The sequence below is a fragment of the Miscanthus floridulus genome, chromosome 17 (genome assembly GCF_019320115.1).
Source record: "Miscanthus floridulus cultivar M001 chromosome 17, ASM1932011v1, whole genome shotgun sequence".
NCBI classification, from domain to species: domain Eukaryota; kingdom Viridiplantae; phylum Streptophyta; class Magnoliopsida; order Poales; family Poaceae; genus Miscanthus; species Miscanthus floridulus.
Genome location: NC_089596.1, coordinates 106,794,192 through 106,865,263, shown reverse-complemented (window position 1 = coordinate 106,865,263; position 71,072 = coordinate 106,794,192). Strand labels below are relative to the sequence as shown.

Sequence of the window (71,072 nt, the reverse complement as noted above, 5' to 3'; positions counted from 1 at the left end):
TGAACGATGGAGATAAATAGAGTTACATAACAGTAACATCAAGATTCCCATACATATACACGCAAGGATGCCTACCCATTAGCCAGATATGCTCTTAGATAGCTCCACTCATGTTTGTCAATTGTTTATTAGTTTCAGACTTTTAGGTTTTTGGTTTTGAACACATTTTTCGGACGGTTAGTTCCCATATTGTTTTAAGTTATGCTGGAAACCTTGCAAATTCACATCATGCACGCAGCAAATAACAACATTCAAGAATTGTCATGCACAAGCTGCGTCATGTATAACTCATCCAAGGACTATATGATGCATAATTTGATTGAGGATGCATGATGTTATGATTCAAGGAACTTAGCACACCATCAGAAAAAATATATTCTCACTGCACTATAAGATCTCAGAACAGATCACATCGATCAACCATAATATCATGGTATGAATTCAAGTTAATTTTCAATATTTAGATTGACAGCTTTAAAAAATGGTACGTACAGATTTGTCTGGTAAAAAACTTCCATCGAAAGGAATAATGAGGTTTGATAAATCTATCATAGTATAAAGCTTCCTGTACTGTGTTAATTTATATAAAAAAAAAAGTCTGTGTAGAGGAAGTACTTAACAGCTGGAATACCTGCACCTCAACCGCGTCATCAAGGAGACCAGACAAGGTACTGATGTCGCTTCCCCCAGATTTCTCTTCATGAGTGTTATACTCTGCAGAATTCTCATTCGATGCATGCACAACCTCTATAGGCATGTTGTTTCTGAATCTGTAGTAGCTTCTGTTGTGAGGCAGCTCCGGGAAGTCATACCAAGACACGATGCTGGGTTTCTTGTATTGCGCATGTGTTCCTAGTCCCAGCTTGAGAATGCACTCACGGTCCTCTGGAGACAGGAAGAAGGAAGAAAGTGTAAACAAGAAGGATAATCAACTCGAAAGGAAAAGGGAGATGAGAGTAGAGTGGGGGATACGAACAAGGAGAGAACAAGCTGTTAGCCTATGATAGATTGATTCGACTCCAAACAACTGAGCAGAAACTAAGTTTTACCAGGGCACAGGAAGGCTTCATCTATTTCCTTGAAGGCTGCGCTTCCATCATCTACTTCCATCCACTGGGGCTGTTCACATGCATCATCTTCCCCCGTGTTCTCATCAAAGCCATGGTGCTGTTCAGATCCTTCATCTTCTTCTGTGTCTTCATCGGAATAATCTGGTTCACACATAGCATCTTCCATCTGATCACAGATATCATCTTCCATCTCATCCAAACTAGGGAATCCTTCCAAGTAGATAATGTCTGAATCAGCATCTCCTATGTCTTCCGAACCAAATAGATCCGAGCCACCATCTTCTCTCATTTTCTCATCTGAACATTGGGAGCCCACATCTGTCATCTTCTCATCACGGGAATCTGAACATTTAAATCCACTGTCTTCAGCCGTTTGTTCGTCAGAACGGCGCTCACCCGGCGCCTCCTCATTGCAGGATCCGGCGCTACCGACCCCGATAGGCAGCTTGTTGAGGATGTGGGTGATGTCGTCGATTGCAGAGCCATCATTGGCGGCTCGTAGAACCTCCATTCTCCTCCTCGTCGTCGATTGCCGAGCTATCATTGTTGTGGGGTGTTCGGTACAGCCAGCAGCCGCTAAGGCTGCTGTTTCCTTTTTTCTCGGTACTGTAGCAACAATAGGAGTAGCTGCAGCCGCGCTAAGCTGCAGCGAACACCCCGAGGAGTATTTACTCTTACCCAGGTGCTCCTTCCAGTTCACCGTGTTCCCCTTCGCCGCCATGGCGCTCCTCTTCCACGGGGTTTGGCTTGGATGGGGAATTTCCTGCAACTCCCTCTAGTCTAGGGTTTGGGATCGAAGAATGAAAAGGGGACGCTGCGGCCGCCAATGGAGATTTATCAGGGAAACAGAGGAAGGAGAAGGGAGAGAACGAGCCCTGGGGAAGTTGACCGGCGGATTGACCTTCTTGGACCTCGGCTGCGGGAGAGCGAGGGAGGAGAGTGGAGCGGGAGCGGCGGCGGCGGACGGAGTGCGAGGAGGGAGCGGTAACCCTAACGAGAGTGTCGGATTTTTTTTTTTTTGTTTTTTTTGTTGAGCGGCCAAGAGCGGCCAGCCGGGCCCACAGAAAAAGCCGTCAGCGCGCTAGGTTTTGTTGGAAACGGACGGCGGGCGGGCGCCAATCTTCCGATTGGACCGGAGCAACGCGCCGACAACCTGACGCATGCGATGCCAGCCCACAGGCGCGTGATGGCCCAGGCTGAGGCCCACGTAGAGCCCGCGACGCAGCGATGCGAACCGTTACGTCCGCGTTCCGTGTAGTACGCTCGAGCTCCGTGCATGGCTACGGGTTAATTATAAAATTTGATGCCTGGAATCATGGTGGGGGATTTTTTTCTGTTGACAATGCAAGCAAAACAAGAGATCTACTACTGAAAGCCGTTGCCAGATGCGGCATCCATTTAATTCCCTGCTCTCTAGTACTACTCAGAATCGCCGATTCTTATAGGGGCACCCATATGCATAACGATGTGTTGATTCTTAATAAATAACCAATAAGATGAAAAGACAAAACAACTCCAAAATGCATCAAATTTGGTACAGTTTCCAAATAGATGGGGAGGTTCAGAAGTCCAATCCTTTAAATAAGCTAGATAATAAAAAATACTCTACAACAGAAGTTCACTTGTCCTCATATAAGCACCAAATTATGGACCAACAACACAATAACTACGGGGACAACACAAGTGATGGCTGCACTGCTGCAGCGATAGCAAAACCTATTGCCTCCAGCTCAACTCAATGAAGGACTAATTTCATAAGACTGATTGTATGAGTAAAACCTCAATAATTAAACATCCATATTAGTGGCATCCTTGAAACTGGATGGTAGACGTGTTCCTTGAGACCTCATCACCGTGTCATGGAAACTGATTATGTGGTGGCACCAGATGGAGACCCTTGGCTTGTTCGTGTCATCCACATCGCAGGACCACCATCAACCCAGGGTACCAATGCTCCTCCTCCTTGCAGTCAAGGTAACTGAAATTTTGAAAATAAATAATGGCAAGATTATTAAATATTAATAGATTAAAGTGGGCATGATTACAGAAAATAATGTTATCCAATTTCTAGAAATTCATGTTAGGCTAAGGCATTGGTACTCAATTTAATAATCTATCCCCCCATTGAACTAATAACCCCCATAGAAATGATGCACAATTATCAATCTGAGAATCAGTACTAATAACCCCCATAGAAATGATGCACAATTATCAATCTGAGAATCAGTAGCAGTACATTGAAGATCCTGAGATTAATTTATCTAGCATTACACTAAACAATTAACAATCTGACAATATCTAATTGAGACTTAGCAGGCAGTTGTAATGAACACATATGGTCACATACGAAACCACCAGATCTAGAAGCTAATAAAGTAGACCAGGGGTGACTGAGGAATAAAGAGGGCTGACTCATATCCTAGTGGAAATTGTTGTGAGCATATTGCAATCTACCCGTGCCATGGAGGCGAGGAGGAGCCTGAGGTGGCCAGCGCCTACCCAGCCAACGCTGCGGCGGCAGCACTCCAGCCAGAATGAGTGCAAGCACAGGTCGCTTGAGCACGTGAGGGAGTCGAGCACAAACCTCCTGATTGTGTCAAGGGTAAGGAGCACGCCAAGCCTCACCGTCTCCTGTGCGTCGGGATCGGGACAGTGGATGTGGGTGCATTGGGCGCAAAGGGGTCTTGAGGATATGGGGCTGAAGAATATCATCAAAATAACTGAAAAAGATGAACTAAATAAATAATTTATATGTTTGAATCGCAATCCATATCACCGAAAAAAGCGACAGGTTATCATCCTGCATAACTGAAAAAGAGTACTAATAATTTGTAGGAACAATAGAAAGCTAATCTTCTGAAAAAATATGCACTCAGTTTAGACATTGATTATCCCTGACACAAATTAGATTTAATTCCATAGGCAGGAAAAACATTAGTTGATACACGGAATAGCATATGAACTATGATTGAAACACAACTGTATTGAAACAACTTTATTGAGTCTCTCTTAAAAGCACTCATATAGCAGCTTTTGATAAGTGAAAGTTATGCTTAATTCTAGAATAAATGTTCTTCACATATATCACAGAGCATCTAAAGATGTACCGGACGCCCTAATAACATGGTTTATGCATGAGAGATATGACAGTTAAAAGGACCTGAATGAGCTGTTAAACCAAAACCAATATCACACTTCATAAAAGCAGTTTCAAGACTATCAGCATCTCTAATGAAACTGGAATATGAAATGAAGGCACTATGAAAAATGCAATTCTCAGATGACATGCTTAACTGTACTTTGCGGACCAATATCACACTTCTCAAGGTCATGAGAATGAACTGATAACCCAACACTCACAACAATTTACAAGGACATTCCTATTCAGTTCTGCGGGAGAAAGGGGAACCTCCTCCGCCCACCCCTTGCACCTGTGGCTCGTGGATTTCTTCGCCTCGCGAAATTCTCCTGGCCTCTACCTTGTCCTGTTCACCTGCTCCGCTGCTGGGGAAGTGAGCTTCCGGTGACACTGCATGAAGGGCCGGACCCTTGGTCCCAAGGCGCGCGCAGGGGCTGTGTTGGGTCTGAAAATTCCTTGTACCCGAGTGGAAGAGTAAGTTCAGCACCTCAAAGATATGTTTCTAGAAACCTGAATCAAAAAACACAACCAAAAGGTTCAACCCTGAGCATTATTCAGCTAATAGTTGCAGTACATGTTATCTATATTCAGATCTAAACAGGGAGCACATGAATCAATAAGTACATCTTGTTTACATGTCCACCTCACCACGTCACTTGTTGGCGAAAATATTTGTAAAGAGCATCTAATTCAAACTTCCTTGTAAAGTCTTGATAATGTTCTTACTACAATCACAACCTCCAAAAAATGCAATCAACAATGCGGCTACTGTAAAAGCTGAATCAACACGCCAATGTTCTAAAACCAAGACTACTGGGTGATATAAAACACTCCGAATTTATTGTGATGTGAAGAAACAGAATCTGCAAACTTTTATCAACAAGATTATTTGCTCACCAGTCTTGATGCCCTTTCTTTTTACACCAATATAGGAAGGATAAATGCTTCAATATTTGCAGCTAGGTTTAAAATTCCTCGACACTGCTCTTCTCAGTATCCTACCATCAATTGTACCAATGTTCAAGTAACCCCCAGTGCTACTCTTGTCAGTACGTGAGTATCGATTTCCTGCCTTCAATTCCAATCTGTCGACACCAAGCTTCAAAACTGGCGAACTGGTTCTGGATGCAGAGACTTCGCTGTCAACAAAGATTAATTTTTGTTTTTATATCAAGAAAGATGATTCATAGGCTAATTTATAATAGGAAAAAAAGGGAGAAACCTGAATTGAACAATAGGAAAAAAAAAAGAGAAACCTGAATCGAACAGGATATGGAGAACCAATTCGATTCTTATCCTGCAAAAAAGGGAAAAGAGAGAAATCTGAATCGAATAGAACACGGAGAACCAAGTCGATTCCATCTGGGTCTGGACACCTGGAGGCCGAGACGGATGTGTCGTGCGACGCCACCGCTGCAGAGGAGGGAGTGAGGCCATGTACGGCGACCTCCAGCAGACGACCGCCGGGAGGCCGATTCCAATGGACGCGGCGGGGGAGAGCGCGAGGACATGGACGGCGTATGCCAGCAGCCAGCCAACGGGATTCAGACGCAGATGGGCTGCCCGTCGGTAGGCAGAGATGGATTGGCGCGGTGGGGGAGGGCGCGGGGTTGTGGACGGCCGACCGCCGGCCAACGGCCGCCTGGGACGCAGGGACATCGACGGCGTGCGTAGCCATCGGCCACCGCGGGCACGGGGACATGGACACCGTGCGCCACCGCATCGGGGAGGGGGCACGGAAGGGAGAGGAGCGTCGGGCACGCACGCGAGCGACGGAGCGAGTGCGTCGTCAGGAACGCCAGCGAGTGGGCTTTTCACACGCGAGCGATTGGGCTGCCGAAGGCCGAACGTGAGCGAGTGAGACAGTTGGGCTATTGAATGGGCCAGACGAAAAACGACCCCGACGAAAAAAGAGACTGAAATTTTGCCTTTTTATTATTACTGGCAAAATATGCCCGTGCGTTGCAACGGGAACAAATAATTTTTTTTTTTAGAAAATGAGAGCTTTGTTATATATATTTGTGTTTTATCCTTTGTATTAAATTTAGGCCCTTTAGTTGGGAGGCAAAAAGTTTTTGGGTGTCACATTGGATGTTTCATGGGATGTCGAAAGGGGTTTTTGATACTAATTAAAAAACTAATTACATGACTCGCCTGAGAACTGCGAAACGAATTTATTAAGCCTAATTAATCCGTCCTTAGCGCATTTGTTACTGTAGCACTTTAGTGTCAAATCAAGGCCTAATTAAGCTCAAAACATTCGTCTCGCAATTTACACATAAACTGTGCAATTAATTTTTTTCCGTCTATATTTAATACTTCATGCATGTGCCGCAAGATCCGTTACTGTAGTTTTGCGTGAAAATTTTTTGGAACTAAACAGGGCCTTAAAAGCTATAATTTAATTTATGTACGTACACAAACGTCCACGTAGACGCTCCCACGCCGGCGTACACAAAGAAGCATCCAGGCACGGTGATCGCGTCGGCGAGCGAGATGAACATCATGCTCAATAACGCCCACGTCAGCCAAGGTGCACCGGCAAGCCAGCAAAGACGTGTAGTTGGGCACGTAGCTATAATACGAATTAAATATAACACGAACTCAGTTGGATCTGTGTCGAGTATTCCCAATGAATGGTTGTCCTATTAAGACACCTTTCCTAGTATGATAGTGTTCTTTAATTTTTTTATAATATTTAAATATCTTTGTTTAGTAGAACACGTAATCGAGTTGTATCTAATTTATTCTAGGGAGTTAAAATTTTAAAAATGGCCACACCAAAAAATATGTTGAAATTTTGTCTCTTTATTATCAAGGTATAGATATATATATAGAAAAATAGAGGTATAGATACGTAGGATTGTTCTAATATACATAGTGCCACATTTTTCACATTTTTATTTTCTATATGCGGGGGATTATCTGTTCAGCTTTAAGGTGTTATCCACTCATTAAATAGAAAGGAAGTTTTCCTTTCTGTCACATGTGTCGTGTGGTGTGGTGGTAAGCTGCCTATCTGTTGCTGGAGTTGCGGGTTCGATTCCTCGTGCAGCTTTGTTTTTTGGCGTTTTTTCACACATATTGGGCCGGACGCGACCTGATGAATTTGGACGTGAGTGAGTGGGCCGCGCGAGTGCCAGTGGGCCGGGCGCGAGCTGAATTTGGCCGTGAGCGAGTGGGGAGTGAGGGGCCCGGACGCGAGCTGAATTTCGACGTGAGCGAGTGGGCCGCGCGAGTGAGTGCACCGAACAGGCCAAATTGGAATGGGCTGGACGAAAAAAAAAACCAAAAATTTTGCCTCTTTATTATTAGGTATAGAGGTATATATATAGAGTATAGACTAGCAAACATGTCGTGCGTTGCAGTGGGAGAAAAAAATTAACGAACATTAATAAAAATAAGGACAAGAGTTTTGCATATTTATTTATATTTTACTTTTTATGTAAATTTAACTTGAAAAGCTATATTTTTTATAACCACTAATTTTAATCACATTATCCAATTAAGTCTGTATCGAATAAAATTGATAGATTTCTTCCGTCCATTGTAAAGCACAAAATAGAATTAATCCCTACCCTGTTCATAACAAACAACAAATCTGGTCCAGCTCTATCATATCATAATTTCTCATGATTCATGTAGCATCAACAATACTGTGTGATCACAAAAAAACATTACATATTCCGAGCAAAAAAACATTACATATTCACAAAATTAAAAATAGTCTATTGTTTTTTAGCCACGTTATGTTACGATGAATATAAATTTTGAACGATAATTTATTGTACATTAGAGACAAAATATATGATTATATTTTTTATGATATATCATTGTCAATATCTAGTGACATGTAAAATAAAATATTGGTTGGTCCAAAATTATGCTTATCAACTTTTCAAAAAAAAAGAAAGGGTCATCAAAAGCTAACCTTAATTGCTTGTGGACGAATGTCATAGAGGGAAAAAAATCCTATACATCTTTGCTAGTGATAGAAACTGAAAAATGTCTACAATACTCTTTTTCCTGTTGTATATTTTTCTTTCTTTATTTTCTTCTTTTTTTAAACCAACTCGTCTTATTTTTGTGATTGATTTAGTCTTCAGTACGTATCTCGTCAGCCTTCAGACTTAAGTGAGCCCTCGACTGTCGTGACTGCTTGTGTGCTCCTGCATTCCCGCGCAGACATGCGTGCGTGGGTGGCATCAGCAGCCTATTGCAGCAGGGACGTCCCCTCGCAGCTCGTTGCATTGACGTGATGTAGCCAAGCCGCACCGCCACACCACACAAACGTCTCATTACTCGTTGGTCGTGGGGTGGTACTTTCTATTAGGTGGGTGGAACTCTATTGAATGTCTCATTGCTCTACATGTCTATTTACTTTTGTTCAACTTTGTATTAGGTGGGTTAAACTTTGTTGAGCACGGTGTAGATCAAGTCTCAAGTCGATCTAATGTTTAAAGGAGGAGCCACATAGTTATTCAAATTTTACTGCACACGCAAGAAAGTCCGAGCATATGTTGGTATTTATTAACTTACACTTGTTTTAGCTAGTCACCTATTAACTACCTACACCTCTAACCTATTTGTACTAGGTTGCTAGAAATGTTTGATGGTACTACCTAGTATTACTAAGTAGATATCTAATTATTTCATGTGACTATAAGATTATAAAGATAAGAAAGAAAAGTTATCCGCAAGCGCACAGATAATTATATCATTATACCATTTTATCAGGAGTATTCCAAGTATCGTTATTTATATTTTTACCACCAGGAAGGCATGGCTAAAGGAAGTATGATGATCATTTGTACATGCAATGGAGAGTTAACAATGTCTAATCAATCTACTCATAACAGGGATAAGTCTCAAGTCACAAGATAAATATATAATAAATGATAAGTCATAAATAATAAATGCACCCAGAGCACTCCATTCTATAGCATTAGCATGGTATTATGTAGAATAGAAGAATATTCCTAAGTCATTCTTAATCACAAGTCATAGTATACTAAGATTAGTGCAATTACACCTAACAATCATGGCAAGAATACTTTATATCTACACATAAGAGATATTACTAAGGAAGATCAAGAACAGAGCAAGTTTTCCTGTGTAACCAGGTCCTACTTGTCCTATATTCGGGGAGTGGACTACAAAGGGCTCAACGAGAATGTCACACCCGCGATCTACCACATGGCCCGAAATATATGGTGTATCCGCAGGTAAACAACGTATAAGCACCACGCTTACACAATGTCGACCACTCACCCATGAATTCAAAGAGTGAGCGCTATACGATCTTATGCTTGAACATAAATGCAATCTAGCTATACTAAGCATATAATCAAAGTAGACAATGAATAATATAATTGAGAACATAGATAATATATAGAGTAATGTCATATCTATTGTAACTAGCAAATATATAAACAGAAATATACAAAAGAGAGGTTACAGAGGCTTTACCAAACCGCGCTCTTGACACGATCTAGGATCCAAGCGAAGCTTGCCTCCCTCTACTTCTAGCCTATGTAGCTATGCTCTAGAATATGATGGAGCTCTAAGGAGACTGGGGTTTTTGGCCCTGATAAATTGATCAAATGACTTGGTGCCTCCAGGGGGCTGGGGCTTGCTAATATAGGCCGTTGGGATGAACCAGGGCCCTCGGATCAAACCAACCTTGATCAACGACAAAGATGCAAACCCTAAGACGGTGGAGAACCGACATGAGGAGGCGGGGGCCGACAGGTGGGGACCCAGGTCAGCCGACCTACAGGTGGGGTCGGCCGACCTGGCCCTATGCCAGGTGTGCCCCACCTTCGGTGGCATGCCTTCTCATGTCTTCCAGATTCTTCTCAACATGGTTGTGTGATGGAATATCCTTTTTAGCACGACATCCTTGATATCTTGCCTCCTTTTCCTAATAAATCCCTGTAGAAACACAGATTCACCAAAACCTTTGAAATTCTGTCAGTTTAACTCCTAATTCTATGTTGGAGGTTGATATATGTTCTTTTTCATGTTTCGTTGACGGTTTGTATTTGTAGTTAATGACCGTCAACAACATAATAAATCTGACTGAATCGGACACATCTCATGTTATATAGGGAAACATGTTTCGTGCTAGTAGTTTCGTTTAATTCCTAAAGAAAACAAACAAAATTAAAACAAAGAGTGAATTACTAGTTTCTTCCAAGTTCACATGCGAACAATTCAAATTCGCGGCGAAGCCTACAGTCCTCGCTGCAAAACACAGCCCTTCCTTCCTATCCGTCCACATCGCCCCAAGTGCCGCGTGCGCACGGAAAGTTGCCATGCACCTGTGCCGGCGACGGCATCGACAACTTGCCCCAGGCCCAATTGTTTCATAGATCACCTCGGCGGCCGCCTCGTGGTGGCACATCACACACCCCTTGTTGCCTAGCCACATACTCGTTCGTTCATCCACCGCCGCCCATGATTCTTCCTCGCCCTCGACCCGTCTCATGTACCGCCTTGTAGTGTCATTGTCGCGGGCATTGCCATTGTGCCTATAGAGCAATATGGCGACCAGATAGGTCGCCTGATTGTGCCCACCATCGGCGGCGCGAGCGTGATTGTCGAGGCATGGTCGGGGCCTGTGTTTTCCTCAAATACAATTGGTATCCCAGTGAGGAAGCAAGCTCTAGGTTGCCGAGTTGGGTCAGGCTAGCAAGGAGGGTGTAGTAGTTGCCGAGATCGTCCTACCCCAGCCCGCGTCTACGCTGGTGCAGTGCCACGTGCCATCCGACGGCGGGGTTGCCGTAGATAAAGCGCATGGATGAGTAGGTCGCTCGTAGGCTGCGGAGGTTGTCCATGGCCCGCTCCGAGGTCACAGCGAGGTGGCTGGTGATCTCAATGGCCAGGTGTCGGCCACTCATTTCTGAGAGTCCTCTAAGCATATGTACTTGCGCTAAGATCATGCACAAGTACGCTTAAATTAACAGTAATGGCATAGAAACTAAAGAAAAAGGAATCCGAGCTTTATTCATATCTAAAAAGGGGTAAGTTCTACAGAGTAAAGGCTAGCGAAAAACTACCGCCATGGAGCGGCGACTTATTATGGTGGTCTTCTAACGATGGTGTAACGTGGCAAACGACTAGACTGACTAAACCAAGCTTAACCACAGGCACGCTCGAGCGTAGACGATAACCCTAGCTTCGATGTCAGCAACCTAAAACGATTCCAAATGTGATTCCTAGTCATCCTGGTTCATCTCCTCGTTGAGGTCTTGGTCGTCTCCTATGCCGAAGTCTATGAGTCAACAACGGGTGAGTACATACATACTCAGCAAGTCCTAACGAAGGTAGAAAGAAAGAGGTGGTTTTATAATTATAGGTTGGGTCCTAGCGGAGTATTCTCCGTTCCGACTAGTCCTTGGATTAGTGGTTAGGTTATATCAGGTTCATTAAATAGTAAGATAAACAAAAGGTTCGTATGCACATGGGAGTCTTCTCCTAGCGTTGTCCATTCCAAGGGCGTGACTATTCGAATAGATTCTAGAAAACTCTACAGAGGGGTACACAATTCCCCACATGATAGAAGTCACCCTTTCCGTGATCGGCAGATCAGATGGTTCTAACGTGACCTCGTACCCGATAGGGCGCTACCTTAGGTGTCCACATAGTTCCTACTATGGCGTATCAGGGGTTGGAAAACCGGAATGAAACCTATCATTCCAAAAACCAGGGATGCATCCCTAAACTGAGGTGAACTTAACCTCAAAATAATCATGGGCTTGAATGCGGCCAAAATAACCAATTGCTTAACGTGGAAGGTGCGCATCCACGCCAACCTGAGAAGGCATGGCTAAAGGAAGTATGATGATCATTTGTACATGCAATGGAGAGTTAACAATGTCTAATCAATCTACTCATAATAGGGATAAGTCTCTAGTCACAAGATAAATATATAATAAATGATAAGTCATAAATAATAAATGCACCTAGAGCACTCCATTCTATAGCATTAGCATGGTATTATGTAGAATAGAAGAATATTCCTAAGTCATTCTTAATCACAAGTCAAAGTATACTAAGATTAGTGCAATTACACCTGAATAATCATGGCAAGAATACTTTATATCTACACATAAGGGACATTACTAAGGAAGATCAAGAACAGAGCAAGTTTTCCTGCGTAACTAGGTCCTACTTGTCCTATATTCGGGGAGTGGACTACAAAGGACTCAACGAGAGTGTCACACCCGCGATCTACCACATGGCCCAGAATATATGGTGCATCCGTAGGTAAACAACGTATAAGCACCATGCTTACACAATGTCGACCACTCACCCATGAATTCAAAGAGTGAGCGCTATACGATCCTATGCTTGAACATAAATGCAATCTAGCTATACTAAGCATATAATCAAAGTAGACAATGAACAATATAATTGAGAACATAGATAATATATAGAGCAATGTCATATCTATTGTAACTAGCAAATATATAAACAGAAATATACAAAAGAGAGGTTACAGAGGCTTTACCACACCGCGCTCTTGACACAATCCGGGATCCAAGCGAAGCTTGCCTCCCTCTACTTCTAGCCTATGTAGCTATGCTCTAGAATATGGTTGAGCTCTAAGGAGACTAGGGTTTTTGGCCCTAATGACTTGGTCAAATGACTTGGTGCCTCCAGGGGGCTGGTGCTTGCTAATATAGGCCGGTGGGATAAACCAGGGCCCTTGGATCAAACCGACCTTAATCAACGACGAAGATGCAAACCCTAAGACGGTGGAGAATCGACATGAGGAGGCGGGGGCCGATAGGTGGGGACCTAGGTCAGCCGACCTACAGGTGGGGTCAGCTGACCTAGCCCTATGCCAGGTGTGCCCCACCTTCGGTGGCATGCCTTCTCGTGTCTTCCAGATTCTTCTCAACTTGGTTGCGCGATGGAATATGCTTTTTAGCACGACATCCTTGATATCTTGCCTCCTTTTCCTAATAAACCCCTATAGAAGCATAGATTCACCAAAACCTTTGAAATTCTGTCAGTTTAACTCCTAATTCTATGTTGGAGGTTGATATATGTCCTTTTTCATGCTTCATTGACGGTTTGTATTTGTAGTTAATGACTGTCAATGGCATAATAAATCTGACCGAACCAGACACATCTCACGTTATATAGGGAAACATGTTTCATGCTAGTAGTTTCGTTTAATTCCTAAAGAAAACAAATAAAATTAAAACAAAGAGTGAATTACTAGTTTCTTATTCCAAGTTCACATGCGAACAATTCAAATTCGCGGCGAAGCCTACAGTCCTTGCCACAAAACGTAGCCCTTCCTTCCCATCCGTCCACATCGCCCCAAGCGCCGCCTGCGCACGGAAAGTTGCCGTTGAAAGGTCGAGATGGCAGACTAGAGGGGGATGAATAGTCTTTTCTTAAAACTTAATCGTGTCGGCTAACCGATTCAAGTGCGGAATTAAAACTATCGGTCTAGCCAAGACTACACCCCTCTATCTAAGTACTCTAGCACCTTGCAATGATAGTAACTAAGCAACTAAGGTGCCAAGCTTGACAAGAGCTCGCCTAAACAATTCTAGAGGCAAGGTTACATAAACCTATGCAACTAGTACTTTGCTAACCAGAGGAGCTTCTACACAATTTTAGTAAGCAAAAGCACAAAGCCTAGGCTCACTAGCAATGCTCAATAACAAGGCAACCATGCCAAATTAGAGAGCACAAATTACTTAGCTACACAAACTAAGAAATGTGACTAACAAGGTTACACAAACCAAATTAGCCACGCAAGGGAGCTACTTCTATGCTACATAAGCAAGAAGGTAATTAGCGAGCTACACAAGCATAGCTAGCTACTAGCAAACTACACAATCAAACTAGTAGCGCAAGAGCAACAACAACAAGCACAAGTATATAGCAATAAGTAAAGCGCTTGTGTATGTAAAGAGCAAACCACCGAGAAGATGATGACAATGTTGACACGGTGATTTTTCTCCCGAGGTTCACTTGTTTGCCAACAAGCTAGTCCCCGTTGAGACAAGCTCCAAGGTTGCCGCCGGTCCTCTTGCTAGTGGTGACCCGCAAGTCACACTCTCCCACTTGGAGTGCTTACCACAAGCTCTAGCACTTGACCCGGCTAGACCACTTGTCGCCCTTCGCGTCTCGCTTTACTAGAGTTGCTCTTCGCAGCTCCCGCAGGGCGAGCATAATGCCCCTCACAAAGCTCTTCTCCGGAGCACCGCACAAACTTCTTACGGGCTTCGACAGAGACCACCACCAAGCCGTCTAGGAGGTGGCAACCTCCAAGAGTAACAAGCACCACCGGCTTGCAACACAAACACCTAGTGCCACTCGATGCTATCTCTCAAAGCAACGCACTAGAGATCACTCACTTCGCTATTGATTTGCACACTAGCTAGCACAAGTGAGTTAGAGGCCTCCCAAGCACACCTACACAAGCCACCAAGGCTTAAGGGTGCTCAACCACCTAGCCAAGGCCAGCCACCACTTCTATATATAGGCCTCAAACCAATAGAGTCGTTATACCCCTTCACTGGGCATTCTACGCACTCACCGGACGCACTCTATGTTGCACCGGACACGTCCAGTGGTTAGCCAATGGCTAGTTCAGATTCAAACAGCGTAGCACTGGACGCACTGGTGCCTACCCACCGGACGCGTCCGGTGGCTTCCAGACCTCTCTGGAACCTCTCTGTAAGTCCACCAGACGCACCGGTCGTATGCACCGGATGCGTCCAGTGCGACGTGGAGCTTACTGGAAATCGACCGGACGCTGCCCAGAAAATGGAGTGCGTCCGGTGCATGAGTCTGGTGCTAACTCACGCGCAGGCTAAGTACACCGGATGCACCGGTGCCTCAGAGGGGGTGCGTCCGGTGGCTAACCCTAGCCACTGGACACGCACCGAACGTGTCCGGTGCTAGTTGCACCAGCGTCCGGTGCACACAAAACCCCTCCAACAACTTCGAAAATTCGCTGAATCCTGCCGAGCAAGCTCGGTAGGAGGGAGAGGGACTATCCACTAGTTTCTCCACTTTCTTCACCACCGAACTTCCACCCTTTGTAAATATGCCAACACCACCAAGTGTACACCACCGTGTGCATGTGTGTTAGCGTTTCACAATCATACTTCAAAGGATTTTCACTCACACTTTCCACGCCACTCGATCTTATCACGTCACAAAGTTAGATCGCTCAAGTGGCACTAGATGACCGATATGCAAACAAGTTTGCCCCTCTTGATAGTATGACCATCTATCCTAAACTCGGTCACAAACTTCTCTACACACCTATAACCGGTGAAATGAAATGCCCTAGGTTATACCTTTGCCTTGCGCATTCCATTCCACTTCATCTCTTCCAATGTTGATGCAACACATGCACCAACCATATCACAAATGATATGATCCACTTCATATCATCACGTGACCATATTGGTTCATCGATCTTGACCTCACTTGCTCTTCACCATTGCATCGGTCCATCGGCGCCAAGTCTTGCTCAAGCTTCACCGTCACACGCGGTCCCTCGCTTCAAAGCCTCCGAATTGCCCTTCACACTTGCAACCGGTCCATCAAGCCAAGTCTTGTCTTGATCTTCTCCACCTTAGTCACATGACTCCATGTCATGTCTCATATGCAATGAGTTCATTCATCACATATTCACATGTGGACTAATTTCCTGTGTATTCTCATATCAAACACATATTAGTCCACCTAGGTTGTCATTCAATTACCAAAACCAAACAAGGACCTTTCAGTCGTGCACCTGTGCCAGTGGTGGTACCGACAACTTGCCCTAGGCCCACCTTGTTTTGTAGATCACCTCGGTGGCCGCCTCGCGGTGGCACATCACACACCCCTTTTTGCCTAGCCACATACTCGTTCGTTCGTCCACCGCCGCCCACGATTCTTCCTCGCCCTCGACCCGTCTCATGTACCGCCTCATAGTGTCATCATTGTGGGCATCACCATTGTGCCTACAGAGCAATACGACGACCAAATAGGCTGCCTGATTGTGCCCGCCATCGGCGGCGCGAGCGTGATTGTCGAGGCATGGCCGGGGCCTGTGGTTTCCTCGAATACGATTGGTATCCCGGTGAGGAAGCAAGCTTCGGGATGCTGAGTTGGGTCAGGCTAGCAAGGAGGGTGTAGTAGTTGCCGAGATCATCCCACCCTAGCCCGCGTCTGCACTGGTGCAGTGCCACGCGCCAATCGATGGCAGGGTTGCCGTAGATAAGGCGCATGGATGAGTAGGTCGCCTGTAGGCTGCGGAGGTTGTCCATGGCCCGCTCTGAGGTCACAGCGAGGTGGCTAGCGATCTCAATGGCAGGTGTCGGCCATTCATTTCTAAGAGTTCTCTAAGCATATGTACTTGCGCTAGGATATGTACTCCTGACGATCGACGAGCTCCAAGCGATCAAGCCGTTTCTTGAGAGGATATGTACTCTGAAGCAGCAAGGTTTGACCGACTTTGGGATCATTGCTAGCTTTCTACGCTGTCGAGTTCAACCTCTGAAGGAGTGAGAGCATTATGGCTTTGAGTACTCTGGGGCGGAGGACCCTTCCCGTATGGTCTCTGCCCTTGAGTTGACTGATGAGGAGGTGCTCGAGTGCCTTCAGAAGATGTTGAAAGGAGTGAGTGTCGTCCCACACATTGTTCCTGAGTACTGTGCTAACAACCCGCCTCCTGCTGTGAGTTGTTTTTTCTTAAGCGAGTACTTTTCTTTGTATTTCCTTCATTATTGGTATTTTTCTGTCTCCACTTTTTTGCTTAATCTTTCTCGTTTGTTCATTTTTGCTCATTTGTAGGAATTGGGGCATAATTTCGTTGACCCGATCCTCATTGATGACAACTCTGCCAGGGTGGAAATTGGGGAGGATCTTGCTGGATTGTCTTTAACCAGTAAGTTTCGAACCACCATGATCTTTCCTGGTGTTTCTTCCATAGTGCTTGACCCATACATTGAGTATGTTCCCCGTCCAGTTCCTAGAGCTCCTCGTAGTGTCGGCAAGAGGGCATGAGCGGATTATTCTTCTGCTGGTGTATCCGCTACCAAGAAGTCTCGCTAGTCGAGTACTCGTCCAGGTACTCAACGTATAGGTAGCGTGCTCCTAGGTGAGCATATCAATATGTTTTGTCTTTTTTGTTGTTTGTTTGTGCCTTTGATCGAGTACTTTCTCCTTTTTCATATGGCACTGTGGTTGACTTGCTTGAAAGTGAGGAAGATGAGGATGATGATGCGGCCCTCATCACACGTCGGTGAGTTGTCTTTGTATTTTTGTTTTCTTGCTGTTTATTGTTGAACACTTCTTTTGTTTTGACCTTGTCCTTGTCCTCTTGCAATAAGCGGTCGTCGAGCCTGAGTTCTTTTGGGGCTCCGGTGTCAATCACGCCATCCTTGGCGTAGGGTGGTGATGATATTTTTGCTGTCATCGTTCCCCCGCTGAGGTCTTCAGTTTGTCTTGGGAGTTTTGGTATGAAGAGGAAGACAGTCAAGTAAGTGAATTCTGGTTAGTTTTGTTTGCTTATGTTTTCCTTTTTTCTAGTTCAGCTTCTTATTGTCGAGTTTCCTTATCATCTTGCAGACCCTTGCCTTCCCCCAATCCTCAGTCGGCTTCTTGTTAGTCCTGCTGGTTTGTCCCTGCGTGCTGAGTCTCAGGACTCGGAACGTACGGTTGGCGAGGAGACGGGGTTCTCTGGTGATCATGCTGCTGCAGAGTTGCCGGTTCCAGAGGCGACAGTGACCGTGGCGGTAGGTCCATCTAAGGGGGTAGCCGGGGCTTCCTCTGCCCAGGATATGGCCTTGGTCTTGTCTTCTTCGCATCAGCTAGCTTCTTCCTCTGCTCCTCTTGCTACTAGCAGTCAGCATTTAGATGACGATGTGGTGCGGGAGTTCGATGCTACCCATCGGCTAGTCAGAGCTGACTGCGGCCTAGGGAAACTTGGCGGCTGGTGTGACTTCTTTTGGGGAAAAACTCCAGGTAAGTTTTTCTGAAGCTTTTTCTTTGGAATGTTCGACTTCTTCTGTTCTTACATCTTGTTTCTCTTTTTTTTGTCTTTGTCTGTTTAGTCTTTCTCTCGGGACCATGCTGGCTTATTTTTCTCATCTAAGGCCAAGAAAATGTTATCCTCTAAAATCAGCGTCCTGAAGATGGAGCTTGACCTCTGTCGGGCCGAGATGGAGACCGAGCGTCAAACGCACCAGAGGGAGGAAAGGGCTCTCTGTGTCCGAGTAATTGAGGCGGAGGAGCGGAGGGATGCTGCCATGGAGGCCATGAATAAGGAGTGCATGATGAGGACATCACTCCTTTAGATCCGCACAATGATCCTCTGCTGGACATTCAAGGTCCAATCACAAGAGCTCGCGCGCGACAATTAAATTTAGAGGTGAGCTCGTTCCTAAGTAACTCTATATATGAATTTGAGAATAGATTGCTACCTAATGATTATGTTGTGCTTAGAAACCAAGGAGAGGACCAGGAGACACATAGAGGAGGGCTAGGAGGCGTGGAGGACCAGCAATGGCGCCCGAGTAAAGATGGAGGTCCAAATTAAGTTGACTTCGAGTTCGTTTTGGAGTTCAGGAGCAGTCTGCATTAAACTGGTCACCTAGATCGCATACGGACTCCGTTTTCGATGATCTACATATGGATGGAAAGATAATTTCATAAGGAAACGAATGAAAGTGGTCCCACTTCAAAATTCCATCAGAATCAATAGGAATCGTCGAAACAAGTTGACATCCAGAATCTGTCATGACGCTGCGTCATCGTCTTTTGGGCCGTTGGGCCTTGTAACGTGTTGGGACACCTTTAGGACATGAAGAGGGGTCCTTGGACGTCCCTTAGGCTATATAATCAGTAGCCTCCACCTATATTAGGTTTTGGGTTTTGCTTAGATTATTCTATTTACAACAGTTTCGCCGTCATCGGTTTGTGAGACTCCAACTTCGTGAGATTAATCATTCATCTGCAATTTGGTTGTAATCTTTCTTGTTCTTGCTTGCGTTCTTCGATTCGTAGGAAAGGATTAGCCTTCTTGGCGAGGTCTACCGTTGAAAGGTCCTAATTGGCTAGAGGGGGGGGGGTGAATAGCCTAATTAAGAAAAAAACTACAAACCACTAGACAAACTTGTTAGACAACTAAAAGGCTATAAAACTTTTTGCACTAGCTCTAACAAGTGTTGCAAGCCTCCTATCCCAACAATTCTAATTGATATAATCTCTATGACAATCAAATGCTAGGTCACTAAGAGCTCTCAAAGATAGCTACACTAAAGAGCTCAATTAGGTGAGAAACTAAACTAGCCAGGGTAATACAAGCTCTCAAAACTAATTACACTAAAGAGCTTGTTACAACTAGTTTGCACAAAGTAAAGATGAGATAGAGAGGTTTATACCGCCATGTAGAGGTGATGAACCAATCAACTTGTCAACACAATAAGAATACCGAGAGAAATCTAATGGCAAGAGACAATCAATTTTTCTCCCAAGGTTCACGTGCTTATCGGCACGCTAGTCCCCGTTGTGTCGACCAACACTTGGTGGTTCGGTGGCTAAGAGGTGTCACATGAACCTCATCCACACGTTGGACACCGCAAGAACCAACCCACAAGTGAGGTAACTCAATGACACGAGCAATTTACTAGAGTTGCCTTTGGCGCTCCGCCGGGGAAGGCACAAGAACCCCTCACAAATCACCGGGAGGTGGCCAAGAACAATCACCAACTCTTGCCACAACTCCTCCACTGCTCCAAGCCATCTAGGTAGCGACAACCACCAAGAGTAACAAGAAAACCACAGCAAAACGATCGCCAAGTGCCACAAGATGCAACAACACAAGCAAATGCACTTGGAATCACTCAATCTCACTTTGATTTGCAATATCAAGCAAGGAGATGAGTGGGAGAGATTCGGCTTAGCTCACACGGATGAAATGTCAGTGACAATGTGCAAGAGGGTGAGCTAGAGCTGGCCAACATCTATTTATAGAGCCCCCAAAACAATAGAGCCGTTATACCCCTTCACTGTACATTCTGCACACTCACCGGACACACTCTATGTTGCACTGGATGCGTCCGGTGCTTAGCCAATGGCTAGTTCACATTCAAACAGCATAGCACCGGACGCACCGGTGCCTACCCACCGGAAGCGTCCGGTGGCTTCCAGACCTCTCTGGAACTTCTCTATAAATCCACCGGACGTGCTAGTGCGTCCGGTGCGGCGTGGAGCTTACTGGACATCGACCGGACGCTGCACACCGGACGCTGCCCAAAACACTGGAGTGCATCCGGTGCTGACTCGCGCACAGTCTGAGTACACCGGACGCACCGGTGCCTCAGAGGGGGTGCGTCTGGTGGCTAACCCTAGCCACTAGACACGCACCGGACGCATCCGGTGCTAGTTGCACCAGCGTCCGGTGCACTCTGTGAGATCTCATCTTTTCTGTACAGAGCGCCGGTGGCACCGTCAGACTATCCGCACTACAATCCGCCGGTGGAGCTTCATCTCCAAGCACTTCACCCTTGCTCCCAAGTACTAACACGCTATGTATCATTTTCATGCATGTGTTAGCATATTCTTTAAAGCATTCTTAGAGGGTGTTATGTTTACACACTAGGTCCTAATGCAAATGCATGTATGATTTCACCTAGTGGAACTTGATAACCATGTTAACCGAGATTCTCCCCTCTTCATAGTACGTCTATCTATCCTAAACACACTCACACCCTCTATGGTGTCTTGAGTGCCAAAACAAAAGAGCCCTATCAAGTTATACCTTTGCCTTGATCTCTTTTGTTTTTCTCTTTCTTCTTTTCTGAAGTGTGAGCACTTGATTCATCTACTTGTGGCCTTCACCATCCACCATCATGATCATCACTTTGCACCACAACTTGGCTTGGACTACCTTTACTAATCAACACACTTAGCCAAGAGTTAGTCCAATAGGTTTCATCAATTAACTAAAATCAAACTGGAGCTTTCAACCGTGCAGTGCCGGTCGATAACTAGAGGAGGCGTGGTGCTGCGATTGCGGGGTTCAGGACATGTTGTTCGGAAGCCGGATCGACTTGTGACACGACTCCACCAAATTGATAGTTACCAGAATCTTTCGAAAGATCAGGAACCCTAGTTCACATCAAGTGGTAATCAGAGCTTAAGGTATACCGTTAGGTTCGCATCATATTCCCTAGTTTCGAGTGTTTCGCCTTCGTCCCATAGTATAGTGCCATACTTATTTATCCTGCTCTAGAACCTTCCACGCCATAGCCTTTGCATATTTCAGTTTCAGAGTTCGTTGTGTTGAGTTTGTGTCCTGGTAGAGGTCTTGTTGCTGGTTAGGTCGTGTTAGAGTCTAGTTTGTGTGTTTTCCCCCATCATTTCTATCAGATCCTTGATGTTGTGACTAGTTTTTGCGTGTATTGTTTCTGTTCTGCCCTCTAATTCAGAGTCAGCTCCTTAAACTGGTCATAGTTTTCGCATACGAACTCGGATTTCGACGTTCTGGATATCAAAATCGATCAGAAAAAATTTCGGATCTGTTCGTCCCTAGCTTTGTTGGGGTCGGAAAATTTTATTTTGGTTAAAAACTGGTCACAAGATTCTCTTTTGGTGGTCACAAGCTTTTTGTCAATTTTGAGCACGATTTCTGAATTTTTCCCAGGCCACGCCTTTCACTTGTTTAAGCTCATATTTTCTGTGGTTACCTCTATTGTGCTCCTAAGTGAAAAAAATATATCAAAAAATTGAAAGAAAAAGTCAAAGAATCCCAAAAAAACAACAATATTCCAAAAATAGAGAAAAAAGAGAGGGGCAAAAGTGGAATAATATCTAAAGGAGCACATAGAGAAGGCCAAAGTGAGTTGTGTTAGCGTGTGCTGTTTGATTCCTTGTTTGTGTTGCTCTTGCTATCCACCATCCTTGTTTGTCGCACACCTGGTACCTTGCTATCCACTATCCTTATTGGTCACACACCTGACACTTGGAACATTTTAGACCAGCAACGAGATCAAATACTTTGGATTATAATTCAGCATTACTTTCTGTTACTGACTTATGTGCCAAATATACATATTATTTTTTTGTGTGCCTTCCAAGCTCCACATATTACTTAGGGACAGCATAAGTTTTGACCCTATAATCACGGACTATGCCTTCCAGGTATCCTTTGTCTTGCTGGTAAGAACCTTGTAAGAGCTTGATAAGGTGTTTCCTTTTGCTGTGATCTTGAGAGGCAGCACCACTCCACCTACGTAGTAGGATTATTAGAGATAACCTTCACTATTTGTTGCTGTGTTTTGTATCTATGATGGCAGGTGATGATGAAGATAAGACGCCCAAAGACTTCAAGGAGTGCGTCAGCCAAGAGCAACTACAATTTGTTATAGAACATGCTCATAAGGATATGAGCGAGGCAGTCACCAAGGCTGTAACCAACGCGCTCAATGACCTCAAGCTCGGTAGCACTCTTGAGAGATTGGACAAAAGAGAGTCCATGCTAACTAATAGGATAGTTGCATTGGAAAACCGTCCAACACCCGATGAAGATGTGAACGACGATGACGAGATGTATGATACCGATGGTAATGTTGATTGAGCAGCAACAAGGAGAAACAGATTGCATCGTCATCTTCACACAAACACCTCAAGTATGGGTGGCGCTCAACACTTCAACCGCCATTAAGGTAATCGTAATCGTGCTCCCGAGGATCCTTATGCTAAGGTTAAATTTACCATACCTTCTTTTTCGGGACAATATGATGCTGAGGGATACCTTGATTGGGAGATGACAATAGAGCAAAAATTTAGTGCCCACCTTGTGCCTGAGCAGCATAGAGTTAGACAAGCCACTAGTGAATTTAAAGATTTTGCTATCATTTGGTGGACTGGTTTAATTGCAGACGATGATGCACCAAGTACTTTCATGCGCTTAATGAATGAGGTTTTAAGAGTTTTTATTGGTTGATTTATGGTAGTTTACTTTGATGATATCTTGATTTATTGCAAGTCTTTGGATGAACATATGGATCATTTACGTGCTATCTTTAATGCTTTACGCGATGAACGTTTATTCGGTAACCTTGAGAAGTGCATCTTTTGCACGAATCGAGTCTCTTTTCTAGGTTATGTTGTTACTTCATAGGAAATTGAGGTGGATGAAACAAAAATTGAAGCCATAAAGAGCTGGCCAGTTCCTCAATCCATCACACAGGTGAGGAGTTTTCTTGGTCTTGCAGGATTTTACCACCGCTTCATCAAGGATTTCAGCACCATTGCTGCTCCTTTACATGAGTTGATGAAGAAAGGTGTGGTGTTTCATTAGGGTAAGGCACAAGAGGAGTCCTTTGACACTTTGAAGGACAAGCTTACACACGCGCCATTGCTACAACTTCCAAACTTTGGTAAGACCTTTGAGCTAGAATGCAATGCTAGTGGAGTTGGCATTAGAGGTGTTTTGATGCAAGATGGTAAGCCCGTTGCATACTTTAGCGAAAAATTGCATGGCCCTGTTTTGAATTATTCTACGTATGATAAGGAATTGTATGCACTTGTATGTTCTTTAGAGTCGTGGTGTCATTATTTGTGGCCTAAAGAATTTGTTATTCATTCGGATCATGAATCGCTTAAGTATCTTCGTTCACAAAATAATTTGAATCGTAGACATGCTAAGTGGATTGAATTTATTGAATCTTTTCCTTATGTTATTAAACACAAGAAAGGGAAGGATAATGTGATTGCTGATGCTTTATCTAGGTGATATATTTTGCTGTCCCAACTTGATTGTTGAATTTTTTGGACTTGAATCAATAAAAGAACAATATGCGCTTGATCCTGATTTTAAAGATGTGTTGCTGAATTGTAAAGAGGGACGTACATGGAACAAGTTTGTGGTCAATGATGGATTTGTATTTCGAGCTAACCGTCTATGCATTCCAGTTGGTTCTGTTTGTCTTTTATTGATGCAGGAAGCGCATGGAGGAGGATTGATGGGACATTTTGGTGCTAAGAAGACAGAGGATGTTTTGGCCACACATTTCTATTGGCCAAAGATGCAAAGAGATGTTGAGCGGTTCATGGCACGCTACACCACTTGTCAAAAAGCTAAGTCTCATTTGAATTCACATGGTTTGTATATGCCTCTTCCTATTGCTTCTATTCCTTGGGCAGATATTTCGATGGATTTTGTGTTGGGATTGCCTAAGACTAAGAGGGGGAGGGATAGCATTTTTGTTGTGGTGGATCGATTTTCTAAGATGGCACACTTTATACCATGTCATAAAAGTGATGATGCTGTTCATATTGCTGACCTCTTTTTCAAAGAGATTGTTCATTTGCATGGTATGCCTTCTACTATTGTTTCAGATCGTGACGCTAAGTTTTTGAGTCACTTTTGGCGAACTCTATGGAATAAGTTGGGTACAAAACTGTTGTTTTCTACAACTTGTCACCCACAAACCGATGGACAAACGGAGGTAGTGAACCGCACTTTGGGTGCCATGTTGAGAGCTATTTTGAATAAAAATTTGAAGATGTGGGAAGAATGTTTATCTCATGTGGAGTTTGCTTACAATTGGGCAACACATTCTACCACTAAGGTAAGTCCTTTTCAGGTAGTGTATGGTTTTAACCCCCACGCTCCTATTGATCATTTGCCTTTACCTACAACTGAGAGAACACATAGTGATGCTAGCGAGTGTGCTGATTTCATTCGTAAGTTGCACGAAACAACAAAAGCAAATATTGAAAGAATGAATGAAAAGTATAGAATTGATGGTAGTAAGGGTAGAAAAGAAATTAAACTTGAACCGGGTGATTTGGTTTGGTTACATTTGAGAAAAGATAGATTTCCTGAGCTACATAAGTCTAAATTAATGCCAAGAGCAGCTGGTCCTTATAAGATAATTGAGAAAATAAATGATAATGCCTACAAACTTGAGTTGCCACCCGAGTTCGGGGTTAGTCCCACCTTTAACATTGCAGATTTGAAGCCATACTTGGAAGAAGAAGGTGAGCTGGAGTCAAGGACGACTCTAATTCAAGAGGGGGATGATGATGAGGACATCACTCCTTCAGATCCGCACAATGATCCTCTGCTGGACATTCAAGGTCCAATCACAAGAGCTCGCGCGCGATAATTAAATTTAGAGGTGAGCTCGTTCCTAAGTAACTCTATATATGAATTTGAGAATAGATTGCTACTTAATGATTATGTTGTGCTTAGGAACTAAGGAGAGGACCAGGAGACACATAGAGGAGGGCTGGGAGGCGTGGAGGACCAGCAATGGCGCCCGAGTAAAGATGGAGGTCCAAACCAAGTCGACTTCGAGTCCGTTTCGAAGTCCAGGAGCAGTCTACATTAAACTGGTCACCCAGGTCGCATACGTACTCCGTTTTCAATGATCTACATATGGATGGAAAGATAATTTCATAAGGAAACCAATGGAAGTGGTCCCACTTCAAAATTCCATTAGAATCAACAAGAATCGTCGAAACAAGTTGACATTCAGAATCTGTCATGACGCTGCGTCGTCGTCTTTTGGGCCGTTGGGCCTTGTAACGTATTGGGACACCTTTAGGACATGAAGAGGGGTCCTTGGACGTCCCTTAGGCTATATAATCAGTAGCCGCCGCCTACATTAGGTTTTAGGGTTTTGCTTAAATTATTCTGTTTACAACAGTTTCGCCGTCATCAGGTTTGTGAGACCCCAACTTCGTAAGATTAATCATTCATCTAGCAATTTGGTTGTAATCTTTCTTGTTCTTGCTTGTGTTCTTTGATTCGCAGGCAATGATTAGCCTTCTTAGTGAGGTCGACCAGTGCAGCGCCAGTCGATAACCAGGGGAGGCGTGGTGCTGCGATTACGAGGTTCAGGACGTGTTGTTCGGAAGCCGGATCGACTTGTGACATGACTCCACCAAATCGATAGTTACCAGAACCTTTCGGAAGATCGGGAACCCTAGTTCACATCAGTGCGATGGTATTGCGGGTTCTTTTTGTTTTCCTTTATATTCAACTTTCTCCTTCATTTGACTTGTTTTTTGATGCCTTGTCTAGCTCTTCGAGTTGAGAAGCAAAAGCTCTCGGAGGGTATTGAAGAAATAAAGATACTTGCCCGCAATAGCCATAACAGGGCCGAGGAGGTAATTACTCGTGCTGAAGAAGAACTTGCACTTGCCAAGTTGATTAGGCGTGGAGCTGATAGGGATCTTATGCAGGTCTAGAAATATGTTGAGGTCTTGACTGGAAAGTTGGCAACGGCTACTGAGAACTGGAACGCTTTGTGGAAATCTTTTCGGTCAGTAGCCGATCTTCTCCGGACTCCAGCAGATGATGGTCAATCTTGGGCTTAGTTTATCCCCAAGGTGCCGACCCGTTTCTAGGAGTTCGTGAAGAGATGCGCCCAAATCTGCACAAAAAATGTTCTTGCCTAGGTCCGGGTTCTTACTCCGGAGGTCCCTTTGTCCAAGGTTGCAGAGGAAGCCGAGAGTCAAGAGTATTTGGATGCTATTGAAAAGGTGAAGCCTGAGGTCAAAGAATTAGCCAGGAGGATTGTCGATAATCTTAGTATTAATATTTCTTCTCCTGATGATGATGCTTGATTTGATTGTAATTGACCTTTGTACTCCAACCTTTGCAATAGGATATTATACTCCTCTTTGAATGAAGATTCTTTGTTGTATCTTCCTTTTGTTTCTCTGTATGAATTTCTTCGTCTTGTTTATTCTTTAGACGAGTGATCATAATTTCTTCCGAGTAGTTACTTCTTGGGCGTGGTACACCTCCGCAATTTAGAGTGGTCATGTTCTTTCATCAGTTGTAGGATAACTCTTTGATAGGTCGAGTGCTTCGTTGGCTTGTCAGAGTTCCTTGATAGGTCGAGTGCTTATCTGGCTCTCATCTGTGACGTGTAAACAACTCGGGGTATGTCGATCGTTGGCTTGACAGAGTCCCTTGGTAGGTCGAGTGCTTGTCTGGCTTTCATCTGTGCCGTGTAAACAACTCGGGGTATGTCGATCGTTGGCTTGACAGAGTCCCTTGGTAGGTCGAGTGCTTGTCTGGCTCTCATCTGTGCCGTGTAAACAACTCGGGATATGTCGATCGTTGGCTTGATAGAGTTCCTTGGTAGGTCGAGTGCTTGTCTGGCTCTTATCTGTGCTGTGTAAACAACTCGGGGTATGTCAATCGTTGGCTTGACAGCCTTCTTACTTTTGTCAGGACTGAAAAGACTTAGGACCGGCGAGCTCAAGCATCTTTTCAGCTATTTTGCTCTCATCCGGTGAGCTCAAGCATCTTCAGCTTTTTTGCTCAACTCGGGATATGGCCAACATTTTCTGGCGCTTGCCCTAGTTGTGAAAACAACTCAGGACCGATTCTAGTTTTAGCTTATCAGCTTTCTTACTCTCATCGGCGGGCTCAAATATCTTTTCAGCTATTTTGCTCTCGTCCGATAGGCTTAGGCATATTTTCAGCCATTTTGCTCTCGTCCGGTGAGCTCAAGCATCTTTTAGCTTTTTTGCTCAACTCGGGATGTGACCAGCATTCCTGCCACTCGCCCTGGTTGTGAAAACAACTTAGGACCGGTTCGAGTGTTAGCTTATCAGCTTTCTTACTCTCATCGACGGGCTCAAGCATCTTTTTTAGCTATTTTGCTCTCGTCCGATAAGCTCAGGCATATTTTCAGCCATTTTGCTCTTGTCTGGTGAGCTCAAGCATCTTTTCAGCTTTTTTGCTCAACTCGGGATGTGACCAGCATTCCTGGCACTCGCCCTGGTTGTGAAAACAACTCAGGACCGGTTCGAGTGTTAGCTTATCAGCTTTCTTACTCTCATCGGTGGGATCAAGCATCTTTTCAGCTATTTTACTCTTATCCAGTAGGCTCAGGCATATTTTTAGCCATTTTGCTCTTGTCCGATGAGCTCAAGCATCTTTTTAGCTTTTTTGCTCAACTTGGGATATGGCCAGCATTCCTGGCACTCGCCCTGGTTGTGAAAACAACTCAGGACTGGTTCGAGTATTAGCTTATCAGCTTTCTTACTCTCATCGGCGGGCTCAAGCATCTTTTTAGTTATTTTGCTCTTGTCCGGTAGGCTCAGGCATATTTTTGAGCCATTTTGCTCTTGTCCGGTGAGCTCAAGCATCTTTTCAGCTTTTTTGCTCAACTCGGGATGTGGCCAGCATTCCTAGCACTCGCCCTGGTTGTGAAAACAACTCAGGACCGGTTCGAGTGTTAGCTTATCAGCTTTTTACTCTCATCGGCGGACTCAAACATCTTTTTAGCTATTTTGCTCTCGTCCGGTAGGCTCAGGCATATTTTCAGCCATTTTGCTCTTATTTTGTTATGAAAACAACTCGAGGCAAGCCATAATAAATGTTTTCAAGGAACACCATCTTTATTGATCGTGAACGTTGATCTCATGTGGCTTTTTGGTATATAAATTCTTCCTTGAGTTATTTTCACGCGTAGAATCATTCTTAGTTGGCTGATGTGCCATGTATTCTTGATTTCTGTTCCATCTTCAGTCATCAACTCGTACGTGCCTGGTCCGGTGACTTTTGCGATATTAAAACGACCTTCCCACGGGCTGAGTAGTTTATGGCGTCCGTCAGTTTTTTGTATTCTTCGTAGTACTAGATCTCCGATTTGGAGTGATCAATGCTGAGTACTCTTGTTGCAGTGGCGTCTTAAACCTTGGAGGTATCGAGCTGACTGAAGGGTAGCGTTTACTCTGACTTCTTCTGTACTGTCGAGTTCTAATATTTGGGTGTGTTCTGCTTCTTCTTCATCATATTGCTCTATCCTTGGTGATGTCCAGATCAGGTTGGCAGGTAATATAGCTTCTGATCCGTAAAGTAGAAAAAAAATGAGTATCCGGTGGCTCTGCTTACTTGAGTTCGTAGCCCCCATATTACTTTGGGCAATTCTTCAATCCATTTGGATCCATAGTTCTCTAGTTCTTCATATAATCTGGATTTTAATCCGGCTAGTATGAGTAGTCCGAAGTGATCTGTTGAGGTGGTTTCTGCATAGGTCGAGCGCCGAGCGCGCCTCCATGGTGGACACCACAGCATGACCAAAGCGCGATGACGGCGAGCAGGTCGCCCATACACGCCTCACCCAAGACGCCATGGATCTTTTGTTTTTGAGATTTGACTTTGAGATGCCATCGATCGAGCAGCAGCGCATGGACCTAGACGCAGACGTACACCACTGGTCCACTAGCAGCAGCATCGCACTGTCCCTGGGCATCACGAGATCCGAGCAGCAGCGGCGCGTACGTCGACGACGAGGAAGACGTAGGCCATGTTAGTCCCCCTCGCCGGAGAAGCAACGATGAACACGTCGCCGGCGAGAGCTCGCTGCATGCACGCACACTGACGTGATCACAGTTGAGAGAAACTCGAACACAGTACACTGACGTGAACACAGTACGTTCTGTGGGTTTTCAAAGTTTAAGGTGCATGACATCCGTTTTATAGTTCAGAGTGTTACTGTAGGCGATCGCAGATACGCCTCCAGGAGTGGATAGAACGCTGACAAACCGATGACTGGAGAATGTCATTGCTGCCGTGCCGTGCACCACGGACGGAACGGAAGATGGCTGCACGAGGCACTCGATGGAGGCGCTCGCATCGACTCGCGGACTGATCAGGTCCAGCATGATGCACTGTTGGGCATCGATATACCGCGCTGCACCGCACGGCCGCAGGGACCTAGGACAGACGGGCCCATGCATGACGATGTGAAACCTTGCCAGCTTGGAGCGCCACATAAGCAAAACCGCTTAGCAAAACCAGTCCAGGGGTTTTTTTTTTGTGTGGTTTTCCAAAGTTTAACGTGCATAACATCCGGTTTTATAGTTCAAAGTGTTACGTAGACCATCCTAGATACGTCAAGGAGTTATATAGACTTTTTCCAAAAACAAAAAAAATGTACATTGCATGCACCGCACGTGCTCAGGATCGGAGGGCTACCGTCGACGCCAACTACGCCATCTATCGGTTGGTGAATTGAATCCTCGCACCACGGCCAGCGCCCGCCCAACAGGCCTCTATCTATCTATTCATTCACTTCTGTTTCGTGCAGCCGTTTGCCCGTTTAATTTCCTTGCGATCGTGTGTGGTTTCTGCATGTTGCTGTTGTGGGTAGCACAATCGGTTTAATTTGGAGGTTAATGTTGTTGGCTGAATTTCAATTTGCAAAACTGCACGGTTTCTCAAAGTCTCATGCTATAAAGTATATAGAGTAAAGTCCATCACCGGTCCCTAAACTTGTTCGCTCGGTCCCTAAACTCACAAAATGACTGTTTAGGTCTCTAAACTTGTTCGGCTGTGTCATCCTGGTCCATAAACTTGAAAATCTCCCGTATATGTCCCCAAACTTGTTTAATTGTGTCATCCCGCTCCCTAAACTTGGTTTTGAGTCATCTGGATCAAAACAGGGCAATTTAAAAACTCTATATCAAAAAATAATTCATAACTTTTTCATATGAACTCGAATGAAGACAAACTTTATATCCAAATTGTAGCCGTCAACACGATATACAACTTTGTAGTTGGAAAATTTTTAAATTAAAACTGTTTAGGGTCCCATAATATTTTTTGTAAGTTTATAGATTTTGAAATTTAAAATTTAAAATTAAATTTTGTGACACTAAACGACTTCAAATAAAAAACTTTTCAACTACAAAGTTGTAGATCGTATTGAGAACTATAACTTTATATAGATCATGTCAATATCCAAAATTGTTTGATAATTTTAAATTTTAAATTTCAAATTCTATAAACTTACAACAATATTTTGGGACCCTAAACAGTTTTAATTCAAAAACTTTTCAACTACAAAGTTGTAGATCGCGTCGAGGGCTACAACTTTGATATAATGTTTGTCTTCGTTCGAGTTCATATGAAAAAATTATGAATTATTTTTTGATATATAGTTTTTAGATCGCCCTGTTTTAACAGGATGAGACTCAAAACCAAGTTTAGGAACCGGAATGACACAAATGAAATAAATTTGAGGACATAAATGGGTAATTTCTAAGTTTAGAGACCGAAATGATATAGCTGAACAAGTTTATAGACCGAGATGACACAGATGAACACGTTTGTGGATCTAAATGATCGATTTAGAAGTTTAGGAACCGGGATGACACGACGGATACAAATTTAGGGATCGATGGTGGACTTTACTCTAGTATATATATATGACCATACTAATTTGTAGCATGGCGTGTGAATAGTATTGAGCACACCGGCGGCCGGAGAGATAGCACGTCCACTTGCGAGGGTGTTTAGTTCCCACCTAAAACATTTTCATCTCCATTCCATCGAATGTTTGAACACTATACATAGAGCATTAAATATAGATAAAAAAATAACTAACCACACAATTTACATGGATTTTGCGAGACGAATCTTTTAAGCCTAATTAGTCCATGACTAACCATAATTGCTACACGTAACACACATGTGCTAATGACAGATTAATTAGGACTTAATAAATTCGTCTCGTAGGTATCCAAACGAGTTATGTAATTAGTTTTTTTATTAGTATCTGAACATCCCTTTTAACATCATATAAAACATCCGATGTGACATGATAAAAACTTTTCATCCACGAACTAAACACCCTAGCAGAATTTAACTCGGCTGGTTCAACGTGCTGGGGACCACAACCTCTTTTGTCAACGGAGATTTGAATATAGACGAAATAAAAAACTTTTCGCGAAAAACTACAGTAATGAAATCTTATGGTACATGCATGGAGTATTAAATATAGACGAAATAAAAAAACTAATTGCGTAGTTTGCGTGTAAATTGCGAGACGAACGTTTTGAGCCTAATTAGTCCATTATTTGACACTAAAGTGCTAAAGTAATAAATGTGCCTAATGTCGGATTAATTAGGCTTAATAAATTTGTCTCGCAGTTTCCAGGCAAGCTATGTAATTAGTTTTTTTATTAATATCCGAAAACTCCTTCTGACATCAGCACGGAACATCCAATGTGACATTTTCTCCAAAAACTTTTCACCAACTAAACACAGCCTAAACATAGCCTAAGAGGCGCCGCTGCAGTAGACGGTAGTGACGCATTCATGCTGCTCCGTGCATGGACCCCACAGTAATAAATAAAGCTGGACGAAAAACTCGAAGCTCGTTAGCTCGCTCGACTCGTGGCTGGCTCGGCTCGGATAACGAGCCGAGCCGAGCCAAGATTTTAGCTCGTTAGCTATAACGAGCCAACTCGAGCCAGCTCGCGAGCCGCTCGCGAGCCAAACGAGCCACGGTTTCAGAGAAAAAGTCATCATAACTTATATTAGTTTTGTATTACTTCATATTTTTCACTTTACAAATGGTTGATATGTTAGCACATATGAATATTTTGTTCGATTTAAGGCTATTGGATGTATTATTTTTGTATTATTACTATTCTCAAGCTTTAGATAAATACAAATATTATATTTATGTACTTTTTATATCCTGGCTCATGAGCTTAACGAGCCAGCTCGAGCCTCGTAAACGAGCCGAGCCGAGCTGGCTTTCTGGCTCGTTATCAACGAGCCGAGCCGAGCTAGCTCGTTATCTTAACGAGCCAGAATAAGCCGAGTCGGCTCGTTATCCAGGCCTCAGTAATAAATGAAGACGAAATTTTACTCCCTAATAAAATTCCCACGCTCCCACTTGATGATCAGCATCTAATGTGACAACGCGATTTCCTTGACTTCCACCGCCAGTCCGCCACAGTTGAAAAGAAAAAAAAAAGAATTCAATACTAACAACGTTCCATGACTTCCACCGCCTGGGAAGGGCTATCATATTTACAAACAGATTTGGTTATAACAATTTAGAAATCTTTTCGTACGAGCCAGTCAAACTTTTATCCCGGCATCTATAGCCTGCGTGAATTTTTCTTTGTTAATCAATATTTTATTATTCTCCATATCTAACTATGATGCGGACAAGATAATTTTTATTACTAATAATATCGTTTAAAAACGTACAAATAGTTTCTTCTGTTTTATTATTAATATTATCATTTAGCGTATAAATAATTACATCTGGACCGTGCTTAGTAAAATTTGCTGTCAGCGGCATGTCCAGTCTCTAATGAGGCTATTAATTTATTACCAGTACTATAGTTTAGGCCTATAAATAATTTCGCCAGGACGTGTGAGTAGTAAATTTGCTTGTGATAATCAATGGGCCTGTCGGTATCCGTATGAGGTAATAATTTTTATTACTAATAGTATCAATCGGGCCTATTGATAATTTTTTATGGACCTATGTATAGTAAATTTGATGTAATAGTCACAAATGAGTCGGTATTCGACTGAGCTAATTTATATTACTAATATTATCATTTGGTCAATAAATATTTCCTTCTTGACCTGTGCGTAGTAAATTTGTTGCAGTAGTCACTAGTCTGGTATTCGGTCAGGCTATTTTTTATTATTAATATTATCATTTGCCGAATAATTCCTTCAGGATCTATGAACAATAAATTTGTTGTAATAGTCATCGGCGTGTCAGGTTTATTACTATTAGTCTTATTTTGTTCATGAAATGATTCCGTCATGTCTCGTGAGCGGTAAATTCGCACCGTGGCGTCCGGACACCGATCGGGCTACTTTTTATTACCGTTAGCATCATTTTGTCCAAGGAATAAGTCTGTTGTTTCCCGTGAACGGTAAATTAGCCTTGTGCTAGTCTCCGGGTCATCCGTTCACCGGTCGGGCTATTTTTTTTTGTTACTAATAGTATCATTTTGTCTAGGAAATAATTCCATCCGCCTATCCCGTAAGTGGTAAATTCTCATGTGCGTCAAGTCATTGATCGGGCTATATTTTTATTACTATGGTTTTTCAGGTTTATATTGACGCTCTTCTTTGGGAGGTCTTTATATTAACTCCCCTTCATATTCATGCTCAACCCCATTGCAGCAACAAGTCTCGGTCAGGACCGGTCCACTTCATCTCCTCGGCCCGAACCAATGGAGGAGGACCGTGAAGAACAAGAACATCAATCTGGTACCGTCCTCCAACTCTTTTTGCCTTTGTTTTCTTATAGTTTATTATGTGTCCTATGTGTACGTTCACATGCATATATACATACATGCAGGAGTTTTTTTTCATTGATTTTCTTAGCCTTCATTTGCTAACTAGCTCTACCCCTACCTACCTGATGTAGATGAAAACTAGGCCCAGGACCACACCAGTGCAGGTGCACAAGGTAGCGCAATGCTGGAGGAACCTGAAGGATGTGGCAGATGTTTTTCTATGCATACATACTTAAGTTGGAAAATGCATTTTCTGTGTAGGGTTTGTACACATAGAGATTTGCAGGTTCATATTGATTCATGCTGTTTAGTGGCTCGTTTTTTATTAACTACTACCCCATATTTGTTCATACCTCGCCAGCAGCACCAAACCTTGGCCAGGCCGACCCCAGCGAACCCACGGGCCTGTGACTTTTTCTGCCATTCTTTCATATATTACTATGCATCTCTGTGTATGTTCATATGCATCGACATCCTGGTGTGGCGCATGTTTTTCTATGCATACAAAATTAAGTCGGAAAATGCATTTCTGTGTAGGGTTTCTACACATCTAGCTACCCAAATGTGCAGCACTTTGGGTACGAATACTAACAGCACCCAAAGTTACTTCATCATATCTGGCTCTATCGTTAGTCCAATCTTATAACTGTGATTCTGTACTATGATGCACTACAGATATAATGCTTTACAACAACTGAGCCTTTTACTCTCCATTCAATGTCTTAGATAAACAATTCTTTTCACCCTTGTATCAACTTTTTTAGGTATGCTCTTCCAAATTTACTGATTCAGTGGCACACGTGTATTCTAGAAATCTTGATTGGTGCCTTCTATTCTAATATTCTTATATACTAGGATAATGAAAAGCATCCATCCCTGCCCAAAATTATGCCAGCCTCAGTGTGTAAAAAAAAATGTTAGACCCATTATCCTACCTTAATGACAAAATGGATGGCTGGACCACCAAGTTCTAGTTGTAAAACCCTCTTTTTTCTTAGAATTTATTTTGCAGTTTGTTGTGTTGAAATTGAATCTGTGCTTCTGCTAAACTGCACCTCCGTGGAGATACCAACAAATAGTACGGTAGTGAAAAGTTAACCTATGAAGTTTCATTTGTTTTGCTGATTCTCTCGGAGTTTCCAATAATGCTCATCTCCCTCCTTGCATTCTGTGGCTAATTTTTTTCTTAAAGAAATCACTTATGGTGCTATCTAATTGGTGTTTTCTTCTCTGTTATTTTCAGTTTGGCAACAACTCAAGCAATAGAATACAATCCTCTGTTTTTCAAGGCATACTATATGAGGCCAATGCAAATAATGGTCTTCAACAAGCTTCTTCAGGATCAATCTGAGATTATGAAAAAAGAGTTTTCTTCAGGTATCCTTTCTGTGTTTCTTCCTAATGGCTCTAATTCCAACCTATGTAATATCTTTGTTTCCAGCCTTCTTATGAGGGATTGCTCGTCAGGGATAAGCAGGAGCAGCATGTGAGCAATAAATGTCATTTCTGGTCAATGACGAATTATTAGAGTAATGCCCAACATCCCTTCAGCTATAGGACAAACTGCATTAGGTAGAATTTGCTGACAGCCCAGTAGCCATTTTAACATATGAATTTTAGTGAAATGTAATGAATGAACCTATGAACAATTTGTGACAATAGTACAGTCTGAGTTCTGTTGAGTTTACAGATCCCTTAGGCTGGATTTTTTTATATATACTAGAGGCATTTGCATCAACCATCGGGGCAACAGGATGGATATTCCAGCTCTTTGATTGTTTTAGCTTTTCAGGCAATTAACATGCTAAACTAGGACTATGCTCGTATTTTAGCTACCAGATATACACCATATATACCTCGCAATGCAAGGTTATCTGGATCAAGCCTTTTGAAATAATTTAGTGTGTTCAATTCAAAATCGACAGCTATTCATCACTACTGTATATAGATAGGACACTAAACGTCAGTTTGTGACAGTAGTAGTAGCCTTAGGCAGCTATGACTTATACAACAGTTAGAATACTCATTATAACCTTTATTTCTGTGGGAATACAGGCAGGTACATAATCTGCTCCTGTTGCCTGATCTCGGGGTGCTTCCCAAATCTGTTGTCGCCTGAAACCCCCTCAAGCCACCGTCGGAGGTCCCCTCCCTCGAGCCGCCGCCGTACAACATCACCTGCAGCCGCTGGCGCTGCCTGTCTATTTTTTAGCTATAAAATATGGTTACTCATATTTTAATTACCAGAATACCTTAATGCAAGGTTATCCTAAACATTCAGTGCATTCAAAAATCAAAATGAACAGCTAGCTATTCATCGTCCAACACTAAAGTTCAGTTAGTGACAAACAATCCATAGTTCAAAAATCAAAATGAACAGCTATGTAATGTAAGCCTACCACTACCACTACCACTACAATCTCCACCACTATACACACGACTTACACTAGCAAAAAACTAGGCGCCATTGACAAAGAACAGTGAAGAGGAAGAAGAACAGGCCGCGCGCTGCACAGAAAAGGACTACATATTCCACGGGCGGCGATCCTGCACAGGGATACGATACGAATGCTAGCTACTAGCTAGTATCTGTGAGACAAGTTCTGCCGATCTCGACTCCATGGGCTTCCCGCGGTCTGTGACTGCGAATCACGTTGAGCTGGGCTGCTCTGCTCTTGGCGCCGCTCGTTCTGAAGCCGCCAGCTCCTGCTCCCCGCATCGCTGCCTGAATCCACCACCATGTCGCCGCCCTCTAGTATGCGCAGAACCTTCAGGAACATTCCAAAGACACAAGGCGTGAGCATCATAGGCTGCCGGCCAGTATCAAATCCCTACTAAGTCGGTGATGATAGCGGAGAATGACTAACATGGGACATGCGTGGCCTCAGATGAGGGTCACGCCTTATGCACAGGTTTGCTGCGTGCAACATGCAGTAGACCTCGTTCTCGCAGAAGTGGCTTCCCAGGCGAGGGTCGATCAGCTCGTCGATCGCGTACTCTTCCAGCAGAGGCCGAGCCTGTTACAGACGACGGAAATATGAATGAATGGGGAACATAAGGCGCGCGCGACACTGATTCTTACTAAAACAGAAAACTTCATTTGTTTGCTTCCATTTTTGGATGCATTGATAATGACGAATGAGGAGAGAAATATTAATCAGAGTTCCGAGCTAGTTGATTTGATTGCTAGAAAAACATTATTCATTTGCTGATATGACAAAGATATGAGTCACCAACTCCACAGACAAAACTAGTTCAACAGCTAAACTATGAGCACTCAGTTATAATCAGTTCAACATTATTCATTTGATAGAAAAAAAGAGAGCATAATGTAGGTGAACTGCTAAACTCACCCATTCAGTTAAGAATTGCTGACCCTTCGGCCTGTTAATGTCAACAGCCTTGCGTCCAGTTACAAGTTCCACTAATACAACCCCGAACGAGTAGGCATCTGCCTTCTCAGTTATTTGCCCACTCTGAGCATATTCGGGTGCCAGATAACTGTGCATAGTAATAAAACAGAGGCTCAGATTTGCAGAATTTCACATGTCATAGCTGACCAAGGAGTGCAAAGTTGTACATCTGAAAACTTACCCAAATGTGCCAATGACTCTTGTTTCAACACCCAGGTCCCCATCAGGTTGCCACCTAGCCAAGCCAAAATCTCCAACCTGTCATGATATCAAAAGTAAAGTTCACAATCTCATACTAGGAAAAGTGGGAAACAAAGATTAACTGGCAATGCCAATGGGAACAAAATCATTCAATCTGACACAACTTATAGTATGTGTATATGATAACTAAGATTGATTGACCATGATAGTGACTACCGTGGAAAACGAAAACAATAAATCAACGTGTTGTGGCAGACCAAGACAACCTGATGCTCATTTTACGGTTCAGCTTAAAGCATGGCTGTTCAGACACAGCATGATCTAGTCAACTGGTAAGATTTCATAGCAACCCAATTTTCACATAATAGTAGAAGTAAATTTCAGGGTAATAAATAAGCATGACAACGAGAGGGGCCATACCAGTGGTTCAAAATCGTGTGTGACAAGGATGTTGTTTGGTCTCATGTCACGGTGGATTATACAACCCACCCTACATTCTTCGTGGAGGTATCGCAGACCTCTGGCAGCTCCTACTGCAATCTTTTGTCTGGCAGCCCACTCCAGAGTTTCTTTGTTACGATCTAGAGGGGCACAACAAATAGTTCAGACTTCAGAAATATTATACTCAGAAGAAATGTTTTAGTCCCTTTTGGCACGGTGTGGTCATCATTAGAAATCCAAGGAAGAATATGACAGCAGAAAGAGATTATTTTTTTTCTGTTAAGTTGATACACCAAGTTTTTGGAATGCAAAATGCTTACCGTAAAGATGCGAATCTAGTGAGCCATTGCAGATGTACTCATATACTAGTAAACGCCTCTTATCTTCAACACAAAAACCAATCAGCATTACAACATTCCGATGCTGCGCACAACTCAGAACCTCCACCTCCGAGCAAAACTCGACGTCACCTTGGGAGCTAGCAAGTTTGTGCTGCTTGACAGCAATTGCTTGGCCGTCCGGAAGGACACCTCTGTGAACAGACCCAAACCCACCTTCAGCCAAGAAATTTGCTCGGGAGAAGCCGCCAGTTGCAAGCTCCAGTTCGGCGTAGCTGAACCACCGAGGTGGTTTTCCAAATACAGGCGTCTTATGCTGACATATAGAACACAAAGGCGGTGGTCCCGGAGGTGCACTCCTGGACAGTGAGACAACATCTCTCACATTGCCTCTGAAGTTCAAGTCAGACCTGCTTCTGATTGCGTTGATTTCAGTCAAGAGATCCAGTTTGGCAATCTTCTCGAGCAAAGAATCTGCAGTAGGTGTCCTTCTAGGGCGATTTCCTAGTAGTCTAGCAGAAGCAGGCCCCTGTAAAATGTTAGCCATCCATGGCTGAAGGGACGAGACTGGCGGAGGAGTTGAAGCCTCACTCTCAGAGTCAGATATATTGACATCAGAATGCTGGATGTTATCCTTGGCTGACTCTTTCGTCAAAGAGCTATTCGTATCCGAAGCGCAAAATGGAGAAGCGGCAGGGTCGGAGCTTGAGACAGAGGACGTTCCAACATCAGTTGTGTCAAAAGGCGCTTCTGACTCCGGGCTGCTGTTAGGTGTCACAGATGGCACTCGAATCGGACTCCGTTGCTCTTTGGTATTGCTCGCGGTGTTACCAACTGACGTACTTGGCTCAGGTGATGCCGGAGGAGCTGGTTTGGACTCCTTTTCATGCGATCCCACCAGGTTCAGCCGTAGAACTTTGGGCCGAGAGCGCTTCATAACCACAATATTGCACTGCAGCTCCTCCATGCAGCGCTTCTCCTCATGCTTCAGCTCCCTGAACAAGATGCCAAACACCTGTGCTTAAGGAAAGGGATGTATATGCATTGCAAGAGAAGAGACAAAAACAGCAGGACGGCGTATGAAACACTGAAGAGAGTTAATGTGTGACATTACTTGTCCAGCACAACCCAGCCTGCTTGAGCCCGCTTGGATTCAGTGGCTACGGCACCAGGAGGTGATCCCGAGAGGATCTTAACCTTCACATTTGTCTAAACAAACACAAACGGTGACCAAAGTAAGAAATCCAGTCGGTTGAGATTCTGAATCGACAAAAGTGGGCGACAGGATGCTAAATTCAGACCTTCTTGTTGGGATCATATACATCGCGGAGTTTTCGAATCATCTGAGAGCACAGCTCAGCGACATCCGACCTCTGATTCAGCACTGCCTTGTGACCACTTGCGCAGTTCCCAGCAAAGAACGGAAAGCCCCAGAACTTCCTGCCTAATAAAAGAGAGGATTCGTTCAAAAAAAAGGTAAAAGGGAGAAGGAAAGAACACTCGAAAAGGACAGAACATTCGGTGAAAGCTTAGCTGCTGTACATGTGTATGCAAACATAGAGTAATTATTACAATTATTTATGTACATACATCCAGGCCATACTGACAGACAGGTTAATGGCACTGTGGTACTGCTTGTGTGTGAGTAACAAACACTTGTACTGCAGTGCTTGAAAGACAGAGGTCGTTACAGAGCAATTGTTGCAGTAGGAATGAAAAGCTGAAGAACGGGGTGAATATGCAATGCATACACATACCTGAGCTCGGCGGCGGGATGAGGACGAGCAGCAGGATGCTGTCGCCGTGCTGGACGACGTGCGTAAGCGCCCAGACGGCGGCCGTCTTGGAGATCTCCCTTGCGGCGGCGCGCACGGCCACCACGACGACCGCACCCGCTCCCGCTCCCCTGGCGGGCTTCTCCGGCGGCTGCAGGCCGGAGCCCGCTGCGGCGTCCGTCATCTCACTCGTAGCGGCAAGGACGACGACCTCGCTCCTGCCAGCACAGCCGGTTCAGAGCATCTCCCGGTGAGTGAGACGAGAAAGAGAGAGGAGGCAAAGGCAATGGCAATGGCACACCACACACACAGCTCCTTCGCCCCGCACCCACCGGCCGCTCTTGACTGTCCCCTGTGTGTGGACTGGACTTGAATGCCCGGCTGCTGGTGGAGCGGAGAGGAGAGGGCGGAGCGAGTACAGTGCAGTGCAGGAGCGGTGGTGGTGGCCCCTTAGCTGGCGGCGCTAGCGTCCGAGTGGAAATCACACACAGCACAGGAGACAGGACGCGACGAAAAAAAAAAGCGACAGTAAAGCAATCTAATCAACCGGTGGTGTAAAAACTTGAAATTGAAAAGGAGGAGGAGGCGACGGGTCGGGAACTAGTCGTACTCGGAATGGATGGAGGCGGAGCAACCTGGCGGCTGGCGGTGGCGGGGCCCGTCCGAGTGGTTGTTGCGGGCTTGCGGCGGCTGCGGATTGGGAGGGAGGAAGGGCGCAGCTTTATGGATGGCTGTCTGCCTGCCTCTGCCTGTGCCTGTGCCTGTGCCTGTCCGGGGTGGCTGGCTGGCGCGGCAAGCAGTGCAAGGGGCCCGGACGGCGAGGCCGTCGTGGCGCTGTAGCCGAGCGCGACGTGGGGGAAGGAGGTGGTGCGGAACAGAACAGGGGAAGGCAACTGGTGGTGGGCGACCACCGTCCGGACTCCGGAGTCCGGACCCGTCAGATCCCAGGCTTGTACTGACTGTACGCCCGCGCACGGCGGGCGTTTCTGAAACGAAAAACTGGCGAGCAAAGCGAACACCCGCTCCCTCCGGCAGCTCGGAACCGCTCGCTCCAGAATTAGATGAGGATTCTGCTGCGATTTGCATGCTTCCCGGAACGGAACGGAAGCAGAGCAACGAACCCGCCCGCTTTGCTCTGTTGTGCCTGCCAGCAGAAGAAGATGGTACGGAAACGGAGGTCGGAGGAGACCCAACCCACCTCGTGGCTCGTGGACGCGGCGGAAGCGCAGCGGAGGAGCTCCGGCCGGCAGCTGCCTTTGGCAATGGCAACGCTACGCAGCGCGACGATGAGCACCACCTGCAGCCGGCCGGCCGATGCCTTGGCACCGGAAACGAGCGAACTGGAATTAGAAATTCAGAATTGGCAGCCCGGGAAGAAGTGGCGGAGACGAAGCGACATCAAAGACAAGACGATCTCGACCTCACCTCCGACTCCGAGGTCACCTTTTGCTGTTGTTGCTATTACTACGGATGACCCAGCAACGGGCAGGGGCAGCTCAGCTCCCGTCCCTGGCCACTTGGGCAGACGACAGCGCGGCTCCCCTAGTCCTAGGGTGGGCTCGGAGAAGCTGCTGCTCCAGTGAACGAGAGTGGGGGCTGGGAGGAGCTGTCACCTGAACTGACTCTGGCCGTTGTTCAGTTCCTCCAAACTCCTGAAGAGTATTATACAAAAAGAAGATTCATCGTCACATTAAATTTGTAGTACATATATGGAGTACTAAATGTAGACGAAATCAAAAATTAATTACACAGTTTGCTTTAACTTTGCGAGACGAATCTTTTGAGCCTAATTAGTCAATGTTTGAACAATAATTCACAAATACAAACAAAATACTACGATAGGGAATCTTCACTATGCAAAGTGCCCAACTAAACACCCCCTGCATGCATTTTGACTACGGATGGCAATGCAATGCATGGCACGCATCCGGCGATCGGGACAAGGCAGGCAAGAGCAGCTCATCTCTGTTTCAGGGTTGATCTCCTTCATCACTGTTTCACTGAAGCCGCCCGCTCGGTCCCTAGTGCTTGCTCTGTCCTGTTGGCCCCTCTCCCCTTTCCCTTGGGTTTGTCAGTTGTGAGTGTCTGTTACTAGTGCTACAAGATTGTGGGTGAGCCACTCAGACTCAGGCTCAGGGTGAGGTCCACTACCACTAGCTTGTCTTTGTCGCACAATAGCTAGCCTGCAGCCCTACCCAGGTCTAAAATTGCATCCCTTGGTGGACACGGTCCCGTTCCTAAAATTACCAGCTGATATAAGATGAGAAAAAATACGACCAAACAAACATGCTGTACATCCTCTACCGGACCGAGAGAGTACATGGTACTTAGACACTGCACTAGTGTCTATTCGCTTCTAGCTTCGCCTCACGGAACAGCCATACCAAACACCATAAGAAGAGAAGCCGCTTTTTATTTTGGTGTACAAAAGAGCCATTTATGTGTATAGAAGATGAGCTCTTCGGAGGAGGCCGCGCAAATTAAAACAGGCACTAAAGTGTAGCCCTAGACTATTCAAATGGTTGGAGTACTGGATAGACTAACTTTTAGTACATGCTCGCTCTGTTTTTCCACGCTACTTTAGCTGTACTTTTCACCGAGCAAACAATGTTTTTTTCCTCACAACAAATCAGCATAAGCATCAGCAACAGCCAAATTTCAACGAAACAAACAGAGCCACTAGTTCGAATCTGAATCTGGTTCTTTAGTTGACAAAGACAAGCTAGCATGGATGAGTAGTTACTAGTCCATGTACCTAAAAACAACCAGTACTAAACTTTCACCAAACTATAAGTCGTCGTAAGTCAAAAAAAAAACTATAAGTTCTAGCGTTTAGTTGACTAGCAAATAGTCTTAGGTGGCAATGAAACTCACACAGTGTATCATGTGGGCACTGCTAGGTCTTAGCTGCTTTTGCAAGCGATGGGTAAACAAAAGCACTACAGTAAAACCTAACTAGCTAGAGGGCCAACACCAACGACCATTACGTTCATCGATCAGTCACTACTGACTGCTTTCTACGGCCGCGCACTGTTGCGTGCATGTGATAGCTTTTCAGTTATCGATCGGGCACACTCGGCATGCACAGGACCATCATCAATTCAGAGCGGACCAGTAGTGCCCCCCTGCATGCCTAGCTGCACGATACCAGTATGATCCACCTCTAATCTCTTGCATGCAATGCAAATGCCCAATGCAATCCCCTCGATTCTCCTCGCAATAATGAATTGTGAATCATGTTAAAGAGTGAAGTTATATTAGAAAAGAATGAAACACGGTTACATATACTTGATTGATACTCTACTAGTACATACATACATTGTTCAAAAAAAAAAAAACTGAAACGCAGATCAACCTTATTCGTTTTTGCAACCAAACATTTGAACTAGCTTAGCTAGTGTCAGTGTCAATCAACTGGAGCCGACCTTTTTGCCTTTTTTCCTCTCTCTGCTGCTGCTGGGGCCTGGAGGTGGAGGTCACTAAAAATCAATATTCTTTGAGAAAATTCCTTCAATGCCATCAAAAGCTATACTAATTCCTTCATTGCCATTCAAATCTATAAGTTCTCTTTATTGCCATTAATTTATAATTTTTGTTCCCTTTATGCCATTGCCGTTACTTTTTAGTTGACCCATTGTGCACACCGTTAAAACTTTGCAATGGTGGTGTACAGGTGGTGTCTAGCTCCAACCAACGATCGACCGGTGCCAGCGATGGCGAGATGTGCCAGCCCACCTGGACAAAGGACTCCGTCGTCGCATACGCCAGGTTGGAGTCGGACACCGACGACACCTCTCGGGAGCCGACAAACTCGCCGTTCCTCGCCCGGCGAAGCACTGCGCGCTGAAGCTGAACAACAGCGCCACGAACCCTGATCCTCCCCGCCGTCGGCCCCGTCCAGCGCCTACGTGGCGCCGAGCACGCCGAAGTGGAGCCTCGGTGACGACCTCAGCAGGCGGAGCGAGACCTGGGCGTCGGGCCCTGCCGATGCGTCGTACGCGAGGAGGCCGGCCACGGGCGCGGCTAGCGCGTACCGACGCGGCGCGGCGAACGCGACCGTGGAGTTTCCTACGAAGCGCTTGAAGAGGATGGTGAGGCGGCGCGCGAACGGGGCCGGCACGACGCGCGGCGGGATGGTGAATCCCATGGCGTTGACGCCGTCAGCCCAGAGCGCGTTGCTGCGCACGCACAGCGCCCAGGCCCGGACACCGCCCGCGCCGGAGAGGTTGGCCGGGAGGGGCAGGTCGACGAGCTGGCTCGTGTTGGTGGTGGTGTCGCGGAGTAGCTCGGACACGCGGGCGCGGACCGCGGCCTCGACGCTCTTGGCGGGCGAGGAGGAGTCGTGGGAGGCGAACCGGGGCATGCTCTATGCAGTCTTGGAGCCCCGGCCGATGTCGCGCTCGCAGGTGCTCCGCCAGAGCGAGAGCCACGCGGGCCACTGCTGCTTGCCGCCGGGAAGCGGCGAGCACGACGGCGTCGGCGCCGCGTGGCGGTGATACTCCGGCAAGTGGTCCGGGTTGTACCTGCTGGTGATCCGCGAGGACCGGGAGCGGAGGTGGCAAGTGTCCGTCTCCACGATCCGCGGGTTGCGCTCGTAGTTGGAGTCCGTGCTGTCAGACAGCATCCGGCGGTGCACCGGCATCGCCAGCGGCTTCAGCTGCACGTCCCGAGCAAAGATCCTCTCCTGCACGACGAGGGACCATATAAGATCAAAAGCCAGGCTCCGAGGTGCAACTTCATCTACACATACCGGGCGGCGAGGTTCCTGGCCGTCGCGCTGGCGAGCGGCTCCAGGAGGTGCCTGCCAGCCGGCGTTCTCTTCCTCCTTCCTCGGCCGCGGCAACTCCAGCTTGCAGCCCCACCCTAGACCCGCATCCTGCTCGCCCCGCGCAAGCCAGGCCAGCGTAGCCCCGCTAAGCGCACAGCACGCAGCTCCACCGGCCACCTGCCCCGGTCCGGCTAGCCAGAGCTCCTTCGCCCGGCCGAGCACCGCGCCTAGCTCCCCCCTTCGTAGACCGCCCGCGCGCTCGCCAGCGGTGGCGTGGCTGGCTCGTCGTGGACGCCTGCCCTCGCGCTCGGCCGCCAGCGGCGTGTCGCGGACGCCCGCCCTCGTGCTCAGCCAGCGGCGGCGTGGCTGCTTGTCCCGGACGCCCGCCTGCGCGCTCGGGCGGGGGCAGAACGGCTCGCTCAACGCTGTCGCTCTCCCACGTGCTCGCCCGGCGGCAGCGCGGCTGGCTCGACGCGGTCGCCCGCCCGCGTGCACGGCCGACGGCGCACGGCCAGGCCGCCCCACCCATGTTCTTGTCTAGCGTCGGCGCGGCTGGCTCGGCGCGGCTGCCCTCCCGTGCTCGAACTTGCTCGCTCGGCGTCGGAGATGGAGAAGAGAGAAGAGGATGGGGGCAATCTTGCGGCTCCTGTATGGACGCCGAAGCATGGATGGGACAGCAGGCGGCGGCGGCGGCTTCCTGGGAGTGTGTCCACGTGGCTCCAGGGTTCGGGCACAAGTGTGGCCGCGGCTTGGGCCAGTTGGGCCGCTGGCGTATGGTGGCTTGCTGACTCGCGAGGGGGCTGGGACGTCGGAGACGTCGAGAATGGGCGCCAAGTCACGCTGTGACTCGTATGTAACAGCAGTGGCAACGAGAGAACGAAAAATCTAAAACTGATGGCAATGAAGGGAACGTGTAATTTTGAATGGCAACGAAGAGATTGTTATAGTTTTCGATGGCAATGGAGGAATTTTCTCATTTTCTTTTTCCGGCGAGTAGAGTCCGGCGTACAGGTAAAGGCAGAGACGAGGCGGCGGCCGGCCTCCCTACATCAGGGACGACAGGAAACTACTCTAGGAAATGACAGAGCGGGCGGTTGCCGACCGTTGGCCCGTCGCTGCCTGCTGTTCTACGCCATCGCCGTCGCCTCTCGCTCTCCCGTCTCTTCTTCGCTTCGGCCACTCGTTCGTGCGTCGCGTTGCGTTCCATTCCATTCCGTTCCGCCTCAAACTGGCCGAAAAACACTGTTCTGACTGAATTGGTGTGAGAGAAAAATACTTTTCTAACTGAAAAAACAAGTCAAACAAGCTGAATATGGAGTAAGCCGAACGTGCCTCTCAACTGAAGAACGAAAAAGGAGGCCCTGAATTCGAGGCTGCCTGCATGCGTTTCTCTTCTTCCATCGGCATCCACCTCGTGGCGAGCCCGAGCCGGCGCTTACTTGGAGGTGGCGGCGGCAGCAGCTTCAGCTTTGAATTCAATTTGCTTCGGGTACAGTACTAGTACGAATTAAAGTTTTTTCCTTCCTTCCTTCGACGCTTGCTTTTAACCAAATCATGGCGCTTTACATGCATAATATGCATCCCTCTTGGCTCGTCTCTTGTGTTCGAAATGACATCCCGCCGCGACCTTCAACTTCAATCAAATTCTTTAAAATCATTAACTCCAAATCCTTCGTACGACTGACTACCCTGATCAACACAGCACAATCATTGTCCCAAACAAAAAGACGACTAGTACTAGGATGAACATGAGAAATGGACGAGATGCAGGGAGTAATATTAAAAAAAAACTCGGCCTACGGTGGGCAGACAGCCCCCGCAACTTTATGCTTAAGGAAGAAGACCTTCTCACGCAGGCCGAGAAAACTCCCAAACACCGTGTCCCGCCCTTACACAGGGGCCCGTTACCCTGTGAGTGGGCCGGTCCGTTGCCTGTGCTTTGGGAAAGTCGAGACAGACGAGGGGATTTTTTTGGTGGGTACCAGAAATTCTGCCCACAGCGGGCCTTGAACTCCGGTCGGCAGGCAGAAGCCTTAAGCCTCACCTCCTGGCCAGTCGAGCCGAAGCTCGTCTCCCAGGAGTAATATTAAGACTACTTTTCTTTCCAAAAGTTCATTTGAAAACTACAAATTTCGAAAGCCTGTGAGGGAAGGAGTTTTTTTTTGTTGGAACATAATATACCTTTATTATTCTTCATAAGAAGTACAAACGCCATCAGGCGGAGATACGAACCAAACATGTCTCCCTAAATTAGTATAGATACAACTCCTAGCAAGATTATGAGCATCCACATTTGATCGTCTCCCCTCATGGATGAACTCGACAAATCTGAAATCATTCGATCTAGCTCTAATTTCCTAGACAATGTGCCCATAAGAGCCCATACTACCTTCACGTATGCTTGCAACAACTCCAGCATTATCACATGCCACTCTGAAGTCCTGAAGTAGCAAGTCGCTAGCAAGAGCCAGGCCTTCTTTACATTATATCGCCTCCACCGTCTCTGGCTCCAAGCTTCCTTCCATCACTACTGCCGAGGCCCCCAAGAAGCGTCCAGCAAAGTCCTAATAAATGAAGCGAATCATTCTTATAGGTCTGATATTCTGCGAAATTATTATAAATGAACTTTCATATTTTTAATGAACTTCCCTAGCTTCTAGTTTACGGCTTCTCTTTCCACACTTGTTTCTGTACTAATATTAATAGAGAACACAACGTTTGCATGCTGCCAGGAATCATGATAATTTTTATATTTGGAACTACATACCAAAGCACCTTTGAGGCAAATAACCTCTAGATCTGAAAAAGGTTGTTATGTTTCATCAAGTTTATATAAATTAGTATCGTCGTTTATATCTCTACCTAGATTTAGTATCGAATATATTTTATAATTAATCTAATGATACTTATTAAGTATCGTATCGATGTTAATATTTTTATATAAATGTAAAAACACTTAATTTTTTCACTTTTTTTCTAAAAAATAGAATTGTGTCTTTTTATCTGGGGACAGTAAACAATTTCTTTGGTGCCTTGAATTGCCTGGCGAAGTGAGAGCTAGCGCGGCAAAGAAACTGTCCGACCAGGGCAGATTTATTTGTGTGCGTGCTTCAGACAGGCGCCATCATGGCCATCCTCTGCATCGGACAGGGCCCTGAATCATGGCCATGCCATGCGCAACTCAATAAATCCTTGCTCTCGAAGAAATGATGGTGCGTGGGCCGTGGCCGCGGTGTTCCATTGGATTCGGTTTTGAAAAATCGACGTCGTCTACAGGCCACGCATGCCGTGCCGGCTTTCGGTTTCGAGTAAAAATAGCCCAAAGGTGACCCGGATTAGGTCCTCATGCTTCAGGGATTGCATCACTGCTGCCAACTAGCCCTTTGCATCATGGACCCTGTTCGCGTACCTTTAAACCCGACTTTCCGCTTTTTTTTTTCATCCAAAACAGTATTTTCCTCTGACAAATTCCTCCAAACCATCTAAATTCCTTCCATACGACTCAGTTATCTTCCGAAAATACAATAGTCCCTTCGGACCTGTCCATTTCGCGGACTGGGCTGAAGCCCATGGCAGAGCCCAAGTTGGGCCTTTTCCTTTTTATTTGATTTTCTCTTATCTGAATTGAAACAGCGATTTCGCAAAAATCTATACAAAATTGTAGAGAGCTCAAAAAATTCCTAAATACATTCTGTGCGTTTCTCATACATAAATATACACATTAAAAATATACTGCATGCAGTATAATGGCCTTTATGCTCCTTGTGTAAAAATAGAACCTGTATACTATGCTATTCTTAATTTATCCATGCTATTCTATGCGCCCAAAATTAATGATAAATTCAAAGTATGTCTATTCAAACATGCACTAAAGTTTAGATCTGGACTACTATTCAAACGGTTGGAGTAATGGGTAAACTAACAACTGACCGGTTCACAAGCTAGGATGGACTGATAGCTGCTGCTGGTCCATGTATCTAAACAACACAGAGTAAGCTTTAGTCACGTAACTATGACTCACCGTACCCAACCTAATAATAATTAAGTTATGGCGATCAGTTGCCTAATAACAAATAGTCCTAGCTAGAGGCCCTGAAGCTCGATCACACACGACCAGGCGCATCCCGGGAAAATACGAGGCCCAGTTCGAAACAACAAGTGGAGGAGGCCTTTCTGAGACTGAGCTAATTCCTCAATTCTTTGTTTTTTCTTACGCTTTTGATTTCCCGATTCATATTTTCTAATCCGATTTGAAGAAGGCATGGCTTGCAAAGTTGGAACAATTACACTAGATCAATTTGTGTGCAAAGACAATACACAAAAGATTAACTAAATAAAATAGGGGCTGGGCATGGAATTTACCAGGCGGTGATCTCTGTCCGGCCGGCAGCCGTCTGGGACTGCGACCACCAACGGCGAGGCGCAAGGAACAAGTCCAAGACCATAGGGGGGGGACAATTTTTCTACTGTAGCAAGATGGACATGTACGTTATGCATGTCTGGTACAGTATCGCAAATGATCCATCAGTCCCATCACATAAGACGGACTTATGGACCCCCAAAATTGTATGATTTCCTATATAGTAGTGTACGTGTTTATATATCATATTATTACAATTACATATATTCTAATTTATATATCATATTATGTACGTAAATGTTGGCTTAGCATATATGTATTATGTTTCCTTATATATATATATATATATATATATATATATATATATATATATATATATATATATATATATATATATATATATATATAGGGAGAGGCTATTCAGCAGCCGGCTACAAAATAAGTTATTCTGTAGCCACCTCTATTTACCATAATTTTATATACTAATTTACCATAATGTCAATACATATTTATGATAGTTGGGTTACTATAACACATGAGAATATTTACCATAACGTTATAGTAAACCACTTAGTAAGGAGTTACTGTGAATTAACATAGTAATTATCGTAACTCAAAGTGGCTACAGAATAAGTTATTCTATGGCCAGCTACAGAATAGTAGTTATATATATATATATATATATATATATATATATATATATATATATATATATATATATATATATCACATCATACTATAAAAGAGTTTTTTTTTTCAAGGAGCTCTCTCTATATGATAACCGTTCGATCTAGGCGTCGTGCTACGTGAGTCTTCCGTCGTGCGTGATCTTACTTTTTATCTATGACAAGCGTTCGATCTACACGTCATGCTATACGAGCCATTCGTCATCTGTGATCTTACAACGTGTCAGAAGGTTAGGCCTCTCTGTATCCATGCCCTCAACGCCACCGCCGCCATGTCGTCGTCCTCGTGGACGACGCCGTGCCGCGCGGATGATGGACGGCGGTGGGAGTGTGGCCAGATGGTCCTTGGAGAGCGACCAGACCAAGGCCATGCGAGGGCTGAACAACGACCTCCATAGCTTCCAGGCGCGTGCGCAGGGAGACGACCCAGAAGCTCACGCAGGAGGAGCTGGAGATCCAGGTACGTACCGTCCTCTATTAACGCAGACAGCCTTAAATTTGCACATGCAGGAAGAGTTCAGAGCGATGCAGGCCAACAACTCTGCTGCACTGGGAAACGTCCTCCACAACGCCATCGTCGTGGAGTCCCGGTGCTGGTTCATCAGGACCTTCTTCTACTACTTTAGCATCGCCTTCCTACTGCACATGCTCACGAGAGCCAAGTAGAGACGTTCCACATCAGGGCGGCCAGCTCTATGCCTCTATCTTGGTGCGATTCAGACACCATTCACCTAGCGTGCGTGTTCACCTGCTGCGATATGCACGTACATTATTCTTTCCTTCCAGGTCTCTGTGCTACGATAATATATGTTCGTTGGAGTCTGGAGTCATCAAACTCGGAGCTGACGACGACTACACTCAGTTGTTCTGGGTCCCGTCCAATGTGTTGCTGCTCAGATAAGTGTTCCTCGCCGCCGTCGCCCTTCACATCCTGCACTCCATCTTATCTTAACATACAAGTACGGCACTTGCTCTCACTGTCATCGACAAGACGTTGAAACAATATATACATGACATTAAAATAGCCTCTCACCCTGATAAAGTTCTAGAATAGACTATGTTTGATAATATTCGTATTCATCTATGTTAAACATCAGATAGGATAGGTTTCAGGGTGAAACTAAAAATAATTCTATGAGAATTGTGCATCATCCATCAATAATGGCAACCAATTTGAGTTCCTTCTTGAGATTCCAATGCTTTTTTCAATAAGCCAATCCGTCCATCTATCTTTGACCTGATTAGATTATTGGTTTAAGTTTGTAAAATAAAATATTAACAAAACAATTTTTCTGGTCATTTCTTTGATTGGTAATGTTGGATACCATGAGAAGGGGTACCCTAAGCAAGAACCGAAAAAACTGCTTAGACCTCGCAAATATCAAAGCCAAAGGACAGCCACAAGGTCTCGGCCAATTTTCCGATTCGCCCGAGGCCCGCGCCGCAAAGGCCTCGGACGAAAAGCCAACTCTTCGCCCCGCCGAGGCCCCCTCGCCCGAGGCCCTGCCCCGCAAGGCCTCGAACGGGTTACCAGTTCTCCGATTCGCCCGAGGCCCCGCGCATAAGGCCTCGGACGAAGCGCCGATTCTCCGCCTTGCGCGAGGCCGGCTCGGCAGCAACCTCGTCGCCTCCGCCTTAACCAAACTCCTCTGACAAAACGTCACGCATCCAACCACTACCGCAACGCCAGCCTCACGTCGGCGCAGTACAGCAGAGTGGCCGACAGGACGGGAGACAAGACTGGGCAGGGGTTACCGGTCACTGTGCTCAGCACTATGCCCATAACTGATGCCCGTACCGCACTGTGCTGTCAACTCTTGCTCCGAGAACAACGCGGCGTGGGGAGTCACGTCCGGGTCACTGTAGCATCGGAATCAGTGTACAGGACCAACTGCTCCCTCCAAGCCTCGGCAATCCGCTTCAGGGTCTCGGCAGCCTCGGGATTCGCGCCCGCCGAGCCCCCCACGACGGCTCGGCCTCGGCACCAACTGAGCCTCGGCTCTCTACATCGTCAACGCACAGCAACCGGCATGTCGCCCGCCATGCCCTGCGTCAAGCCATCACTGGAGCTCCCACGTCGCATAGGATCGGGTGTGACCGGCGCGTTGCTCCAGCACATCAAGGACAGGGCCGCTCCATCGACCATACCGCTACAGTAGCAAGCTACAGGGCTCGGACACGCCACCTCCTCTTACAGGACGCTGCGTAGCGAACACATGTATCACCCCGGTCCCCCTTCGACTATAAAAGGGAGTGACCAGGGCCATTTCTAGACGATGGGCACACGAACACACAGACCGATAGGGGGTAGACGAGATAGACGAACACACGCTCAACTCTCTGTAACGACCGCTCTTCCTCGTGCCTGAGATCAACATCTCAAGCAACCCACGACCGCTCCCCGCGGAGACCTAGGACTAGCTCCCTCTCTCGCCCTGCTTGTAAACCCCTACTACGAGCACTCCGGTGCAAAGAATACAAGATCGATCTCTCAGACTGGACGTAGGGCATCTATCGCCTGAACCAGTATAAACCTTGTGTCTCTTTGCATCATCATCTGGGATTAGGGGCACGCAGTTCAAATTCACTAGTTGGTTGAGGACCCCCCGGTCCGAAACACCGACAGTTGGCGCGCTAGGTAGGGGTATACTACGTGTTAGATTAATCATCCCAACAGGTTCCGGATGGCAGACCCCGTACGACCACTATGTCTCGGCACAGTGATTTGGTTCGGGAGCCTAGAGTTCATGTCTCTAGGATGTGGGTACGATATGGTGCTCCTCACACCCAGGGCCCCACCAACCGACGACGACGTCACAACCCATAGCCCAGGCGTAGGCGGAGCCTGGGCCACAGCTCTCGTCGCGCTCGCCAGGCACGACGCGAGCAGGACCACCCCCGACACCACGCAAGCTCAGGGCAACGCACCGCGCTCCGCCGGCATCCTATGCCCGGACGTTGGTACAGAGTCCCTGGTTGGGGACCTGTCTAACTTAAGCCTGGGCAAGGGAAAGACACCGGTGGCGCACAACGACGCCCCCGTCATCAAGCTCTGTCCCACCACCCTCTGAGGGGTCAGCTTCGGCGGAGCAGAGCCCGGCGATGCACCATCCCCGTACCCCTTCGGGTTGATCAATGCCACCGCCGCCTTCGCTTCCGCCTATGCTTCCGCACACGCGAAGCCCTCAGGACGCCACCAACATTTTGCCTATGACTTCGTCACCACAAACTTTGACACACGCCCACGCTGACTCCTCAGAGGAGGACGAGGCGTGGACTAGAGCAGACTTCTCCGGGCTTCGCGACCCTGAAGCCATGCGGCGCTTCCTGGCCGCGAGCGACTATTGCTTCGGCTACTCCGACTCTGACGACAAAGGTACTTATGATCCCACTCGTGAGTGCTTCCACATCGGGCTCGGGATGCTGAGAGCGGGCGATGAGGACGAGGGGGTAGGCAATCGCTCCCCGCCCAGCGAAAGGGCGGGTGACGCCACACCTCCGCATCTCGAGGCCCCGGCAGCGCGAAACGAGAACCCGCTCACCGGGAACTTCGACGTCCAGACCTAGAGCAGCTCCGCGAGCTTCAGGCCAAGGTTGAACAAGACCGGCTCCTTCTGCAACATCTCTGAGATACTCTCGAGCGGGAGCAGCAAGGGCGCGGTGAGGGCGGAGGAGCCCGATGGAGGGCTCATGACATCCACCACCGCATCAACAACGACGAGGGGGGTGAGCAACCCCCAATCTTCAATCGCGCAAGCCAGAACGTTGCGGCAGCAGCGATGCTAGTCTGGGCAATGTCCGAGCCCTCTACCACGGAGGGACGACAGGTCCACGGAGAGCTCCAAGACCTCCTCGAGACTGCCATGGTACAGCAGGCCGAAAGCTCTGCCTCTCGACGGCACGGAGGCGCCTCGAAACAACCCACGGCACCACCTCGGTAGGATAGAGGGGCCTCGGTCTGTCCCGAGCCCGCTCGGGCGCCGACAGCCAACAGGGCCCCCTCGGTGCACGACCGACTCGGCGACCGACGCGAGGCACAAGGCGACCACGAAGTGGTCGGTAGGCGACGACGCCACGACGACGATGGGCCCGCCCGGGGCTACCATCCGCACCGAGGCGATCGCTATGACAGTGAGGAGGACCATAGTCCTTCTCCTGAGCCACCTGGCCCTCGGGTCTTCAGTAGAGCCATCCACAACACTCACTTCCCAGCCCGGTTTCGACAACCAGCCAACCACATGAAGTACAGCGGCGAGACCAACCCTGATCTATGGTTGGCCGATTATCGCCTGGCTTTTTAGCAAGGTGGCACGGACAACAACCTACTCATCATCCACAGCCTCCCCTTGTTCCTATCAGACTCAGTGCGAGCCTGGATCGAACACCTTCCTCCCTCGTAGATTCACGACTAGCGCGACTTGGTGAGGGTCTTCGTCGGGAATTTCCAGGGCACATACGTGCGCCCTGGGAACTCCTAGGACCTCAAGAGTTGTCGCCAGAAGCCAGACAAGTCTCTCCGAGACTTCATTCGGCGCTTCTCCAAGCAAGTGCATCGAGTTGCCCCACGTCGGCGACTCAGAAATTGTCCAAGCATTCCTCTTCGGCACCTCCTGCCGAGACCTGGTCTGAGAGCTAGGCCGGAATGTACCGACCACTGGCGGCCGTACTCCTCGACATCTCCACCAACTTTGCCTCAGGTGAAGAGGCTGTCGGGGCCATCTTCCCCGACAACTACTGCCAAGGGAAAGCAGAGGGATGAGACCCCCAAGGCCTCAGCCCCCCGCATCCCTAAGAGAAAGAAAAAGGGTCGCCAAGGGAAGCAGGAGGTCCTCGAAGCTGGCCTAATCGCCGCAGCACGATCGCAAGAATCCCCGAGGCCCCCTAAGAGGCCCCGGGCTCTTCGACGACATGCTTAAGAAGCCCTGTCCCTTACCATCAGGGCCTCGGTGAAGCACGCCCTCGAGGAGTGCACCATGCTCAGCGTTACTACGCTAGGCTCGGGCTCCCAACGACGACGACACCAGAAGAAGGGCGTAGGCGATAGGGACGGCGACAAGGATGACTGGGTTCCTCAAGGTACACAACGCCTTCATGATCTTTGGTGGGCCCTCATGTAGTGCCTCACGGTGCGTCAGCGAAAAGAGGGAACGCTGGGAGGTCTTCTCGGTTAAGGTGGCCACTCCCTGGTACCCTCGAATGGTCCTCGGGAGGTGATCACCTTTGATCAGGATGACCACCCCGATTATGTCCCAAACCCCGGGCAAGTACCCACTCGTCGTCGACCCGATCATCGGCAACACCTGGCTCACCAAGGTGCTTATGGACAGAGGCAGCGGCCTCAACGTCCTCTATGTCAACACCCTGGAGCTCCTATAGCTCGACCAGTCATGGCTCCGAGGCAGGTGCCGCGCCCTTCACATGCGTCGTGCCGGGGAAGCGCACATGACCCCTCGGGCGCATCGACTTGCCCATCTGCTTGGTACTCCCTCCTAACTACCGCAAGGAGTCCTCACCTTCGAGGTGGTTGGGTTCAAGGGGGCCTATCATCCCATCTTGGGGCGCCCGTTCTATGCCAAGTTCATGGTGGTCCCCAAGTTACACCTACCTCAAGCTCAAGATGCTGGGCCCCAACGGTGTCATCACCGTCAAGTCCATAGTACGAGCATGCATACGACTGCGACGTCGAATGCATCAGTACGCCGAGGCTCTTATGGAGGCCTGAGACCCTCATCGTCAACATCGACCAGCTTGGTAGCAGAGGCACCCGACGCCAAGCGTCGTGCCGGGACTTTCGAGCCCGTAGAGGCCGTCAAGCTCGTCCTCAATCGACCCCGCTTGCCCCTAATGGCCGAGCACTGAAGGTCAGCGCCACCCTCGACAGCAAATAGGAAGTCCGTGCTCGTCGACTTTCTCCAGCGCAAACGTCGATATGTTCGCATGGAGTCCCTCGGACATGCCAGGCATACCGAGGGAGGTCGCCGAGCACGCCTTAGACTATCCAGGCTGGCTCCAGGCCGGTGAGGCAGCGCCTGCGCTGATTTGACGAGGAGAAGCGTAGGGCCATCGGCGAAGGAGCTACAAAGCTTTTGGCAGGCCGGATTCATCAAGGAAGTGTTCCATCCAGAGTGGTTAGCTAATCCTGTATTAGTTAAGAAGAAAAGTAGGCAAGTGGAGGATGTGCGTAGACTACACCGATTTGAATAAAGCATGTCCAAAGGTTCCATTTCCACTTACCTCGAATCGATCAAATCGTCGACTCCACTCTGGGATGCGAAACCCTATCCTTCCTTGATGCGTATTCCGGTTACCATCAAATCAAGATGAAAAGAGTCCGACCAGCTGCGACTTCTTTCATCACTCCATTTGGCATGTACTGCTATGTGACCATGCCGTTTGGCCTCAGGAACGCAGGGGCCACATACCAGCGGTGCATGACCCAGGTCTTTGGTGAACACATTGGGTGAACCATCGAGGCCTACGTGGATGACATCGTGGTCAAGTCCAAGAAGGCCAGCGATCTCAGTCGGTGACTTGGAAATAGCCTTCAAATGCCTAGAGAGAAGGGCATCAAGCTCAACCCCGAGAAGTGTGTCTTCGGGGTCCCCCGAGGCATGCTCTTGGGATTCATAGTCTCAGAGCACGGCATCGAGGCCAACCCAGAGAAAGTCTCAGGCCGTGACCAACATGGGTCCAATCTGAGACCTCAAAGGAGTGCAGAGGGTCATGGGATGCCTTGCGGCCCTGAGCCGCTTCATCTCGGCCTTGGCGAAAAAGGCTTGCCTCTGTACCACCTCTTGAGAAAGTCCGAGCGCTTTTCTTGGACCCCCGAGGCCGAAGAAGCCCTCATCAAGCTCAAGGCACTGCTCACCAGTCCTCCCGTCCTAGTACCGCCAACCAAGGGCGAGGCCCTCTTACTCTACGTCACCGCAACACCCCAAGTGGTCAGCGCGGTCGTAGTAGTCGAGAGGCAGGAAGAGGGGCATGCCCTACCCATCCAACAACCTATCTACTTCATCAGTGAGGTGCTTTCCGAGACTAAGACACGCTACCCCCACATCCAGAAGCTGGTTTACACCATTGTCTTGGCTCGGCGCAAGCTGCGTCACTACTTTGAGTCCCACCCGGTGACCGTGGTGTCATCTTTCCCCTTGGGAGAGATAATCCAAAACCGGGAGGCCTTGGGTAGAATTGCCAAGTGGGCCATCGAACTCATGGGGCAAGCCCTGTTTTTTGTGCCTCAGAAAGCAATTAAATCCCAGGTCTTGGCCGACTTCATGGCTGAATGGACCGACACCCAACTGCCACCTGCTCAAATCTAGGCAGAATGCTAGACCATGTACTTTGAAGGGACTCTGATGAAGATCAGGGCAGGTGCGGGTCTGCTCTTTGTCTCACCCCTCGAGTGCACATGCGCTACATGATCCGGCTTCACTTCGTCGCCTCCAACAACGTGGCTGAGTACGAGGCCCTTGTCAACGGCCTGCAGGTCGCCATCAAACTCGGAGTATGGCGTCTCGACGTACGTGGCGATTCATAGCTCGTCGTCGATCAAGTGATGAAGGAATCAAACTGTCATGACCCCAAGATGGAGGCGTACTACAAATTGGTGCGTTGCCTAGAGGACAAGTTCGACGGTCTCGAACTCAACCACATTACATGAAGATACAACGAGGCCGTGGATGAACTAACAAAGATGGCGTCGGCACGGGCCCTGGTCCCCCCAAACATCTTCGCCAGAGACCTCCTCAAGCCTTCCATCGACTACGCCTCGGCGGCGGAAGAGGGCCCACCGGTTGAGCCCACCACAGGGCCTGAGGCCCCCTCTGTCACCAAGACCCCTGCTACCGAGCCCGAAGTCTTGGAAATCAACATGGAGCCTCCTGAGGCTGACCAGGGTATGGACTGGCGAGTCCTGTTCCTTGATTGCCTCGTTCAAGGAGAGCTTCCTATAGATAGGACCAAAGCCCGACAGCTTGCATAGTGATCCAAAACTTACGTCCTCTGCAACGGCGAGTTGTACAGGTGAAGCCCATCTAGCGTTCTCCAACGGTGCATCACCACCGAGGCAGGCCAAGCCCTACTTTGGGACTTGCACACAGGAGCCTGTGGGCACCACGCAGCGCCTTAGACACTCGTCGGAAATGCCTTCCGCCAAGGGTTCTACTGGCCAACAGTGGTTGCCGACGCCACCAAGCTAGTACGCTCCTACGAGGGATGCCAGTACTATGCGAGGTAGACGCACCTCCCAGCTCAAGCCCTCCAAACCATCCCCGTTACATGGCCATTCGCCGTGTGGGGGCTAGACATGGTTGGGCCTCTATAGAAGGCCCCTGGGGGCTATACCCATTTGCTCATAGCCATCGACAAGTTCTCCAAGTGGATCGAGGCTCGTCCGATCACTCGAATCAAATCCGAGCAAGCGGTGCTGTTCTTCACTGATATCATCCATAGGTTCGGAGTCCCAGATACCATTATCACCGACAATGGGACACAATTCACCGGCCATAAGTTCCTGACGTTCTGCGATGACCACCACATCCATGTGGTTTGGTCGGCCGTAGGACACCCTAGGACAAACGACCAAGTAGAACGTGCCAACGGCATGATCCTATAGGGCCTCAAGCCAAGAATATACAATCGGTTGAAGAAATTTGGCAAAAAATGGCTTGCCGAACTCCCATCAGTCATCTGGAGCCTAAGGAACACTCTGAGCTGAGCCATGAGGTTCACGCCATTCTTCCTGGTCTATGGAGCCAAGGCCATCCTCCCCACTGACTTGGAGTATGGTTCCCCAAGGCTACAGGCCTACAACGAGCAAAGCAACCGTACTACCCATGAGGACGCCCTTAACCAACTAGAGGAAGCCCGAGATGTAGCGCTGCTACGTTCAACCAAGTACCAGCAAGCACTATGACGATATCAAGCCCGACGCATTCGGAGCCGAGACCTGAAGGTGGGCGACCTGGTGCTAAGGCTGAGGCAAAGCAACAAGGGCCGCCACAAGCTGACCCCGTCATGGGAAGGGCCATACATCGTCGCCCAAGTGCTGAAGCCCGGAACCTACAAGCTAGCCAACGAGAAGGGCGAAATCCTCACCAACGCTTGGAACATAGAACAGCTACGTCGTTTCTACCCTTAAATTTCCAAGCATTGTATACTTTGTTTCTCGAAATACATTAAAGAAGTGTTCTTTAGTTGTTCTAATTTTTCAAGAAACCCCCCATCAATGGGACTCTATCGCGTACTACGACAAATCAATTGCAAAAACCTAAGGACCAAAAGTTTGCCTCGAAGGCAAGAGGCCGGCCGAGCTGCGAGACAGCCTACGCCTCCGGGCTACGGCAACTCCCTCACCACCTTTCGCTCGAAGGGTAGCTCAGGCTCTGAGGGAGTTTTTTGCAAAGGACTTGTCTAAAAAACGGGACAGAGGGCAAAGGCTTTAGGATAACGCTTCAAGGGAGACTCGGCTCTACCTCTGCAGAACTGAGCCTCCCTCGGGGGCTAGAAGGGGAGAACCCCCCTAAGTCCCTAGACACCATTTTTAATCAGTTTTTGAATAAATTTCTATGCCAAACTCTCTAGCGTGCTCTACAATCGATTGTAAAAACCTAAGGACCGAAAGTCTGTCTCAGGGCCAAAAGGCTGGCCGAGCCACGAGAACGGCCTACGCCTCTAGGCTACGGCAACTCCCTCACCACCTTTTACCCGAGGGGCAGCTTAGGCTCCGAGGAAGTTTTCTGCAAATGATATGATCAGAGGCAAGGCAGAGGCAGAGGCTCGGAAATACAATAAAACGATTAAAAAGCGTATATACATAAGCACTTATAAAGGCCTCGACGGCCACAAACATCATGGTACAATAATAATCCTAATCTTTTACATGGCCCTCTTGGCCTAGGTCAAGGCTCAGGGTCTCTTGCGTCGGCGGGCGGCAAGGGAGGAATCACCTCCTCTTCGAACAAACTGGCCAGCGCCGTGCCAGGGACCTTAGCCGCCTCCTCCAGCTTCATGAGCTCCTCCTCGGCCTCCTCGGCATCCTCAGCCAAGACATAACTGTCACTGACGGCCTCGAGGTCGACACCAGCGTAGTGCGAGGAGACAACGGCCAGGGCACGCTTGACGCCCGTATGCAACGCCCCCCGGAGTCGCTGGCACGCTTGGCCGCTCAACGCAGACAGGCGGCTCCTAAGGGAGCTACCCGACTCGACCCCTTCTACTTCCAGGGCCTCACAGATGGTATGGGCGGCGCTCTGCAGCGAGCTGTGCTCCTCGATCTCGGCCTCGAGCACCGCCTGCACTGCGATAGAGGCCTCGATCACCCGGGAGACCTCTTTCTCCAACCCTGCGTCAAAACAAGCAGGATGGGGTTAAGCATCAAAGAAAATAAGCCAAACAAGGGCGAGAGGCCTATGGGACTCACCCTTGGCTTTCTCTTCCCAGTGCTGGACCTCGACCTGAGAGGCCTCAGCTTTCTCCTTCCAGCACTAGATCTCGACCCGAGAGGCCTCGGCTGCCCTAGAAGCCTCCTTCTCCAGCTCTGCATCACGTCAGGGAGTTAGGGGTCGAACGCAAGAAAAACAAATAAAACAAGGGGAATAGGACTCACCCTCGGCCTTTTTCTTCCATTTTAAGGCCTCGACCCGGGAGGCCTCGGCCACCTTAAGGGCCTCTGCCTGGGCACCTTTTGTCAGTAGATGCGCGCTCTGCTTCGCACCCAGCTGCCCAGCAATGGCCTTGGCGTTGGCCGTCGCTTCTGCAGCCCGGGACCTGAAGGTGTCCCGATCGCTGGCCACCCGAGTCAGCTCCTCCTCCAACTCCTTGACCCGCGCTGCCAAAGGGGCAGCCTGCTCCTGAGCCGTGGCCGCCTCGGCCTTCATATTAGCACAGCGAAGGCGGAGGTCCTCTGCCTCCGCGCTCCACGCCGACAGAAGCTCATTGGCATGGGCGAGCAGCTCCCTCTGCCGCTAGAGCTGATCCCAGACGTCGCTCTCCCACCGAAGGAACAACAACTTCCTGAGGGACTAGGCCTCGAGCTCCTGGATAGGCAAAATAGGAGTTGAGTGCTGCAAGAAAACTCAAAGAAAGACGACACCGCACAAGAAAAGATGGTGCGTACTTGGGCGACCCTGGGCAGATCGTCAGCCATGATGGACAGCACTGTCCACAGCGACCGCTCCGCCAGATGGCGGTATTCCTCGAAGGTGTCCCAACGCCCCCCCTCGGCCATGTCCTCAAGGGCGAATAGGGGCTCCCCCTTAGGGTCGTCCCAGCTCCACCATAAGACACACGGGTGATCCCACCTGTGGGGCTTGGGTTGCACCCGCATGAGGGCTAAGCTTCCCTCACCCAAGGTCAGAGCCGACTGCTCCACGGTGCTGGCCACCCCGACATTGGCCACCTCCTTCCCCTGGGAAGTATCATCGGAGGAGATCGAGTGGACCTCCACTTCCCGGGCGCTCTCCTGCAATGGCGGCGAGCCTTGGACCGGCGGCGGTATGGAGGCCTGCCCCGCCTCTGTCTCCACTTTCTGGGCCGCTGGCTTAGCTGCGCTCACGCTGACCCCCGCCAGCACGGCCTCGGTGGTCTCGGGGGCTCCGGTCCCTGCCACTTTGGCCCTGATGGTCCCGGGCACCTCGGCCTCCATCGCCTCGGCCTCGGAAGTCTAGGGGGTCTCGGCCTTGCCCTCGGTGGCCTCGACAACTGGGGGTGCCTTGGCCCCATCTGATTCATGGGCCTTGGCCTCACGGGGCGTAGGCTTCTCCTCCTTGCTTGCTCCATGGCCGCCTCGATAGCCCCTCCCCGGGCGACCAGCTCCTACGCCTCCACCACCCCTTAGGCGATGGAGCCGGTGCTCACCTTGAGCGCCTTACATGGCGCCAGGGCGGGCACTTCCGCCTGACGCTTCTGGTTGAAAGCAAAGCACGGTCAGCATACGACCAAGGGACGAACAGGAGATGCTAAAAACCTCACTGACGAAACACTCACCTCAAGCGGATACACAACCGCTTCAACACCGTGTCCCTCCTCTACAACGGCGGTGGTGGCATGGCCCCCGTGTCCACCGGTGCCAGCCAGCCCTCACCGGACTCCGGTGCCCCCTCGACCCTCTGCGGAGGCGCCTGCGTCGCCCCCGCCACCGCCTGCTCCGCCTTCGCCGTCGAGCCCATTAGGCTGATGGCGCGCTTCCCTGACACCCATGCCTCGGGTGTGTCGGCCTCAGCCCCAGGGCGGGTGATCGCCGGCCCTAGGGCGCCCTCTCCTCCTAGAGACATCGGGCCACTCGTCGACGCCCCGGGCGCTGTCTCCCTAACATCAGGGAGATGATCCAGGGGACCCCGCCCCACCTCGCTGTCATTGTCGTCACCGCCCGAAGAGTCCGTCGACAGCGACGGCAACAGGGACGCCTCCACCGGTAGACCATCCTACCTCTGCTGCCGGCGGCGCTTCTCCAGCTCCTCGTGCTCGAGGATCTTCCTCTTGTGCTTTGCCTCCTTGGCATCCTTCTTCTTCTTCTGCGCCTCGGCGTGCGCCCGGTTCGCCGCCCGCCGCCTTGCGTCCTCGGGAACGGGCGGCGGGGAAGCTCGCACGTCCCTCATCCCCTGTAGAAACGACGAATATGAATAAGGGAACAAGCAACAGTAAGGAACGAGGAGGCCACGAGGGCTACAACGGCGCGCGACTCACCAAAGAAAGGTACCCTGGTGATGGCCACATCGGGAACAGGGATAGGCCACTGATCTTCAGCCGCCCCTCGACCGCCTCTCTCACCCGGCGCAGAACCTCCTCATTGGAGAGGGCGGCGGCGGACATTCGGATACCATCGATCGGCTCATCCGACGTCATCTCGAACAGACGTCGTCGTCACGCCATCAGTGGTAGCACCCTCCAGCGATGGAAGGCCGCCACGACCACAGCCAGCCATAAGGCCAGGTGCACATAGCCTCTCTAGTGCCTCCAGAAGCGGCGCTAGCTTGGGCTGATCATCTTTTAGGACACCGTACCGCCACTTCTCCGGCTGGCTCTCCACGACCTGCCCGGTGTAGGGGGGAAGTCCACCATCATCGTTGTGGAGGTAGAACCAGCTGGTGTACCATGACGGTTGGACGACGCAAGCTGGCCATGATGTAAGGTGCTGCCGGTCTTGGCGCACTTGGAGAGTGCAGCCGCCGGCCCTCGTCGCCTTCCTCATTCCAGTCGTGCCCGCCGACTTGGTGGTATACCCTGCCCGAAAAGAGGTGAGCCACAGCTCCCAATGGGGAGGCAATGCCCAAGTACCCCTCACAGACGCGATGAAGATGGCCGCCTGCAATGGAGTGGGGTTGAAGTTGTGAAGCTCCACGCTGTAGTAGTTGCGGGAGCGCCTGCATGAACTGGTCCGCCGGTAGGGCCAAACCATGCTCATGAAAGGACACGAAGCTCACAATGTAGCCATCATGTGGCCTCGGCTCCGGCTCACCCCTTGGAGCAATCCACTCTAGCCTGCTGGGGTCGGTAACTAGGCGGAGGAGGCCATCGTCGACAAGCGACTGCAGCGTCTCCATGGATACGTCAGACCGATCCCAAGGGTCCGCCTAGAGGACAATAGCGCCACCTACCATGAGTGCAGTAGAGGATGCGACTACAGCGGTAAGGCTCGCTCTCTCCCTCTCCCTCCCTTCTCCCTTCTTCTCTCCGACGCTCTTTGTTCTTAGCAAATAGCTCGAGGGCAGCAAAAGCAAATGCAGGCAGGGTAAGGAGGAGAGGGGTGAGGCTCGACACTTATTTATGCAGGAAGGGGTGAAACGGATGGGCGACGAAATCGGGGAAGTTTCCCTAATCTGATACAGTTATCTAGACCCGATTTACCACCCACGCGCCCACCTTTTCCTCATTAATCGCACGCACAGTTATGTCCCATCCGCTGACACCGCGTCGCATCTGACCGTAGCAGCGGCAGGCGCCGTTCCGCCTCCCTGAGAAAACCGCCTCAAAAGGCGCATCTGCCATTATCAGCCGATAGGAGGGAAATGTCTCCCACTCGATTCCTTTCAGACAAAGGAATGGGGCACCGAGCCCGCTATGGTCCAGAGGTTCAAAGGCTAGGCCCACGAGGGTTTCGACAGCCACCCCAGGACAATAGAGTTAGGGACAACTATGGACGAGCCCGTTCATGGCCGAGGCCTGAGCAAGCGATCGCTTGGGATGCCCTAAGTCATGTCCGAGACCGGCAGGGAGGTCTCCAAATGGGATCCCACCGTAGGGAGGCATCAAGCCCCCGGGTCCAATCGAACGGCCCTGGGACCCACTAGAGAAGCCCTCTGGTACTTTTGGAGTGCGTCTCTGGACCGCTAGCTGACCCCTATCGAATGGGGCATGGGCCTCCACTCGGACTTACCCGATAACAGCTCACCGGAAGTGTCACCACTCGCGCCCACCGAGGGTAGCCTGGCATATTCCACCCCTCCTTCCGAACGAAAAGGATGCGTAAGGGTCGCACAAAAAGCCAGGGGAACTTTTGATCGCCCTCTCACTCTATGCAGAGGCTCAGGGGCTCTTCCTGCAACCTTGCCGAGACCCAGCGACCCAGGCTCGCACGCGAGGGCTCAGCAAACAACCCCTCCTTCCGAACGAAAAGGATGCGCGAGGGTCGTACGAAAAGACAAGGGAACTCCTGATCGCCCTCTCGCTTCGTGCGGAGGCTCGGGGGCTCTTCCTGCAACCTTGCCGAGACCCAGTGACCCAGGCTCGCACTAAAGGGCTCAGCAAACAACCCCTCCTTTTGAACGAAAAGGATACGCGAAGGTCGCACAAAAAGCCAGGAGAGCTCCTGATCGCCCTCTTGCCCCGTGCAAGAGGGGGGCTCTTCTAGCAACCATGCCAAGACCCAGCGACCCAGGTTCGCACCCGAGGGCTCGGCAAACAACCCCTCCTTCCGAAAAGGACGCGCCCAGGATGAAGACAAGCAATCTAAACTCACACTCAGGGACTTGGCAAAACGCGACAAGGGGCATCAAGCCCGTTACGGTCCAGGGGTTCGAAGGCTGGGCCCCCGAAGGTTTCGACAGCCGCCCCAGGACAAATAGAGTCAGGGATGACTATGGGTAAGCCCATATATGGCTAAGGCCCGAGCAAGTGATTGCTTGGGATGCCCTAAGTCGTGTCCAGGACCGGCAGGGAGGTCTCCAAATGGGATCCCACCGTAGGGAGGCATCGAGCCCCCGGGGCCAATCGAACGGCCCTGGAACCCACTAGAGAAGCCCTCTGGTACTTTTGGAGTGCGTCTATGGACTGCTAGCCGACCCCTATCGAATGGGGCACGGGCCTCCACTCAGACTTACCCAATAACAGCTCACCGGAAGTGTCACCGCTCGCGCCCACCGAGGGTAGCCTGGCATATTCCACCCCTCCTTCCAAATGAAAAGGATGCGTGAGGGTCGCACAAAAAGCCAGGGGAACTCCCGATCGCCCTCTCGCTCCGTGCAGAGGCTCGGGGGCTCTTCCTGCAAATAGGCCAAGACCCAGCGACCCGAACTCGCACTCGGGGCCTCGGCAAACTTGATAACACCCCTCACTCAAATAGGAAAAAGGCCCTGAAGGAATGAATCCACTCCTCTAGGGCCTCGGGGGATACACCCGGCGAGTGCGCTCGCGCGCACCCACCGAAGCCTCGAGCACGAAAAACAAATCCCGACGTGAGCTACTACGAGCCAAGTCTTGTCAGAACCTCGGGGAGAGTGCTCACACTCCCCCCGAGGCTCGGGGGCTACTGTCAGATACCATGAGAAGGGGTACCCTAAGCAAGAACCAAAAAAACTGCTTAGACCTCGCAAATATCAAAGCCAACGGACAGCCACAAGGTCTCGGCCAATTTTCCAATTCGCCCGAGGCCCGCGCCGCAAAGGCCTTGGACGAAAAGCCAACTCTTCACCCCGACGAGGCCCCCTTGCCCGAGGCCCTGCCCCGCAAGGCCTCGGACGGGTTACTAGTTCTCCGATTCGCCCGAGGCCCCGCGCATAAGGCCTCGGATGAAGCGTCGATTCTCCGCCTCGCGCGAGGCCAGCTCGGCAGCAACCTCGTCGCCTCCGCCTTAACCAAACTCCTCTGACAAAACGTCACGCATCCAACCACTACCACAACGCCAGCCGCACATTGGCGCAGTACAGCAGAGTGGCCGACAAGACAGGAGACAAGACTGGGCAGGGGTTACCAGTCACTGTGCTCAGCACTGTGCCCATAACTGACGCCCATACCGCACTGTGTTGCCAACACCTGCTCCGAGAACAACGCGGCGTGGGGAGTCACGTCTGGGTCACTGTAGCCTCAGAATCAATGTATAGGACCAACTGCTCCCTCCAAGCCTCGGCAATCCGCTTCAGGGTCTCGGTAGCCTCGGGATTCGCGCCCGTCGAGCCCCCCACGACGGCTCGGCCTCGGCACCAACTGAGCCTCGGCTCTCTACATCGTCAACGCACAGCAACCGGCGCGTCGCCCGCCATGCGCTGCATCAAGCCGTCACTGGAGCTCCCACGTCGCATAGGATCGGGTGTGACCGGCGCGTTGCTCCAGCACATCAAGGACAGGGCCGCTCCATCGACCATATCGCTACAGTAGCAAGCTACAGGGCTCGGACACGCCACCTCCTCTTACAGGACGCTGCGTAGCGAACATATGTATCACCCCGGTCCCCCTTTGACTATAAAAGGGAGTGACCGGGGCCATTTCTAGACAACGGGCACACGGACACACAGACGGATAGGGGGTAGACGAGATAGACGAACACACGCTCAACTCTCTGTAACGACCGCTCTTCCTCGTGCCCGAGATAAACATCTCAAGCAACCCACGACCGCTTCCCGCGGAGACCTGGGACTAGCTCCCTCTCTCGCCCTGCTTGTAAACCCCTACTACGAGCACTCCGGTGCAAAGAATACAAGATCAATCTCTCAGACTGGACGTAGGGCATCTATCGTCTGAACCAGTATAAACCTTGGGCACGCGGTTCAAATTCACTAGTTGGTTGAGGACCCCGGTTCGAAACACCGACAGGTAAAATATGATATAAAAAATACATCAATAATTATTGTATTTCTGAAACAGTGTTGTCAAAAAGTGTTCCACGCAAGAGTACAAAAGGTTTAGCCAAAACAAAGTTATTGATCTTAGTACAAAGAGGACAAAAAAATGTTGTGTATATGGATGTTCTACAGTTGTGACAAAGGTATGTTAAATTAATTTATTATTTTCATGTTTGATTACATTTATTTTTTATTAGAATCTTGTATGTCCATATTATAACTTATTTCCGCTAATTATGCCATATGTATATATATACGAATAGTGCAAAGTAAGTAGTTTTCATAATATTAAAGGAGAACCTTAAATCCTAATTATCTACATTATTTAGGCATAACAAATCACTCAACTCAATTTAATAAATCATATAATTGGTCCTATTTATATCATTTACTTGCTATAGGAAAACATATTTATATCTTTTATTTTATTTATACCATAGTTTTTTAATAATCACACGAGCCTATAATAACCATACACACGTGCGTGCCGTACGTGCAGGCTCACTAGTCTATACTATAAAAGAGCGAAGGAATTGAAAAATATGTTACCACCTTGATATCTTCTGCCCACCTAAATTCTTTTCTTGTAGATTTCCATTAAAATCAGATCTAACGCATCTAAATTTCCTATCCTGATCTGACGAGCGGACCTGGCCGGAAAACTTTTATTGTTTATCCCTGTTTTGACTTCCCATGCCTGTTTTGTTACCCGCCCCCGCCCGCAATTCCTATCCCCAGCCGCACCCGCCACCTACAAGGGCAACAAACGGATCGGGAGCCGCCTCCATCCGCGCTACCCCCGTAGTCCATAGAGGATGACGCGATTGGGAGGCTTTGCGTCAAAGGCGGCAGCGGCCTCGGCCTCGGCGCCGGCTATCGTGGCCTGGACCACCTGTGCGTCCACTCCCACGTCAAGCAAGCAGGCCGGGTATATGGCGAGCGCCGGCCAGATTGGAGGAAGCCCGTCGCCACCGGCCTCTGCTTGCCTCGTCGTCACGACTCACGATCAATCGCATCTGAAATAAGTAACGACCAGCGCTTGCCTCTCTCCATCTCGTATTCCTGTGCTCGTACGTGCAGATCTCCAAGAAAATCCAATATTCTCCTCACCATGACATTAGTAGCAAATACTTGCATGAACAAAGTAGGCTGCGCGTGGCCAAATAGCTCGATCAGGTCTCTTGTGATTCAAATAGACCTGCATGATAAGAGGAAGTACTTATCTAACTGAACTTGTTCTCTGTCTTCCCGTTGTTTTTTTTACAGAGGCCCTAGGCGGCGGCATTGAATGAACCGGGAGAGCGCAAAAGGACGCGGACACACGCACGAGACACGTGGAGTCGTCCGATTCGTGAACAGTATCTGTACAGTAGCTAGAGCGCTCTCGTCACGCGGATGCTAGGAGCTTTATGGAGTTTAATATTTTCGGCCAGCAGTAGACGCCAAACATTACGGCCATGGAGCTAATGATGATTTATGGTTGTGCATGAAGCCTGATGAAAGTTACATTTGATTGTTTGCCCCTAAAAGCACGTCTGAATTTTTGCTGCCTGGAAGATTAATACTTGTTTATTTTTGCAGATCCAGAACACAGGCCAGCGGCTACCTAGCCGTTTGCGGATGCTGTCGTATTCTTCTTCGCAGCGGCTACCTAGTCGCTTTCTTTTGGCCATTCCTCTTAATAAAAAACGGGTTAAAGATCCAATCGCGAAAAAAAGAACACAGACCAGCAAGAGCCCTTCTGTGTTTATGGTTCCTTGTTCATTTGTTGTTTTTTGTTTCAAAATTTTCTATTGTGTGCTACAAAGAAACTTTTTATTGCTTCAAACTTAAAGATACAAAAAATAGGAAAATAATTCATACAGTTCTATGATCTTGCTCCTCTTCAGCAGCCCGCGCCTTTCGTTTGCCCACCCTGAATTGATATTCTTTCGTCAGTTTACTAGGTATTTGCATCGTATAGCTTTTTCTGTTGACCAAGTATAATCCTGAAGAGGTATTGGAAAGAAATTACAGTGTAAATGATCTTCTTACTTATTACACAATTTCACTGCTTTCAACTGTTTATGAACCATATATAGACTACAAAGTAAGGGGTTGTTTGTTGCCTCCCTCCTTTCTCATTAGTTCCGTGTAGCAAAATCTTGAAACTCTACTTGTTTATTCTTATGTTGTGGTGGATAATGAATCGCCTCGCCTATTCATCTCCTGCAGCTTTTTCATCGACCTAAAAGGCTAAAACTGGACCACGGGACAATAAAGGAAGAGACGCACCGAAACAGATATCAGCATTCAGCCGATAAATTATACAGAGTGATATGCTACTCTTCACATGCTCCCATATGACACAATTTCTTTCCATTATTTTTCAGTAGACACGTGCGTGTCATACGTGTATTTCCACTAGTATATATATTACAAGGGGAGGGAACCAATTATGAGATGGTGTCGTCATATATAGTAGTGACTTCCAACGCACGCTTAGGTGCGAACGGTGATCATACTATAATCATAGACACGCGTATATCGCACTATAAATTGATTAAAATATCAATACTTGCTAGCAGCAAGATTTAAAAAAACATTTTGCTTAATTAAAATGCCTCATCATAAGTGTTGTTATTTTGATTAAACGTTTTCATTAATATTCTTATATTGCGTATGATTTTTTTTGGTGCTATATTTCAGGTGCCTGAAATATAGACTTTTCTTCAGGCGACAGCCATAGAACATCACGTGTATATTATGCGAACATCACAAAACACATCATGAGCATTACATGTACACTACGCGAACATCACCACACGTCGCCTGAACAGCAAACACAAATTCAGGCGACTGTCGTATGTACGTGAACATCGCAAAATACATCATAGAACATCACATGTATACTACGTGAACATCATAAAATTCATCATTGAACATCGCCTAAATAACAGACACAAAAATCAGGCGACTGACGTATAGGAAATGTGAAATTATATATATAGACACGGCGGGCATGTGTACTAGTACCAATATAAAATAGAATAAAGCTGCATGCAATTGGTATATTCATCATCATGAAACGAAAAGAAAGGAAGCTAAGAAACAAATTATTAACTTTATTTATTCAAAAGGAGAAGTAATACATAGAATTTAGCTCTTTATGAGGAGCTAATGAATTAAGCTCGTAGGCTTTTCATGAATAATAATTAATTCATATGACTATGCTTATTATTGCAACAAGCTAAGATAGGTGGCACGGCATGCAGAGCAGGCATGGCAAACTCGATCATATATATCAGATAGTGTGAGGAGTAGTATATATTACTTTATTGTCGATGGAATTAATCCATGGTGAGAATGGATTATTAATTTTAGTTATTACTTTGTGGCAAGTGGGAGCTTGTTTCGGGCGGGGCGGGGGCCTTGCGCCTAGCGCCGAATTAGCCTACGGTACAAGTAGTAGATGACCAAGGCATAGACCACAGCGGCACCGAAAACGAACCCTGTGACCGCCCAGCTATCTGCGGTGGCCATGGCGAAGGTAAACGCAACCGTGGCGGAGAGTAACGTCAGCAAGCGTGACACAAATCTGAGGACAGGTTTGGCCAAGGAAGCCTTGTTGGGCGCCCACAACAGAATAACCACGACGGCAAACGCTGTCCCAGAGGTGAATGCGTTAAAGGACAAGTAGAGCCCGGCTTTCCAAATTTCACCCCTCGTGGCGGCGGCGGCATGATGGCTTGGCGCCGGCGCAGCAACGCCAGCAG

The 71,072-nt window shown here is 47.9% G+C and overlaps 4 protein-coding genes and 1 long non-coding RNA gene across 14 annotated transcripts in view; all 5 read right to left on the bottom strand.

The window, feature by feature from the left end:
• The window catches only part of LOC136516236 (protein argonaute MEL1-like), a 4,742-nt gene extending 2,628 nt beyond the window's left edge, over positions 1-2,114 (bottom strand). The window contains exons 1-2 of the mRNA XM_066509596.1: positions 1,050-2,114; positions 632-885 (exon numbers count right to left, since the gene is read on the bottom strand). Of these exons, the coding sequence (XP_066365693.1) occupies positions 632-885; positions 1,050-1,791 (996 nt within the window). The 5' untranslated portion in view covers positions 1,792-2,114. The remainder of the gene's footprint in view (positions 1-631; positions 886-1,049) is intronic.
• A 469-nt stretch (positions 2,115-2,583) lies between these two features.
• Positions 2,584-6,004, bottom strand: LOC136516442 (uncharacterized). Of its 6 annotated transcripts, none has more exons than XR_010774061.1 (5): positions 5,432-6,004; positions 5,107-5,343; positions 4,365-4,719; positions 3,655-3,790; positions 2,584-3,048 (listed from the first exon to the last, which is right to left on the bottom strand). It is a non-coding gene; the product is annotated as an uncharacterized lncRNA (long non-coding RNA). The 6 variants fall into 6 exon arrangements; XR_010774063.1 differs by having other exon boundaries at positions 4,431-4,719; positions 5,107-5,348; positions 5,466-6,004; XR_010774060.1 differs by having other exon boundaries at positions 2,585-3,048; positions 5,107-5,348.
• A 30,553-nt stretch (positions 6,005-36,557) lies between these two features.
• On the bottom strand, positions 36,558-41,889 carry LOC136517424 (inactive protein kinase SELMODRAFT_444075-like). Of its 5 annotated transcripts, XM_066510983.1 has the most exons (11): positions 41,875-41,889; positions 41,648-41,767; positions 40,432-40,667; positions 39,976-40,118; positions 39,789-39,883; positions 38,657-39,669; positions 38,316-38,476; positions 37,876-37,952; positions 37,635-37,782; positions 37,149-37,298; positions 36,558-37,049 (listed from the first exon to the last, which is right to left on the bottom strand). In XM_066510983.1, the coding sequence occupies exons 3-11, from the start codon at positions 40,631-40,633 to the stop codon at positions 36,864-36,866; spliced, it is 2,175 nt and encodes a 724-aa protein (XP_066367080.1). In that variant the 5' UTR covers positions 40,634-40,667; positions 41,648-41,767; positions 41,875-41,889; the 3' UTR covers positions 36,558-36,863. The 5 variants fall into 5 exon arrangements, with proteins under 5 accessions (XP_066367080.1, XP_066367079.1, XP_066367077.1 ...); XM_066510982.1 differs by lacking the exon at positions 41,875-41,889 and having other exon boundaries at positions 41,648-41,861; XM_066510980.1 differs by lacking the exons at positions 41,648-41,767; positions 41,875-41,889 and adding an exon at positions 41,060-41,597.
• A 2,464-nt stretch (positions 41,890-44,353) lies between these two features.
• Positions 44,354-44,812, bottom strand: LOC136516154 (uncharacterized). The gene has a single exon (XM_066509530.1). The coding sequence runs from the start codon at positions 44,810-44,812 to the stop codon at positions 44,354-44,356; it is 459 nt and encodes a 152-aa protein (XP_066365627.1).
• Positions 44,813-60,162: 15,350 nt separating this feature from the next.
• LOC136516153 (uncharacterized) lies at positions 60,163-61,140 on the bottom strand. The gene is made up of 2 exons (XM_066509529.1): positions 60,870-61,140; positions 60,163-60,605 (listed from the first exon to the last, which is right to left on the bottom strand). Exons 1-2 carry the CDS (start codon positions 61,138-61,140, stop codon positions 60,163-60,165), a joined length of 714 nt encoding a protein of 237 aa, XP_066365626.1.
• Positions 61,141-71,072: the final 9,932 nt, after the last annotated feature.

What these genes read in the sequence shown, in the direction of transcription:
- LOC136517424 (XM_066510980.1), bottom strand. Translation starts at nt 41,535, where the DNA reads ATGCAAATCGCAGCAGAATCCTCATCTAATTCTGGAGCGAGCGGTTCC. An exon ending in GGCTGGGTTGTGCTGGACAA is followed by an intron (nt 39,670 to 39,788) that starts GTAATGTCACAC and finishes CATCTTGTTCAG; the next exon opens with GGAGCTGAAGCATGAGGAGA. An exon ending in AGCAATTCTTAACTGAATGG is followed by an intron (nt 37,299 to 37,634) that starts GTGAGTTTAGCA and finishes CGTCTGTAACAG; the next exon opens with GCTCGGCCTCTGCTGGAAGA.
- LOC136516154 (XM_066509530.1), bottom strand. Translation starts at nt 44,812, where the DNA reads ATGCCCCGGTTCGCCTCCCACGACTCCTCCTCGCCCGCCAAGAGCGTC.
- LOC136516153 (XM_066509529.1), bottom strand. Translation starts at nt 61,140, where the DNA reads ATGAAGGCCGAGGCGGCCACGGCTCAGGAGCAGGCTGCCCCTTTGGCA. An exon ending in ATGGAAGAAAAAGGCCGAGG is followed by an intron (nt 60,606 to 60,869) that starts GTGAGTCCTATT and finishes GTTTTGACGCAG; the next exon opens with GGTTGGAGAAAGAGGTCTCC.